Source organism: Barbatula barbatula (assembly GCF_947034865.1).
Source record: "Barbatula barbatula genome assembly, chromosome: 14".
Lineage (NCBI taxonomy): Eukaryota > Metazoa > Chordata > Actinopteri > Cypriniformes > Nemacheilidae > Barbatula > Barbatula barbatula.
Window position 1 is genome coordinate 16,638,584 of NC_136777.1, and position 72,089 is coordinate 16,710,672.

General features: G+C 39.3%; 1 protein-coding gene across 2 annotated transcripts; it reads right to left on the reverse strand.

Annotated features, from left to right (window-relative positions):
- Positions 1 to 2,312: 2,312 nt before the first annotated feature.
- pde10a (phosphodiesterase 10A) lies at positions 2,313 to 47,513 on the reverse strand. Of its 2 annotated transcripts, none has more exons than XM_079473593.1 (22): positions 47,133 to 47,513; positions 27,778 to 27,909; positions 19,330 to 19,358; positions 18,171 to 18,291; positions 16,888 to 16,937; positions 16,220 to 16,360; positions 15,748 to 15,903; positions 13,876 to 13,926; positions 13,212 to 13,270; positions 11,983 to 12,034; positions 10,955 to 11,097; positions 10,411 to 10,503; positions 9,612 to 9,798; positions 8,834 to 8,976; positions 8,514 to 8,597; positions 8,044 to 8,194; positions 7,810 to 7,965; positions 7,420 to 7,592; positions 7,223 to 7,334; positions 7,071 to 7,151; positions 6,636 to 6,724; positions 2,313 to 5,489 (listed from the first exon to the last, which is right to left on the reverse strand). In XM_079473593.1, the coding sequence occupies exons 1-22, from the start codon at positions 47,194 to 47,196 to the stop codon at positions 5,369 to 5,371; spliced, it is 2,388 nt and encodes a 795-aa protein (XP_079329719.1). In that variant the 5' UTR covers positions 47,197 to 47,513; the 3' UTR covers positions 2,313 to 5,368. The 2 variants fall into 2 exon arrangements, with proteins under 2 accessions (XP_079329719.1, XP_079329718.1); XM_079473592.1 differs by having other exon boundaries at positions 18,171 to 18,294; positions 47,133 to 47,313.
- Between the last annotated feature and the right edge of the window lie 24,576 nt (positions 47,514 to 72,089).

Sequence of the window (72,089 nt, forward strand, 5' to 3'; positions counted from 1 at the left end):
TGCATGCACATTAACTATGTAAAAAGCAGCCAATAAGAGTCCAGAATAAACACTCCTTCAAATACTACATTCTTAGGTAAGACCTCTCGGATTTGCAAATTTTTTTTGCAAATGTTAAGCAAAGGATGACTACATTTTTGCAAAGTGTAGGCAAACAGTGACCATGCTTGTGCAAATTCAAAGGGTGACTAAACATTTTTCAAATTCAAAGGGAGACCGCACTGAAAGTGGTGTAATACAAGTTGATTTACTTTGGATTTTCAGTACCAACAAAATGTACATTATACTGTAGACTAAACAGTAGATTATAAATTTGTTATAGTTTTGAGTTTACAGTTATTCTTTAATGTGGGAAAAAATTCTTAATAAAGAATAAGTGACCCAAAATAGTTTCTTCATTTCAAATCACTTTACAGAGATTTTCTCAGTTACAAATCTTTGTAGTGGTTTATAAAAATAAATTAGGCAAAAACGTCTACAGATGTGAATGTAAACCCACTAGTTTGTAAGGCGTTTCAAAGGGTCACTTTCCCTTATTTGATCAGTTTGTGGCCAAGGCCCATTTCATTTACAAAACTGTTGAAGGGGGACATGTGACTGAAGGGTCTTTGCCTCGGTAAGTTAGTCTTCAAAAAATCTGCTATGGGAATCATTTCTGTGGTTGACGTCTGATCAGTGAAAGATGGGTTAACACTTATTAAACTTACATCAAAGCATCACAGCAATTTTAGAAGAAGAGGATATTATCAAGTATTTTTCACTTCTTTACATGCTAACCAACTGGCCTACATTCTGCAGGAGGTGCTTGTCCGGGGCGGTTCTAAGGTGAGTGGATATCCGGGGTTTAGCCAAGAGACCTCCACATACGTGTTCGCCGTAGCAAACCAGGTCTCACAAATTTGTCTTCTGAATTAGAAGTTGCAGAAAAATAAACTGGCATTTGCTATATACATTGGCAAATATTTATGCATAGCACATATTTAGACGAATTGAGATTTGAATCGCAACCACAAATAGCCATCTACAACCTCTCAAATCTGTCACTGCATTTTCAAATCTTCCCGCCTTGACTTTTGATACTATTTCGCGAGAAACCCGTTGCAAGCGTAGCGTACTTGTGCACTTGAAAGGTCAGATGCGTGTTAACAACAGTGTTTGCCAAAACTCCTGTCTTACAGACAACACGTGCTGCAGAGATAAATCAGTGAGGAGCAGTTTCATGTGTGTCACTTTCATCCAAAACACCAATGGAAAATACAAATCTTGTAAATGTGGTTGTGTATGCAGAGCGGTTGTGGAGGGTCACTGGTCTCCGATGGATTCCGTCTGGAATTGTGAGTTCATACAATGCAGGTCAATGAGGTCCAATATTGTTAACGTACTAACCTTCTTCAAAATATCTTGTTTTGTAAAGAATGTACAGGTTTGGACTAACCTACGGGTTTTGAATGACACAACTAAACCTTTAAAAGTATTTTGCTCATGTACGTTTGAAATGATTTTGGCAAATTACAATATAAGGTCACACTTTAGAATATGGACCACTATCAACTTTGACTTTTGCCTCATTACTAAGATAGTTTTAGGTTTAGGTATTGGTAGGGTAACAGGTTGTAGAAGGTAATGCAAAATAAGGTGTAAATATGTGCTTTAAACATACTGATATGTGCTTTAAACAAACTAATATGCATTTTAAGAAGCAAGCAGTCAATAATTTGTGTTCCTTCATATAAAGTGTAACCACATAGAATTGTGCAAACATATTATTTTTCTAATAAGAAAAGAAAAATGAATGGACTTATATTTTCTTAAATATACGACTTGGTCTAATGCTTTAACATCCTTTAAAATAGGGTGATACCAGTAAAGTTAATAAACAAATACAATATTGTTTGTTAACGCTCTAATATAAAAAATAGACTTAATGAGTGAATCAAAAAGATGAGTTACTGACCAATAGAGGGCGACAGACAAACGGGATTTAACAGGAGTTTGCGTGCAGTGCTGTGCTGTGCATGGATCAGTAGTTCTACAGAAGTATATTATAATAATCTACAGAAACTACACACAAAACATATTTTGGCACACTCAGAATAATTAAAGTAAAATGAAAATAAACAAATAAAAGCTTGCAATTATGAGTTAAAGAGCAAGTACATAAACAAACAGTGTTAAAAATGTCTGCAACTTACCATGAGTAGGTAGAATAATGAGAAGTTGAGATGATTTCACTGTAGTCAAACCGTGAATCTTGTGTTTAACGTGTTTTAAGACTTTCCATCATGTAAAACATGCATAACATCACACATCTTAGATTTGTCAGAAATCTTTATTAAAGTAATTACTGCTCATACATTAAGAGTTGAGACATTTATCTCGGGCAACAGTATGCAGTGGCTCTAAATTACCATTCGCTTTATTCCACAATGTACAATTTGTTCTGTACAAAACCAAAATGCTAAACCTTTTGTATAAAAAATATAAGTTAATTAAAATCTAACTCTAATTAACAAAATAACAATGGAAATAATCAATAACTGTGGCAATAACAATATAACAGGAGCAATAATATTAATAATAATCTCTAAACATAGTGCATATGAGGGGAAAGACGACTGGTTGGATGATGCCGGACACCGACTCTGTGGGTGAAGTTGATAGTTTTAGTCCAGAGCGAACACACACACACACGCTCACACGCGCACACACACACACACAGTCAGAAAGTGCATGACTGCCTAAGATAGCACCATTAGAATGTAGCTTACATATATCTCCACATACACACAGCGCATGTGGCATGCTCACGCAACAATTGGAAGCCATTAATAAGACTCCCATATCTCACGGTGCACACCTTTGGTACACTTAAAAAACTAGCAGGCATCTCGAAGCAGTTTGTGACAGTATTGATTACATTCACTCATCAGTCCTGCAGTATATATACAGAAAGGCCATCATCAGTCAGAGCTCGGTCATTGTCCACAGGGACTGCGTGGAACTCCAACAGGTCCAAACAAAAATAGCAGGTTATTTAAAACAAAGGAATTATATATGAAACTGCAACTTGAAATTCATCCCTGATCTGAAGCCACACACATGGTATGATCTTGATGGAATACATCATACTGTCCAAAGTGTGCAGTTGTCAGCGTCAGATACGTTTTTCATTGACCCTTTGCTAAGCCCCGCCCACACTATACAGAACGTGCCGTAGGAATAAATTGGAGAATTTCTTGAAAAGCACAAGCAGCCGAGGACAGTCAATGTCATCTTATTCTTACCTGCTGTCTAAACGACCTTCATTCAGAAGCAAAGGTGGGGAAGATCATTCATTTAAAGCTTTGGAAGAGGCTCACAATAACTGCCCAACAGTCTTTTTCGATTTTGGATGCTTTCTTCAATTTGTTACAGTATATAAAACTACAAAGACACGCAGGATGTTCACAAACTTGCATTAAAAAAAATGCTCAATCTTGTACGACACAACAGGCGGGTGACAACAGTTGCTAAGGCTGCTTGGTTAGGAGTGTATTTTATATGCGGCTTAACAAAAGAGTCGATTATTTGCTACATAATTGAAGTCATTCAGACAGGCAGTGTATTTTGACCAATGTTTATACGCATCTCATGTGATAAACAAGTGTTATCATTATTAATGAATTTACAGTCGAGACAGCGAGGAGTTTGAAACCGTTTCAAGTTGATTTGTCGTACAAAATATAATAACCAATTGTTTCTTAATTTCCTTTTACGACGATATCACATTTGCGTCATCAAGTACTGATCTGTTTTGTGTGCAACTACTTTTATTACATGGTTAGTCGTTTAATTGTATTCGAAAAATGCATACATGCTAAAATAACGGCTGGTATTATCACTGGTGTGGTATTGTTTAAAATGTTTACTATGCATTTCATTGACAATCCTTTTAAGGGTCTTGTTAATCTTCCTCTAGGGTCCACTAATGATGTTATTTGTGTAAATTTACAGTTCTCGACCTTTCTCTGACATTGGGAATTAAACAGGCTGTTGTATTCTGATGATATCTACAGCCTCTTTTCAACTTTTCTAAACACTTAATGGATATCATCGACATGTAAATGTTTCGTCAGGCTTGCATGTATTCAAATCCGTTCATTTGACGTCAAAGCTGAGGATGTTGCTGTGTCGTATTTACATCTTAATTTCAATAAACGCTCTTTTTAGTAGGACGTTTGCAAAGTTACAACTATGTTTTTCGAGCTACATCAAATCTCGCAAGATGAAGGGACGTTTATTGCTCATGATATGAACCGTTTAAAGGGACAGTTCACCCCAAACATGAAAATTCTGTCGTAATTTATTCTCCTCGAGACATTTTAAACCTTAATGGCTTTCTTTCTTCTGCAGAACACGAAAGAGGATATTCTGAAGCATGTTGTTAACAGAAAACTATTGCATTGGTTTTGTGTCCACACATCAGAAGTGAATGGGGACCAACGTTTTTTCTTCAAAATATCTTCTTTTGTGTTCTGCAGAAGAAAGAAAGGCAGACTAATTAGAATTTTCAAGAGGGCGAGTAAATGATGACAGAATTGGGTTAACTATCCCTTTAAGGTCACATACGAGTAAAAAGAAAACAGGGTAAGCTGACTCTCATATCTGGTTGGAAGATGCTGCAGATGGGCCGTGAGTCGTGACTCGCGTGTGACTCCAGCGAGGTTCAGGATGACGTAATTCGTGCCATCACAAAAGCTCTTTGCTTTGGATGGATGTGCTGCAGGGGGTCTCTTGTTTTCAACTCCACACAGAATAGGCTGTATTTCTTCATTCAAGTACTGCAAAACATTTTCACTCAAAGTGTCATAGAAAACATCCATCCGTCAGACCACGAGAGCGACGGAGTTCCCGTGCCTCGTGCTCCTTACACTTGACTCCACGTTCCTTCTGTCTTTCGGCCAAAAATATCATGGCTCAGCGTACAACTTTTTCAGCACAGCAGGATCAAAGGTACTGTTTGAAACTAGAGTCGCCCGACTGGATCATGGTTCATATTTTAAGGCTTCTTCAAATGCAAGACCAAAGAAACTCATCAAAAAGAAAAAGAATCATCTAAATTGAAAGATGCAAAAGCGGCCTCCTACGCGAAAGCGTTCTGTTTTCCACGCAGGGTGGATTTGAGTCCCAGCCAGCCCTGATGTCTTCAGAGCGTTCACCTCCCTCACCCACTGAGGTAACATTATGTGTTTGTTAATCTTTCACAATATATCCGTCCTCGCCTGCCCCCTTCACTTCCTCGCGTCTCTACAGGAAGTGGGACTGTTCACAGGAAGTTCAATGTGTCTGGCAGGCTGTAGGTGCTGCTGTGGGGCACAAACACACACATTCAGTTGTCCACTTTGACCGGTCCACTGTCCGAGGTCTCGCTCAGTTCAGCTTCTTCGGCGGAAGCCCACGCAGAGGCGTCCTCTCCTCGCACAATTCGTTCCCACTGAGAAAGATTTTCCCTGCAGACATAATCACAACTCTGGTTTATATCAGGTGTACGCACTCACACACGCAGCTATAGACGTTTCCAGAAAACACAAAAATGTAGTTGATTGGTAACTTCAGCACTACAGAGACCACACTGTCAGGACGATCTGACTGCAGGGTCAGCCCTTTTTGTCCCGTTTATGTAACGCACAAGCTAATACGAGAGGGTGAAAATGACGGTCCCTTTCAATTAGAGGAGCTCATGTCATTTATGGGTCCCTCACTGATCTCACAATGACCAGGGCTCCTGTAGGTCTGGGCCCGCTGCCCACAGATTCCAGTGTGAAAACCTGGTGCTGACGCAGTGCTTTTCAAACAGTGCCATCATCTGTGTTTGCATTCCAAATAGTTCAAGGTCACAAAGGCCGGGGAGGTCTCCATCGGTTTAGGAGCATTGAGGGCGTTGTAACACATGGAACCCTCGCCATATCAGAATAGCCACAAAGGTTACATAATAAAAGCTTGCGATGTGGACAAATCAGTGCAATTTAGTCGTGTTCTGAATGTCTGGATGGGGAACAATAGCATTGCATGTCTAGACTTACAGTATTAAAGTTAAAATGATGCATAGATTCTGTTGCCGCAAACTAGACAATCGTTTTTTGGAACTTCTATTGAAACAGAAAATGAGGTCATCGTGGGAGAAAGACATGAAGCCTCGTGTGTTAATCGATGGTTAAATGGTTGTTTCAAGGTTTTATTTTAAATGTACTAACATTTGTATGAAAATTATATGAATAAACTGTGAGAGTTCATTTAATCTTTTTTAACACTGGTCATTTTGCTGTGCTGGATTCATGAAGTACTTATTGTTATTTGACATATGGGTCATTCTGTATCAAACTTCCCGAGCCAAAATGTTCCCAGGAAAGACACAAGAAAGGCAAAATATTAAACGGAATAGTTTTCCACCAATCTGCTGAGCGGGGGTCAACACTTTCACCTGAGATTTGGAGCTGAATTACAGGGGGCCTCTTATGGGCCAATCGGCCACAGTGCTTTCTTAATATAAACAACTCGTATTAGTCGATCACTAGAAATGACATGATATACTACGGAACAAAACACTGATGCAGTTAACCACTGCTTGTCTTGAGTATTGCGAGTATGGGACCGACCTGCAGGCTGTAAGCAGAGGATTGGAGGGAGGAAACAGCTCCGATAGGGTCGTATAACAGGGAATCGCTACAGCATTGTAAAACCCCACCTGAAAACATCAGCACAAACATAACTTGCTCTACCAAAACCTAGTGAGCATCCTACATAGGCAACATGTTTAGGTATGTTCTCAATGCAAAGCTTTTTGTCTATTCACATAGACAGCAAAATGATCCTACAAGATATGCCATTTATCAACTTTTGTGGATGAAGCAAAACTAAAAATGCACGGCAAGAAGAATATTGCACTCACATATGACACACTTCAACAAGATATTTAATAAAAGCAAACAAAAAGAATGCATAATAAACACATATAATTCTAGATACTGATAACTGTTGGGTTCAGATGTGTTGATGAAAGAGATCGGTCATGACAGAGAGTTCTCATTTACCTGTCCCTGGGGAACCTCATCTTTTTTGTCTCTGTCCATCATAGGGATGGGCTGTATTCCAATCTTCTTCATCTCATCCCCCTGCCACAAACAAACACTTTCACTGTCTCATCATTTCGTTTAAAAGGATCCAGGCTAATGTTTCCACTTACCTCGGTCCAAAACTCAGCATAGATGTCATTGGCTGTGAGTCGTGTGACGGGCCAAAGTTTGGTAACGGAGCAAAGGTCACACCCGGTCATCATCAGACCAATCACACGGTCCCTGTGAAGAAAAAAGATCTTAGGAAGTTCTGCGTGAGTCATGCGCTATCGGGAAAGTGAGAAGACGGAAGAGAAGGTCTTCGGACCTGTGGGCTCGGTTGTTCAGGTCCAGCGCCCCTGTGGCCAGCAGCTCGGCCAGTTGCTTGCGATTGCCGAAGTACAGAGCCAGGTCCGTAGCGATGATGGCCTTCCTGATGATCTCCAGAACCTGCTCATACTCACTGGAAGTCAGGTTGGAGAAAATATTGTGCCCTTCCAGCTATGGGAAAAAAGAGATCAATAAAAAAGCAAAAGCTCCACTTATGGGGCATAGGCTGTGCTGGACACCTGTAGCAAAGCTGAAGGCTCATCCAACCGATCACTGGAGCTCAACTCGCACTAAGAGACAATGTTAAGGTTTCTGCATGTTCCTAATAGATTCATAGTACAGAAGTTATTCAGACCTCTCAGCACTTGTACAGCTACGTGAGCTTTACCTGCAGGATGGACACAGTCTGGGAGAAATGATGCTGTTCCATAGTGGACGTGGAATACAGGGCAGCCAGCGGATGATCGAACTTCTGCAGATAACTGTTACTGTAGCCGCGGTGGTCCAGGTCGTGGCATAAGCAGGCGATCAGCAAACCTTTCCTCTGATAGACATAGACAAACAGAAGAATGTGGTAACGCGGCTGGCAAGGAACCCCAGATCTTCAGGAAGAGCCGCTGACCTCAAGTTCAGTGAAGATCCCCGAGGTCTTCTGAAGGATGGCATACATACAGTGTGCTACCGTCAAAGCGTGTTTCCAGTTGTGATATGGCACTCGTCTGTAATTCTTCCGCACTGACATAGTGAAGCGGCACAGTTTCTCCAGCTCAAAGCTTTGACACAGATAAGATTCAAGAGATAAATGAATCATTACTGAATGATTGCATTGCATAAACTCAAGTGACACCCATTATTATATTTATTTTGTAAAATTCTCAGTTGTTGTAAAATTCTCAGAACAAATTCTCCATCATGAGCAAGTTTTTTGATTTGATAACTATCAGTGAACCTGTATTTTTAAGATAAAGCGGCCGTGGAGGCGAACATGTTTGATATGAATTACTGAAAATGATGGCCAACACGGTCATTTTTAGTGTTAGTATTATTATTTTTCCTCATATCACACAATTTCTTGTTGTAACACACTTTTACCTGCTTTTCCCGCATGAATTGTGAACCATGTACACAAAGATCGCAGGCCAGAGCTCCTCAAAAGGTGCGATGTCGAAGTGAAACCTGAAAACAAAATATGACAACATTCGTTTGCAATTCAAATCTGCATTGCTTCGAAACTTTATTTAGAAGTGCTGAATACGTCCTGATCAGACCTGCGATAAGATAAAAAACATGCAATAGAAAACATTACATAATACGAATCCTTATGAAACAATACCACCATCAGTGGTTTTATTTTAGCTGCTACTGGTAAGTTTGATGAAGGTACGTGTCGATGTATAAGAGGATAAACTCACAGTTCAATCTCTTTGTATACAGGTGAAGGAAGAGAGAGCTGTGTGAGAGTCTTCCACTCCTCTGACGTGCAGATACTGTGGTAAGAAAGCTTTTCCATTGTCACCCGGTAAATACACTCCGAATGTCTTATCCGGTGATACATCTATAAACAAACACACACCGCAAATGCAAAATATTTATGCAAAATATCATGTCACCTTGGTAAATAATCCATGCAACATCCTTTTGGTAGTTGAAAGAAAAAATGAGAGAAATTAACATATGAATCAGCTATTTATAGGTCTGTGTTTTACAGAAAATGAAAACTGGAGAAACAGGTGAAAATAACAGTAAAGATGCTAATGGTTTTTTTTCCTCCTCCAATGGAGTTTTGGGTTCCTCGCCACCGTCTGCATACTGTTTTACACTGTTTGGCTGGCCGGGGGGGCTGCTTGAATTTAATAGTCTTATTTCATTAACACTGCATATAGGAATTTATAGTCTGTCTGATGTTTGACCTGTGTTTTGAATTGCATAACCTTATATGTTTCGCTTAAAGTCAATATGTTTTCTTGTACAGCTGCTTTGTAACAATGAAAATTGTAAAAAGCGCTATATAAATAAAGCTGACTGTGTGAAGTTTTGCTTACGGGTTGGCAGTCACAAACCATTTAATCATTCATATTCTCTCTAATTCAGGGGAATGAAGATGCACCGAAGTTTGAGAACTGTGTAATATTCATGAATAAATCTAAGCATCGACTGATCTGGTATTGTCTACAGTTTGAGCACACTTACATTTGCACAGTGTAAGGCCAAAGCACAAAAGACAGCAAACATCTTAAAGTTGTTCTCATCGGTTTTCGTGAAGGCACTTCCTCCCAGCTTATTCACCATCTGTACGACACCGATCACACTCCCGTGGCTCACTATGGGCATGCACAGGATGTTTCGTGTCGTGTAGCCAGTGTAGAGATCAACTTCTCTGTGGAAAAGCGGAACAGACAACAGACAAACACAGAAAACACACATAGTGCTTGTATATGATTGAGTTAAACACACCTATCACAAACCAAACACATCTGCCAGTGAGTCTCACAAGAACATAATTCACACCAAAACCAACGAAAGATCTTTGGACTGTTTCTTTCTTTTGTATTGTCCTGTACATCTTTTGATTTCAGGGTGAAAATATGGCTGTGAACGAGAGATAGTTTGTGTTGCATAGTGCAGAGCAAGTTGATCATGTGATGCAGTACAAAACTGTGTATACACTACTTCAATCAGTCATCGTGCTATTTATTATCAGTGCTAATAGGAACACCACACAACATGGCCATTTCTATCCATCAGCATTCATCTTATCCTCTGCAGTGTCGTGGGAGGGCTGGAGTCTATCCCAGAATCCCCGGCTGCAGGAAGGGTACAGATGGACTGTCCAGCACAAAATTGTACTGTCTGTTAGTCCAACCAATGCCAGTTTATAAATGATTTTAAAAACGCTAATTTATCAATGTGGTGGTGTTTTGTTGAGCCGAACACTTTACCTGTAAATAAATCTTGGGTGTTATAGATTGTATATGAAAATCTTTGATACCTGTTAAAACGAGGGTCTGCATAGGCATCTGGAATATTCAAAACTTCTCCCGTTCTTGCCACCTGACCTGCTATTCCTTTCTCTATGGAAAACCTGTGGACGGCGGTTAAAGGTTATTGAACTGTGCTCCGGGGGCGTCAAACATTTATTTTATTAACCCTCGATCAAGTTCAAGTTCGGTTTATTTATCAAGCACATTGAACCTCCTCAACACATGCTGTCAGACTGTCTAGATGGGGGCCTCCGGAATGTTCTAACAATTTTTGCGAAACAAAAGACAGCAAAGGTTGTAAAGTTCTAATGAAGATTATTGCAGTTTAATTTCTACAAACAATATGCTGTCTTTAGAAAATCACACGTACTATTTGTCTATCATTTTAAATGATTCTTTTCCAAAAAATGGATGGCATATTTGGGGATCCTTGGCATGGTTATAATATGAGTCGGATAAAAGCCAGTCGGTGTCCGGTCTGGCTTTTTATAAATGGTTGGAAGTGGTAAAGGGTGTCTGATCAAGCGATGTTCGATTCAACTGTATGCTGACCTAATTTCTTTGGTTTTCCTAAAGACAGGTTTCCCTTCGTTCTCCTCGCCGATATCAAACAGGTCAGAATACAGCTCTTTGTTATTATGATCCACCTGGAAGAGCGCACATCTGTCCGCATTAACCAGGTCTTTTGCATATATCTGAAACACAAGACAGCACTTTTTCACAACACGATACAACACTTTATTAGATGAACAACACTATACAAGTGGCACATTTATATACAGACGCACACAGATATCAAAGGTAATTGGTTGCACGTTGAATCGACGTTAAATTGGTTATTCTAAACGTTGACTCAACATTGCTATTTGAGTATCCACTGAGCCAATTATTTTGACCATATTTGGCCATTTCGAGGATTTGGACAATAGACAAACATTGTTCCACTTTGTGTAGTAAATGACAGCTTTCTCAAAAGGTCTTTCTTGTTTTGAAATCGTTTATTGTGCAAATAAGTGTAATAAAAAAAACTAGTGACATAACTAGTCACTTTGGATCTTTATTTTGAAATGCTTATTCAAGCACAATTACATGAATGTTCCCTATATTATTTGAAAATGAATGGGTTGCAGCATATACAGCTTTTTAATGCATCCAACATAGACGCCAGACTAGAAACTCTTCAGCTACGTGATTTGGAAGTTCTGCACTCATCACTCAAAATCAGACATTCAGTCTGTCCTCTTCCTGACCTGCTTACATCACTTCCTGTGCTGCTATGCTCAACAGGAAAGAGGTGACACTGATACACAGAGTGTGTGAATATTTGCGTTTGTGTGAGACCTCGAGAACCAAACATGTGCACAAGTGAGCGGGAGATCATTTAACAACAAGCCCAAGGCTGCGGGGTCGAGGAACGTCTAGCGGGGGTTATCACAGAACATGGCAAACAAATAAGAGAAGGCCTTTCATTGCTCAAATTTCCTCGGCGTTGATGGCGACACAGATGAGCGACAGAAGAACAGCATGTTTGTGCTCATGAGCGAGCATGTGACGTTGCTGAGAAATGGAAACATACTCACCATGATATGTTCAAGTAGAGAATCTATTGCCACTATGTTGTCAAAGTACGTTCTGTAAGAAATGAAAAACATCTGTCATACTAAACGTCTAGACAAATATGTTCTTAAAAATGTTTATCAAATATTTCATCCTAATAAATTTCACATTTTTGTTTTTTACCACCGTTGCCGAACAGCTTTTGCGATATGAATGGATGTCCTTTAAAGCACGACTTTATGCACGTATTCTGTATATCTGAGACCACATGTAAACATAACTCAGACATGCACAGTAATCGTCAATTAAAAAATAAATAATGGATTCATATTTCTATAAAAGAGTGATTCACTTTAGAGAGATATTTGTTCATTTTTTAGCTTCTATATTTGACCAAATTTCACAGAGTAATGCAAATCCAAATGTGTTACGGATGTTTTAAACAAGACACATCCACCTTAACAGTGTTTAATTTATTAAGGACAGTTTATTGCCATTGCACTAAATGTTATTAGCTTTTTATAAGAAAGATATTTCAAGAATATAAAGAAGACAATGGCCATATATACTGTACACTACCGTTCAAAGTCACTTACTCACTTAGAAAAAGAGTAAACTCATCAAACTACAAATGTAATATCTATAGGAATTATGTTGAGAGAAAAACCAAAAATGTAATATAGTTATAATTTTTTTTCTTGGAATTTTTTTTTTGGCAGAGTTATATTTTGTCTCTATCAAAATAATTATAAAAAATGCAGCATACTCTCAGACTGAAAATGTGTTAAGAAACATTTCAATCAAGTGCAGAGATTGTGACAATATTTCGCTCACCGATAAACCATTACGTTACTTTATTTCCAACATACAACATATAGCTGCCATTGTTGTGAAATAGAACATTTTTAAAAAACACACACAAAAGACAATGAACACCTTTATTATTACAGGCCATAATAAAAAAACGCTTTGTAAAGAACAACTAGACCAAAACACATGAAATTTCAATCTTTACATTTTATAAAATACAGTAAGAAACTTAAACTTGGACAAAGTAACTGCATCTCAATTCGCAGGCTTCAGGCCTTAGTGAGCGACGTTGAGCGTATTGGGCGAATTTTCAGAAAGGCGCTCTCTGCTCCCCAAGAAATATTAATGCACCGCTCCCCGCAACACTTTCGTTCACATGCTCTGATCAAGTGACCCTCAACATTATGTACTGTAAGGTAGTGTACATTAGACATAGACTCACTTTGACACATCTAGAAGAAAATCATTGAGTTCTGTCTGTTTGGCAAGACCTCTGCAGACCTGAGAAAAGGAACAGAAAGTTTGAGTAAGACCGTCCACTTTCACAATGCAGCTAAAAACAACAAATGATCGTCACTTCTGTTAATCCAATGTTGTACACAATGAGTTTGCTTATTCATGAGAAAGGCGATCACATTCTACAACCACACTTTACTTCTGTAAAGTTTTAGGTGATGTCAAACATTCACATTCCATTCACAAACACATTTACTGAACAATCCCTAGTTAACATCAAAAAATCATATATTCTGTGTCATCTATACTCTTTGACAATACGTTCTGATGGTCTGCAAACTCTGCTTTTGGTCCCGCCGAGGGAGTTTCTCCCAGAGAACCCTGTGACGCACAGGTACATCAACCCCAGTGTGTGTCACTCACAGCCGGCGACTGTTCACATGCAAACAAGCCTCCACTGTCATTAATTGCATCTCGTGAGACACAGGTGTGTTGAACGTGTGGTCTGGTTGCTTACACTGGGCCCACCGACAGCCCTGTGATCCATGTACACAGTGGATTACAGGAATCAAAACACAACCAAATCAAACAGCTTATGCAACGCCGACCCCGACCGGCAAGTTTTAACAGTTATTCTCAAATGTGCTCACCTGAACCTGATGTATGGCTACAGACGCCCAGGCCAAATTTGCCGTTGCAACCTGAAACACAGGGTACGGTTAGCCAAAGATGCCGCAAGTGTCCCTTGAGTATTATACCTATGAATGATTATACGAACAATATCATGTTATCTAAATAACCTTGCTTGCAAAGATAGGATTCTACGGAGCCCTTTTAGGGACATTGTAAGAGAAAGGTAAGACAAAAATAGTTTTTAAAGCTTTTGCGTTACCTTGGAAAACGTTTGCGTTCCCCTGAGAAACATTGCGCTCCCACGCAAAACCTGTGCATTCACTCACAAATTTTGTGTTGTCTCGCAAACATATTTGCGTTATCTCGCTAAACATTCTGTGCTTTCGACCAAACACGTCTTGTTGTTCTGCACCGTATATTAATACAATGGAGCGGTTCATAGTAGATTCCCGGACCAATAACTTTAATGTTACACACTGCAGTGTCACCAAATTCACTTAGACATGAATTCTCTCCTGCTGAATTTAAACTGGTTTTAGTTATATTACACTATGTAGCACTGAAGTTAATGACTATTTTTAGTAGCCTAATGATCTTCGGGTAGATGATGCAGATGATCCCTTTGGTCTCGTCTCAGCCGGCTGCTGCCTGAGATCAATAGGAAAATTAAGTTGAAGCTCATTTACGTGACATAGCTCACAAGTTATTGGTCTGGCAATCTGCGACTATAGACCAATGTTTATGTACGAAGCTAGTCTCAAACTCTGCCAGCGGGACCTTAAACATGACGTGTTTGTCCGAACTTGCAAAGTTTTGCAAGATAATGCAAATATCTTTTTAAAGCTCAATGTTTCTCGGGGAACGCAAACGTTTTGAGAAAAATAAAACGCAATTTTCCTCGGGGGGAAAGGAAAAGTTCTGCGAGATAAAATAATATTAGGGAGATTTTAAAAATATTTTTCTCTTCCTTCCCTAAAGGGGCTCCGTAGGTTTCTGTACTTTGGAACATAACGGAATATTCTGGGTTATTTTTTCATTTAAAGAAATGTAATTTAATTTTACTCCATCCTAAAAGTTTGCACACACAAATGAGAAATGTGCTACATTAAATTTCGTAAAAACAATACAAAAAGTGGAACCTGCCCATTATATGTAAAAAGCTTCGTTATAAAAGCTGTATTAGATTTAACCGAACCTAAAAAGTACTGCTTAAATTGTCGAGATCAGATTGAAATGACCACTCGTAAAAAATGTGATTCCATAAGACCCCTAATGCTGTGTTCACACCAGGCGCGAATTAAGCATTTTGCGCCAGTAAATAACATCCAAAGTCAAATGTTATTGCTGAAAATGCGCCTAAAAAATTCACGCGAAGAGCTGATTGACACCCACTGCTTGACTAGTGTGGATGCATGAAGACACCCCCGTCGCGTGATGTTTTTCGTGTCACTAGTTGCTCGCATTTGGTGTGAACACAGCATTACTTTTGCTGTGTATTTTAAATGTTATAAATAGTACTTATTTTATAAAAAGTACCTATTTAAAATTGATTATAAGTAATAATTATTAATACTAATGTTTAACTTAAAAATGATTCACATTTCCGTCTGACTGGCATTTGACTTATCGTCACAAGACTTTCTAAAAGTTTAGCAACATATAGACCAATGTGATTTATGTTGTGATTGCTGGACAGCCAAAGGCATCCGACAGCAAAACACATGCTTACACTGTATGTACATGTCTTCAGATACAACCTGTACAGAGGAAATGCTGATCATGGACTTTGCGTTGAAAATAACTGAAAACATTCCTTGAATAGTCTTGAGGATAAACTACAGCTGGACTAAAAGAACTAAGAGCAGAGGCGTATGGCCCTCCCCGAGTACCTCCTGGTGACTGAGGTTGAAGGGCTCTCTGCCCCGGTGGCGGTGCAGCTCCAGGATGGCGATGAGGTCTCCGATGGCCGTGAGGATGGGTAGACACAAAACAGAATGAACATGGATCCCTGAGTCCTGCCCTGTGCCGTGAGGAAACCTCTCATCCTGCAGGAACCGCATACAGTACACACACAAAACATTTCATGAACACATTAGGGGTCATAGATGGACTTTTAACAAAAATAGATATAGGTGTGACACAGTTGCCACATGGGAAAGTTGCCTCGAGGGGAATGACCCAATAACTATCGGTTTTCGAGTCAAAAGTAAAGAAAGAGATTTGCCTGTGTTTAACATCATTTTAAACCTGCCGCTTTTTATCTTGTGTATGCTTTAGAATACCTTCTAGTGAATGCAATTTTCATTGGAGATGAAATGTGAGGAGGATGTTGGACTGCAGTTAGCTCTGCATGTGGCTCACCCCCATAATGTCCTCTACAAGTAGTGTATTGCGTGTCTTTGCAACGTGAGCAGCGATGGTGGTCCCAAACGTGATGGGACCAGAGGGGATGAGCCCAGGAAACCCCTCTTTTGCCCCCGTCGGAGTGAACAAACACAAACTCTGCCAAAGATAGAAACAACAAAAACAGCATGAGATTTAAGAAAAATTGTCCTGATTGGTCACTTTATTAGTAACTTTAATACATTTCTTTGCACTGTACTTGTATGTGTGTAATGACAATAAATTGAATCAAATAAAATATATGATAGAATAAGGGTTTGCTATATATATATATATATATATATATATATATATATATATATATATATATGTATATGCAGTATATTTGGATTTTATTTGTTGTGTAGCTTTGCGGGTAGGTACATTAAAGAATCAAAAATATAACATTTGGGTCAAGAAGCTGGCTTGTAAAATGAACGATTTAGCACATTCTAGTCAAAGGGTGACAAAATTGATTTATCTTGAATGATTTTTTTAGTCCCAACATAGTCCCGCACAGTTACAGATGTATTATTCCATGGTTTTGATGAGTTTACTATTATTCTAAAATGTGAAAAAAATATAAATAAAGAATGAGTGAGTGATCCAAAACTTTTGACCGGTAGTGTATTTATATAAATACTTACATTGTTGCATTCTCCTAGGAAATAAAGTGCAAATCCATCACCTTTAGTGGCTGTGAAGACAAAAAGATAAATAATATTTCAAAACTTTAGATCAACATGAACAGTCCCATAGCATCCATTGAACTGGACAAAACTGGACCCAGTGTCCACATCTGTTAATGACATCTAAAACATGCCGAACTAATTGATAATACACATGTCTAATGGTTTTAGCAGATATAACACTTTCCTTTGAAGACAATATCAAGCATCCCAAAGGATTAAACGTGAACGCATTAATGCAACAATTTACATCAGTTTTAGTTTAGAGAATACTACATGCACCAGACAACACTACAAAAACAATGGTTACCCTTTATCTTACAGTATTTACCCAACAACATACTGGCAATGGGTTTATGTTAAGATTCAGATTTGGCACAAAGTGATCATAAACTATGTTATGTATTTAATAGTATTAATGTAGTTTAAAGCCGCTTCTGTAAAACATTAAGGACTCCTTCAGCCCATGTCTTTTCTCACAATCCTACAAAAGTCCACCGGGGTATTTGTATGACAGTGTGCAGTGTTTATTGTTAATGTGTGAGGTTCAGAGGACAGGACTGAATGGCCGGGCTTGCCAGAGTCCTGCAGAATGTACAGATGGAGCGTGGGTGGGTGGAAGTGACAGGCTGTCCGCCGCTCGGCCGGCTCGTGCGCGTATACAGGAGTGATGGGGAACACGTTTGGACCTTTTAACCTGGATTACCTACTTACGACTTGACCTAAGCAAACTGTACTAACATCAGAGAGATTGACGGAGGGCTTCATGGAGACAACCTGCAGATGCGATTTAGCTTTTAGCTGCGTGAGCAGACTAACAAACTTAGAACTTGGTTCACCTTCAAAAGCATCAGTTACTACTTAAGACTAAAATCATCATTTAACAAAAAAAGTAGATATTTTTATGAATGTTGTTAACAGCCCCCCATTCACTTGCGTTGGTTACAATAGAACTGGATGGGGGGCTGTGCTGTTCTGTTACCAAACTTTTTTCGAAATGTCTCTTTTGTGTTCTGCAAATAAAGGGTTTGAAATGACAAGAGGGCGTGTAAATGATGACAACATTTTCAATTTAAAGGGGAACTGCTCCTTTAAAAACGCTGAAACAACCAAATGATTAAAAAAGAACTTAGACTACCGCTCATCTGTCGAGTTCTACACGCACATATCTCATGTTCTGTTCACTGATGTGCATTGCATGCTGGGTAATTCGGGCTCTGTGGGTGTGTGTGATGTCTGACCTGTTTTGATGATGTTGCACAACTCATAGAGCAGTAGTTTGTTGTCTCCTCCAGTGTCCAGTCGCTGCTCCATGTAGCTTTTCAGCTCATATACGACGCTCTGCATATTCGTGTCCTGATACTGCTGGACACAAGAGAAACGCACACACACCGTATACTATATCATCTATATTATACAGTCACATGTGCTTTCTCAAGCTGGATATACACACCTGTGACTGCGCATCAGTTTAATATCACATCACAATATAAAATAATACAGCAAGACACCAGACACAAACTCTTCTTTACTTTCTTAGTATCTTCATCTATGTAAATGTATAATATCCACACAATGAAAATTAATCTTGAGACATTTCGTGAATGTTTTATCTGGCGATGGACACTAAATTAGGCAAGCTGAACTGCTGGCCCAAGCATGGATGTCTATTTCTGTCCCCGTGTGAAAGGTCGTAGTGGGCTGGTGGATGAGGGGTGTGTGAGGTGCTCCCCCACGGGAACAGCTCCCTACGCATCCTGTTTATGTAGACGAACTGTGACGTACTAAAGGCGGGTGACGTTCTCAAACCATGTCTCTTTCCAACTTCTTCATCTCGGTCCCAAAAATCGACAGGCCCAAGAGCTTCTGTGATATTAGGCCGTTAAAGCATCTCATGAACAGGTCGTTGCTCTTCTCATATACGGGCTCTCTGTCTTGTAAGTCACGCGTCATAAGGAAGGCGTTCTCATATTTACAGACCGTGTGTGTTGTTGAGAGATTATTAGCAGAAATGTGTTAATGAAGCGTTCTATGAGCACTCGTCCCCTGACAACTGTCCTCACTTTGGGACGCTATGTCTGTTGGCAAGCCCGTTCACAAGTTTGCTAAGCGCTTTTATTAAACAGGTCATTTCAGGCATTTTTAGCATTCATTTTTTCGTTAAAAAAAACATCTTCTTTAGCTGAAGACAAAACTTTAGCTGATGATTTTAATGAAGGGATTCTTTGGAAGGATATACTCAGTACCAGGTGCTACACAAAGCCGAGAATGGCACAAGGTTTGGCAGCTTTTCTATTTCTTATTTCTGCTGGTGTTTAGCAGTAACAATATAAATACGACTTTCTCTAGATTTTCTCACTGTGCCTGGAAGGGTGAACACACAAGTGATGCTTCACTTACCCTGCTGACTTCTTTAGCCGGGGAATCATCTGTCGAAACACAAACGAAAAACACATTCAACTGAATGAAATAACATGCACTATATACAAACTTCAATCTTAAAAATGATCATTTTTTATTCAAAATATCATCTTTGTGTTCAACAAAAAAAATTGAAATTGAAAACTATGGGAATCAATGGGGTCCAAGATCTGTTGGGATATGAGTGTTCTTCCAAATATCTTTCTCTGTGTTCATCAGAACAAAGACATTTATATACATTTGAACTCGAAGGAGAGTAAATGATGACAGAATTTTCATTTTGGGTGATGAATCCCTTTAAACTTGCTTCCGATATATACAGCTATAATTATATGATTTGTATTACTTTTTTAGTATTTACTAAAATTACAAATGTATAATTAGCTTTTTTTGTAAATGTTGGTTAACGCTGTATTTATAATTTAACATTTATCTATATCTTACGATTTCTCTTGATTTAATTTTGATCTACATACGACAAATTGTTTCGCCGCAGGAAACCAAACAGAACTCTCCGGGAATGTCTCTCAATGTTTTCAAGCTTTGTTTTACCCCAAAACGCACAACGAAAGCGCAATTCGCGTGGACTATGCCGAGCTCTTAACATTAGGGATGCACCGATACCGATACCAGTATTGGTATCGGGCCCGATACCAAGCTCATGTACTCGTACTCGTAAAAATTCCCCGATACCAAAGACCGATACCTCACGTGACGTAATTGACAGAACGAGAGAAGTGCACACAGAGACACCTGCCGTAGCAGACACAATGTCATAGAGTGTTCACACCTAAATCGCCCTATTCGTGTGTAGTTGGACTCATTTTGAGTTTACTCGCTTCATTCGCGAGTGAAATTCGTGTCATGGGAGGGCCTTCTGGCAGGCGGCTCCAGTCTTGTTAAGAAATGGCGGACATGGATTTTGTTGAGAGGGTAGCTGCGCATTATGTGCTATGGAAGGCTGAAGATAGACGTAGACTTGTTCGGTGCCGTGTCTGGCTCCATCAGATCCTTCAGAGGCGCAGTCCTTCATTGTTGTTTCAGATTTCTGCCTCCGCTCGCTATGTCATAATCACATCACTACTAGAGCAGACTCCTGATTGGAATTTTCGACAAAATTCAGATTTTTCAACTCAACGCTCAATTCGCGCCACCTCATTCGCGTGAATCGCACCGCAAGTAGGTCTATCGTGTCTTTGCATTGACTTAACATGTAAATCACTCTCTCTTAATGCTTCATTCGAGCTTAGCAGTGTTAAAATATTTTAAAATCAATGATGACGACCCACGCATGGCAATCTGCATGCTTATGTCCTTGGTTTTGCCCTTTGGAGGTTATTGGACACTGTGAATTTTGGGCGTTGAAAATTTTTGATAAGCACATAAGATTGATTTATTTTTTCATAATATGAGTTGAAGTTGTTAAAAATAAAGATGCTGATATGTTCATTAGTCTCATTGTGTTGTTCTTAGAAAATTGCCACAAACAAAAAAAAACTGTACAACAGGCGTCGGTATCGGTGAGTACCAGGGAAAAAGTATCGGTGCTCGTACTCGATCCTTTAAAAAGTGGTATCGGTGCACGTTTTTGTTCACTCAACAAAATTAACATTGAATATTAAACAAGAATTGAAAACTTTAGCTTGCATTTTCCCATAATGTCCTTTCTACTTCCCATTAATTTCGAAAGCTTAAAACTTGCAAAAGCTTAAAACCACAACCGGAGTCCTTAGAATAAAACAGAAGAACAAAATGGCTTGCAAAGGCTCTGTCCATCTACAAACACATGCCGTGCGTGGCCTTAATTTACCTAATAAACCCCAGTCCTTCACGACACATATATACACAGCTGTGGTCACATTCAAACTCTAGAGTATGTAAATAGGCAAGATATGGGAGAACATGTGAGAAATCCACATGCTCTACTGAGAGAGCACCTGAGGTCAAAAACCTGGAGATGGTTTACCAACTCCTCCTACTGGAAAGCTCCATTTAGAAAGCCGCTGAGTCAGAAACACAGAGATAGATACACATGATGTCCAGGTGAATGAACCTCTCGGGGGTAAGCATGACTCACGACGGACAATGATCAGTGACCCGATTGCCCACCAAGTGAGGAGTCAGTAAAGTGGATTACACTCAAGGGCGATTCTCAAGAGCTAATGTTTGGAGACTTCAAACCTCTTAGGGATCTCCAAGTATGTGCAATATACTTCTTATACAGCTCATAAAGTGACTACAATGAACAGTAACTGTAATTGGTTATGTGACACGAGTAGTTGACAAATGTGACCCTGGATCACAGGATTAAGTAGCACAGGAAAAAAAATTGTGAAAGCCAAAAATACATTGTATGGGTCAAAATTTTTCTTTTATGCCAAAAAGCATTAGGATATAAAGAAAAGATCATGTTCCATTAAGATATTTTGTAAATGTCATAGTTTTTTTCCTTCCCTTTCTTTTATTTAATCTGTTTTATATTACTATGTAACGTGGAAGGTGGGACGAGAGCCATGAGGGAACGGCCGAGTCCGGTGACGCAAGTGATAATGAGTGTCAGCTGCGCATTGCACCGCTCTCGCATCTCACATGGAGGAGCTCAGGGAGCATTAAAGGATGAGTGACAGGAGGGTACAACGAGAGAGGACCAGGCCTGGATTATATGTGATGTTTTAATATGTTTGTGTGGCCAGCAGTCGACTGTGAGGGACTCAACTTATTTGGGATATTTGTGTTGTTGGACAAATGCTACGAAGAGACGCAGAATAAATAATTAAATATGGTTAACGGATGATTATATGCTATATTATTCTAGGCAGCCTCCATCTGCAGCCGCAGGTGTAATTTAAATTGAACGTTAAACTTCTGAATTCTACACAAATTTTTGATTTTTGTAATTAAAGTTTTATTTGTTTACATGCACAAATATTCACAACATCATCATTATGACCATAAACTGTTTACATCACCTAAACGCTCATTTGAACTAAGGCAAGCTCAAGATAAAATCTGCGTCTAGCACGTTCAATTTCTTTGATAATTCTGAGATGATCCCCATCACAGATGGCAAATTCTGTTACTTTTTCCCACAGCACTAACTTGCCGGATCTGCCATGCCCCCTTGTTCCGGTACCTCGGAATTTACAAATTAAGCACTGGCATTCAAATCTAAATGAAACGTCACCTCATAAGTAACTGGAATTCTGTACAAAAGCAGCCAATCAATGTAACAGAATAGATTTCTGCTTTTGTTTAAACACAATTGTGTAAAGCATGCTTTAAAATGAACCAAGGGAAGGGATTTATGCCTCAATCCTCATGTACCTATGATCTTTTGAAATGCTGCCTATGTAGACAGCTCATAAAGGTTGAAACAGAGAGTAAAACTGTCTGCTGGGCAGTTAAGGGAGGGCCATGTTCCACTTCGACCCACATGCCACCTATGCTCACGTCACACTTGTTCCATTTCTGGTATTCCCAGATGGAAATGTTTGGTAATCAATGCAGATGAATTTCTGTCAGGCTCTCTGTAGAGTCAATGTCATGTTCCTGGTTTTACTGCCCACAATTCCTCTGGGCACATTATTTCAAGAATATTTCTAGAACATTGTTTTATGCCAACTTTAAGCAACAGTTAATAAGTGTTGTGGCAAGAACCAAGAATGACAACAAATGCCAAAAACAATCAAAGTAAATTACATGCGGCAAAGAAATGTCTGTAACAGTAGGATAAAAGAAACCAGACACTTTGTCTAGAATCCCCTCTAGATGCCCCCAGTCTGGGACGCAAGCAGCACGGCCGGACACAAACGGCACATTCAGGCACTCTTATTGAATTATGGCACATTTCGGAAATATTTATCCGCACATCATCTACGGCTCTCCAGTATGAGCCGGGTCACCAAGGCCAGTCGTCTAAAGTCAGACTGAATGAGTAGTTCATGAATCACTCATCTACACATATGCAACATCACGGCACCAAACTGATCCATATGTACCGTTTCTCTAGAGGCAGAGCGGTGAAAGGTTTGGGATTTATCAATTACTCGAAGACTGTGTTCCTCTGAGAAGAAAACAGGCCCGGGGGACGCTAGGTGGGAATGAGGTGGAGGTTTCTGACGTCACTGGGACCTTGGGGGTCCTTGTTAGTCACAGAGACGAAACTACATATGCGTACACACTTCTTAGACACAAGATATGAACCATTATTACTTTTCCTCAAGTTTGCGCAAACATCAAGCATATCTTCCGTTTCCCCTCGGTAGCTCATCTGCTGGGCTGTTACGTGCATACGCCGAAAGCTTATCTTCTTAAAGAAACGATTGAGAAACAGCTCAGAAAAACAGTTGAAAGTCCACAAGAAGATAAAAGACTAAAGCAATGAGGAATGTGTGCTTTTAGGGTAAAAATGGTCACAAGACATAAAACATGACTGTTGGCATTCACAGGCATGCTACATCTACAACAATCTTCTAGAAAAACGATTTCTAGATTATCTTTCAAATCAAAGAGCAAACGTGTCTGGTCAGCAGTGTCATACTGACCAGATGTTGACCTGCGAAGTACAGAGATACCAGCAGTGAGTGCAGCCATTCTCAAAGAATCCTTCAATATCCTTGAAGCAGACAGAATTATAAAGAGCTCAGTTAGATGTCACCAGCAGGTCTTGTGATTTAACAGTGTTAAACAACGTCAGAGCCTGGAAGACCTCAGATGTTAGGACATCTCCTGTGATCGCTACTCAAGCCCAGAAGTCAGCCACACCACATTCATACTGTAACAGATGCAAAGGGTCAAGAATATACTCATTCGTTTTCTGAATATCAGCACAGATTTCATGAACTTCTAGAAAGCCAGAAATGAAATAAACCTATTATTTCCTATTAAACCTATGAAATAAAGCTATTATATAGTATCCTGTAATCTTTGGTGGTACCAAACAGAAATGCTAAAGTAATGGCTATTTTTAGATAAGGAACTTCCAATATGTGAACACTCAAAGCCAATCCAGAACCCTTGAGCGCATCACAGACCCTGTTTATTCCTGATATTAAGATGTCAATCGATTCAACCCGTTTACACCTGGTATTTTAATGCTTCTCTTTTGTTCACTTTCGACCACTTTTTATTTTTAAAACAAACTTTTTCATATGCAAAGTTTAAATCCTGTCTAGCTAACACATTTCACAATGTGCATCTTGTCGGTCCTGTTTTCTGAAAAGTGTAACAGATTTTTCTCTATTTCTACATTTATATAGATATCTCAGCCTTTGTCTCAATTCAAAGGCTGCGTCCTTCAGAGGTCGCATTTGTCGACCGCATACCTCATCGAGTGCGTCTCATTTCAGTTAAAAAAACATCAAATTAACATTTATTTCTTAAGACGTAATCGTTGTTGTATTCTTACCTTGAAATGTAACGGTTTCCAGGTTTCTGTATTTTTTACTTGCCCTAGTGTATAGCACAACTTAACACATTTTGGTTTATATTTATTCATTTAGCAGGTGCTTCTATTTAAAGAGACCCAGGAAAGCAAAAGAGGAAGCATTTAAGTTTGCCCTAAGAGCCAAGAATAAGCATAGAACACAAAGTTGAACATTTTGTCACAAAAATAAGATACAAACCACACAAAGATATATTCTTTTTCAAAGACAGCTAATATCCTCTGAACAGTTTAGTGTGGAAAAGAGTACTAACAGGTCTAAACGAAATCACACAGGAAAACTGTTCAGAAGATGTACGATGTCTTTGAAACACGGAAAACTTGTACAGTTTACAAATCTTGTGCCAAAAACATAAATTTTGTGAATAGCTATTTAGGCTTTCGATTACAGCGTCTTGAATGTCTACATAAATTAGCTTGTTTCACCAATTTCCATGAGTCAAAACATGTGTTTTCTCATTAATCCTGGCCAATACACCTGGCCTGTCCCCTACACCTGCAAGTAAAAACTGCATCTTGATCAGAACCTTTACAACGACACAACATCCAAAAGCAAAATAAATCTGAGTCTACTAACCCTGGTGTGATCATTCATTACATATCCTGGACATTTTGAATAGTACTCTCAGCACACATTTAACTATCGCTCTGTTATCGGTCGAACAAACAGATGCTCTGCACCATGTCGCTGTGTGAGCTCAATGGGTATTAATGGCAAAATGAATGTACAGCGTATTTTGAAACAAATCAGAAAAACAAGCCCCTTTAAGAGGAGTACATGTATGAAATCTAGAATATGTCCCAATTGAACTCCTGTTGCAATCCATATGCTTCAATTGGTTATGGTCACGGATAAAAAAGGAATTGACGTACACAAAGAATTTGAAGGTTGACATGCATACTAATTCGAAGCACTGCTTGACATGCATCACAGGCCAAGACAGGATCTGGCACGCATGCTTGTAGAGAGATTGATGTTGAAACACTGCATGAGAAAACCCCCGGCACCCGGGCCTGCAGAGCAGAGGCGAGGTTAACCATAAGCCGCCAGCCTGAGAGAGAGAGAAAGAGAGAGAGCTGCGCTCTGCCGCACTCATGCAGAAAACATTCCCAAAATGCGACACATTCACCCTCCTCCATCCCCCCTCCCGGCCGGCTGCATGCCCCTGGAGGTTGGCTCTGACGTCAGTATCCGAGCTGGGCCAGCCGCCAACCCTGTGGGCCCCTGATGGATGCGATGGGTCGAGTGGACCGGGCTGTGGCTTGAAGCATGCTGTGCATGGAGAAGTCGGTCCTGCTTAAACAGTCCTAATGACCTATAAGGACCCAGCAGGCTTTCTCTCCCATACTTTCACCCAGGCTATAACCCTGCAGCCTTCGGCCCATATTGGCTGCTAAGGTTACATACACAAAAAACACGTACAGAAGTGGTGTGCAACTGTGATTCTGTATCTACGAAATTAACATAGTTTAGTTGAAGCAGTGGCGCATTAGGGTGTGTTTACATAACTTTATGATCCACCAATGGTGGAAATCTATAAAACCAACTTAGAGAGATAATTGTATTTAATTTAGGGAACTGATGAATATGCTGTATTGTATACAATCCCATACAGAATCTACCCATATTAAAAGCATGCTTATAGAACAAGAAATGAATGTAGGATAGGTTTTATGCATTATTTTGGCCAATCAGTATATACATATTATGTTTAAAACAAACCTGTCATGATCCTGCCTTCCTAGCAGCTGTATCTCTTGTTCTGGCCGACAGGATCATGACAGCCCCATTTCTTGTGTTTTGGTTGGAAGCACATGGCCATTGATCACGTCTTAGCCCCACCTTCTTGTTTCCTTATTCATTATGCCACTATCAGTTCACGCCCTTTAACTGTTGCCCTTGTTATGCCTCTTTTGTTCCTCTCCTATTTACTGCCCTTGCGTTTGCTGTCCTGTGCCGGATCGTTTGTCTTTGTTCCTGTCTTGTCCTGTTGCCCCTGGTCTATTTAAGTCAAGTCTTAGGTTTTGTTATGTTAAAGTATTTTGTTCTTGTTTTACCCCTCTGGGATTTTGAGTTTTGTTCTGTCTATGTAAATAAATTATTTTATTTGAGAGCTATCTGTACTTGGGTTCTGCTTCCTCTCAGTTTCATGACAGAACCAGTTGAGGAATAATATGTTCAGTGCATTTAAGGAAATAAAATTAATTTAGGTAAAAATTTGTTTTTGCAGATTATTTCACATTGACACAAATAAAATTGTTGCTTGAAAGTGTACATTTTCTATATCCGTCCTTTCTTTCTAAAATCTTCATCAAGTTTGAGATGTACAAGTCTATATGGCAGAGCATACATTTACTATAAATATACGAAATAAGACAATATCAACAATATTTAAATAATTACCAATAAGTAATTATAAATAATATGAACTATATTATAATATTCATGCATACATAACTAAATGCATGTTTGAACAAAATATAAACCTACAAAAAGGGTCAAAAGAGGTTCTAAACCCAGAGGAGGTGCAACCACAAACCAATTAAGAAGAAGGTGCAACACTCACTCTAAAAAAAAGAAAATAATTAAACTATTACAGTCACAATTCTGTCTATGACATTGGATTTTTTTTTACAAAGTTTCTTTTACACAGATGCAACACATATCTTCAGAAGATAAATTAACCTAATTTGACCTTATGTACCAGCTCCGATCACAATGATCTTCTTTGCATGAATATGAGCGGTGTAAAAATTCTGCTTTTGTGTTCCATATTCATGTGTTTGAAATGACATGAGCAAGTTAGAATATGTACATACTATTTTAAGTAAACTACTCCTTTAATACCATTTAAAAAATATGCACCAATCGGAATAATTTAAAATAATTAACCGTATTCCATAAAGAGAATTCTAGACAGCAGAATTCTTGAAAACACAAAGCTCTTAGTCCAATACATTCTAACACAATCTTGAGTCTGTACCTGCAGGCTGGCTGCTGCTCTTCCGTTTCAACCATCTGTCTACTGTCTCTGCGCTCACGCTCTCCAGAACAAACTCATCCAGCATCTGCGGGTGGAGGGAGAGATAAGCCTTCACTTTCTCATCCGTCAAACCTGCAACACAGTGATCAAGATTAGTTTCCTTCCCTCACATTCATTCACAACAGCCCTGTTTAGAAAAAATTATTAAGCCATTACATTTAGCCACGGGTCAGTCTCTCAAGTTTCAGACAGTTGTGGTGACTATGGTGTATTTACGTGTGACGTTTGCGGTTCTGACGCCTCTCCTCATCATTAGCTGTGTATGTTTCATCGCTGCAGCAGTCACTGATTATTTGGATGCTTTTTTTTCCACTCGTACTGTTTAGAACGGTGAATTACAAACATGCTGGGTCAGATCAAAGACTCTGTGCCCCTGCTGTCCCCATCACAGCTTTCAATAAACCAATGGGGTGTCGCAAGGCTCTGTGCTGGGACCACTCCCATTGGGAGGTACCAGAGAGGCGCTTGTGGAACCACAGGAAAAGATGGAGAAGTTGATTTTGTTTAATATGTAGTGTTTGAGAGCTTGCTAAGTGCTGCTATTTATTGTCTTTGTTGTCAGGGTAAACATGCATTTACTGGGCAACTGCTGAAACAAGGGACATTTGCTGTATTATGTATGCCAGGCCAGTGGATAGCACTGTTGAGCTATAAATAAACAATACGTGTCTGCGCATGTACAAATACACCTAATACACTTTGTCGACATGTATGTGCGTCTATATCTTGTGTATAAATACTGTGTCTCCGCTGTAGTGGTGCAGTAAATATACTTTATGCTGGATACGTCACGCAGCACAACCAAGCAGCATGGAGGCTGCCATTATTGTTTGGGGAATACTCAGGCATGCCTACAGACTGAACGTTTAAAACACATGCATCATTTGGAAAATGCCACCTTCGGAGTTTACATTTTTTATGCTAGTTTTGCTTATCAAACATTAAACATACAATTTATTTCCTGTTCTTTGAGATCCGACTCTACTACTGTGCACTGTAATTAAAAGCAAAAATATAATAAGAATAAATTACAAATAATAATCTGTTATATTATATATTTAACATTCATATAATAGCCATGCAAATATTCCTTATTAACAATTTTTTGAAGTTATAGGCCAATGAAATACATACAAGTGTTATAACATAAAATATACTAATCACTACAACGACAGTTTTGCAGACTTGCTAGCTCTCTTTAGCTGGCATATCTAGACAAACACATTTCATACCAAGGCTTTTCTTTCCAATTCTACTGTCTACACCAAATTTCACCAAAATAGCAGGACTTGATCCAGATCCGGACCCTAAATTGCTTCCGCTTGGACCACTCATTTCTCATTCATACAAATAAATACAGTGTCTTATTCTCCAAACAAAACAGTTGAGCTGTATTTACAGTGCACAGACAGCACATTATGCATCTATAAATTACAAACACATTTCACATGCTGGAAATATGCATTTCATTTACACAGAACCAAATAAAACATCTGAAAAATCTGCTGCTGCATCTGTTTAACAAGCCCAGTTATTAGTACATTTTATTATTTATTCAAAGTTGAGATACAGCAAAACATTTTGGCCCCTAAAATATTGCACATACTTTTGACTGCTTGGCAAGAAAATTCTGACACAGGTCCTCCAGGAACTCTACTAAGAAAACTCATCTAGTCAACACATTAACATTGTTTTTTTTTATTTAAATGCCAATATGGTCTCAACTCAGGCCACGCTTAGACTTTTTGGAGAATATGTGCGGTCTGACCTAATGCGCAAACCTGAAGGGAGCCACAGCTGGGAGGCATGTGTTTCACACTACACACACACATGTTTGAAGGACGATATTGAGACCCAAGCAAGCACACGGAGCTCTCGCAAGCAGACAAAAGCGTAGTGAGAGGTTACAGACTGTTTTGGTGCACAACAACAAAAGAGCAAACACGAGAATGGCACAGCCTACGCTCTTTGAACGCTAAAACCAAACCAGATGTGAGAGAGACATCCACACATAAACACTCATACAGCTGGGTTTACCCCAGGGGAAACAAGAATACAATAGTTTAATGCTTGGAGGTATAGGTCTCTGTACGCAAAGAGAGAGAGAGCGAGAGAGACAGACAGACAGGAGGGGTGCCGCAGACTGACGCTGTCCAGACACGAGACACAGCTCTTCAGGAGCGCCTCACGAGACTCGCTGAGCCAGTGCTGACGCACATGGCCAGAGAACGCTGCTTAATAAATCAGACGGTGGAGGGGACGCAGACACGCAAAAGCTGAGAGCGGAGAGACGAGAGAAATGGGACTCGGCAAGCTGCTGTGAGGTTTTCTGCAGCGTACATGCAATGATATAGACATGATCGCAATTTCATGCAGAAGATGACTGCAATTTGTTTGGGTCTTTGTCCTAAACTGCTTTTTTATTGTTCGTATCATAAATATTAATGCTACAACTAGTGATGTAATGATGTATTTGCAAGGCTGATAAACTAAAGAAGGAAATGCAAACATTCCTCGGTCAAGTATTTTAAGTAAATATATTTAATTGTGGAACTGCTAAAAGATAAGAAAGATAACACAATAAATAAAATTGAAAGTAGCTAAATTAAACTGTTTATTGTAACAGAAAATCCTTATAATAAAAGGAATGATCATGTTAAACAGAATGTCAACCAGAACAATCCTATAATGCTATTGAATAAAATAGAATTTTGAAGACCTACATTTTATTCATTGATTTGTGTAGTAAGTTGACTGTGATCTGAATTGACTGTATAAATAGTGTTTTGTTTACCTCACACACCGAAGAAGGCCTGAGAGCCATGAATTTGTGTTTTCTCTCCATATGTTAAATGAAAGACTCACCTATATTCTTCATGTAACCTTAGAAGTTTGCACCAATACAGAAATATATACAAATAAAAAAGAGAGTGTTTTCTAAATGACCATATTGAATGATTTTTCAGTTTTCAGTAATAGTTAAAACAATACCAGGCTGAGGAAACGAAACGATCACAAAATGATCATTTTTATAAACTTTCCTTAATGTTAAAGTTTGTCATTTCCAACAAAATATCGCACCAAAAACGTAACTATTTTACGAGGTTGCTAATTTTAATTTGTGTGAATTTGTACGACATTTTAGTACAACTTTCTTTCTCACCAGCCACGTTAGGTTTAGGGGCGTTGCTTTTTTCCTGTATTCGAACGTTTTTGCGTGATTCACAACGTACAAATTCATACGAAGATGCCGCCCTTTAAAATAGCTACAAATTCCCATGAAATCAAGTTGTAATTTCTACAGCACTAGCATCACCAAACGAAACAGCAAAAATGATCAAAGTATCAGTACTTCTAACACTTCCTCTTCTTCTTTGTTTTAATTCTGCACAATAGAAAAAGTAGGGCACATATCCGCAGCCCTTTGGCACCATATAAAGAAGTCCACCTTGTGGAATTCTGCACCTTGTTATTCATTATTCGTTGTCTTGGAGGAAAACGAGCTGTACAAATATTAGCAGCCTGATCACATGCCACATCATCAAAGCTTCAGCATGCATCACATGATGACAGAGATCACGACAGCACACCAAAGCAACAGCCCAAAACCACAAAGCACACAAGACTCACCACCAGCCCTTTCTTTCCCTGCATAACAGCCAGTAGCTTTCAGTGGACCCCTGTGCCCCCACAAAGATACAAACAACTTCCAAAATCAACACGTGTTTATTAAATGTTATGTTAGCAAACTGGAGTATAAAAAAGCTTCTGTGGGATTATGTCAAATGTGTTCTCATTTGTATGCAACTGCGCTAACAATTTTCATTTGGTGGTTGAGAAGACAGGCACATTTTTTATATTACAATAAAGGTTGAGCGAGTCATATCCACCAACCACGTTGTTCATGCAGAAGAAAGCAGGACAGTAATATAAAGGCAGACATGTATACGTGCTGAAGAAAGAGCACTTAGCCTTTAAGAAATATTCTCATTATTTATTGATTTACTTGATGTAAAATGACCTCATGCGGGACAGCTGGGACTTTTCACACATTCTCCTGTGTGACATCTTCCTGACAGGTGAAGTGGTCATGGCTTGGCCCAAGGAAAGGTTCAAACAAAGCAGGGCTTTCCGTTGAGTCTCCTTGTTCTTAGAAAGTTCGGGCTTCACGTCACTGCAAAAACATTACGTTCGGGTTGAAGAATCAGTGGCCTATAATAAGGTCTGGGTTCTGTTCTTTCACGGTGGGCAAAAACAAACACACACGCACACAAAAACAACTATGATCAAATGAGGAGCGTGCTGATGGAGACACTGATTCCATACTGTTCCTCAATTCAAAGACTGTTTGTTCGTAATGAGCGTTCGGAACTCCAGGCTGCTATAAATTATAGATAAGTGACATGGTGAAGTTATGAGACTGGAGTTAAGACCTCATACATCACAGGGTTGTCAGCGATGTGACCTTGAGGACGCACCCTCTTCGCTTTGCTTTCTAACACAATCACAGAGGTGATATGCAACACTGACTGAGTGTTTGACGTTACGTGGAATATCTCGAAAGGATTTATTTCAAATAAAACAGGCCAGATTCTGATCTAATTTGTGCACTGTGAAACTAGATTCGCCATTTTTTTCATAATGGCATGTGCACAGTGTAAATGATGTACACTTTGGTTCAGTGGCGTTTTTTAATTCTGTCTTCTGCATTTGGTTAGGCAAATAGACATTTCTTCTTACAATCTTACACGCCTTGTGTCGGATTGGGCGGGTTGCTTAAACAAGCAAATTGAAAGCGGCACCAGGTTTATACGTTTTGGAAAAACCAACCTATAAATGGCTTTGTTACACTTTTCTTGAAGCTGTAATCTGTAACGTTTTGTTACTAACCATGAGCACACCTTTCCACGATTCACAACAGCAAGCTTCTAAAAATGATTGTGATCTGAACTGTCGAGTACGATTTCACTGGAAAAGTCAAGTTTGACATCAGTTGACATTTTGAACCCAAAATCTTAATATAATATAATACTTATTAAGCAGCTTTAAAGTTGATTTAACTTCAGAACTCAACACTCAATACACAATAAACCCTAACCATGATGTTTGCGTGTACAGGCCCTTACCACTCAAAAGCTAACCACTTATTTTTATTAAGAACTTTAGATCTGGCTTGTGGGAAATCGCTCTAAAGGGATCTAGTTTCAATAGCGGCATTTGATGTTTATTTGCATCGACCGAAGATTCCTCAGAGCGATTCCTCAATGAGAATGCATGTGGCTCAACAGAACATCAGACCTCTGGGAACGTTAGGTTCTCATGGGCTCAGAACAGATGCCTCTCGGCTCCCAGCTGGTGTGGCCCCTGTCTTTCGAATCACTAAGATGGCCCCAATGAAGGGAAACCAGCTTACGTCAATGGTCGACCTTTGGATTTCAAACGACAGATATAGATAAATTGACATCATATGGTGTAATGCTAGTGAATCGAGCAAGCATCGACACAAAGTCATCTCGTATGAGTCTGCGGTTGTGGATCTTGTTGCCATGTTTGGAGTGTAGGTGGATGCGAGTTTACACACTGGATATTCTCACGATGACTGTTTCACCCTCTCAAATATAAACATTATGTGTTTCTTTAGTGCAAATGACCTCACAATGACTGATTGCTCCCATAAGCGGAAATATAAATATTTAGTGTCATATTACAAATAGTAATACAGTAAGAATGTGACATATATCGAAAATCTATAGTCTCAGTGACAGATGGTGCTCTTTATATGGGTTTATACAACAGTTAGTTCCATTAGAAAGGACCAGAACAGCATTGGGCCGCTTTACTGTTTTGTATTACAACCATTAAAACAAAACTCTGACAATGTTAGCCAGTGGCGGACTGGGGGTAAAAAAGTGGCACTGGACTTCTTCAGCAGGAGCGGCCCACAAAACCCAGCTCGCAACATAACATAACACAACAACGCACTGATGCACAAAACATACCACTATAATTCATAAATGTAAATGTTAGCGCTGCTGCATTAAACCACAGGGACTCACAAATCACACAGGAGGCTAGTACATTTGCAAGCACAAACACGCTCATCGGTCGGCAGCGTCCGCGCGTTCGACGCACTTATACATCTGCATAGAAACGAGATGTAATATTATGGCCTCTGACTATGGAGTGGGCCAGCCCACATTTGCCAGCGGCCCACCGGGAAAACTCCCGGTGCTCCAGATGGCCAGCCGCCGCTGATGTTAGCCAAGATACGGATAGTCAAGTCAAGTCACGTCAGCTTTATTTATATAGCACTTTTTACAATTTTCATTGTTACAAAGCAGCTGTACAAGAAAACATTGACTATAAGTAAAACATTAAAGGTTATGGAAGTCAAAACACAGGTCAAATATCAGACACACAATAAATTCCTGTATGCAGTGTTAATTAAATAAGACTATCAAATTGACTATCGGCCAGGGGGGGCTGCTAGAACAGTGCAAAACAGTATGCAAATGGTGGCGAGGAATCCAATACTCCATTAGAGGAAAAAAAAACCTCAGAGGGAAACCAGGCCTAACCAGGGGATTCCAGTTCCCCTCTGGCAAAAACTGCTGCCTCTGCACAAGCTCGACAGTGCGCGCACAACAAGGCAAAATAAAAAAAGTTAGATTTAAAATGATCATTAATAATCTAATAGCGACTGAAGTTTTGTAGAGTCGCCGCGTCCTTCGTCCAGCATTTGTCAGGTCTGGGAATGGATTGCGCCCTGCCCGCTCCGGTAACCTTGGACTGCATCCTGCCCGCTCTGGTAACCTTGGAACAATGAGACAAGACTGGCTGAGAGTAGAGTACTGTTCTGCACTCTTTGATGCAACAAATGCAGGGAACAGCAGGGAAGACTGTTCCAAAGTTTAGGCGCTAGATAGGAAATAGCTAAAGGTCCGAGTAATGGCCGTGCTGAAAAGTGAAAGGGCGTGCCAAAAGCTCTTTACGATTGGTCGCGAAGTCTGTCTGTTTCACATAAGCTCAAACGCTATTGGCCTACATACTAAGCCACTTCTAAGACTATAAAAATATTTTAAATATGAAACCAAGAGTGAGATTCATCTTCGTAAAATGTATTCAGTTTCCACAAGTTTGTATTGCATCGCATCTTAATGGACCTTCTTCCAGTTTAAACAAAAAATTCTGGAATTCTGATTAGTCAGTTGCCAGTAAAAACACTTTTGGTCAATGAGAAACCTTTTCGGAATGCCGTTACTCTGACCTGCAGCTACTTGGCCTCGCCAAACATGTTACGGCAGACACATGTACCGCCACATGCGTGCATGTCTTTCACTTCAGAAGTAAAAAAAAGGCACAGAAAGTATTAGTCCCCTTGACCAGCTTAAAACGCCTGTGGATTTACACTATATTCTATCTTGAGCAGGCCTCATTTCCTCTCTGCGTTTGTCCTTATTCTATAACGTTGCTCCTTTTTCTTTTTTAGATTAGTTCTGTACAGTCTCAGATCCCCCCAGACATTTTCATTGCGTCATTCAAGTTTCTTTCCTCTTTCTTAAGTTCTGCTTTGAGTAAAAGGGGAGGGGTGGGGAGTACAGATGTCATTTATTCATTGCGACATCCCTTCTTCCTTTAATGTATCATCATTGAAGTTTGAAATGATGGATTGGGTAAAGAGACTACTTACTCAACAATCCCTACCATTATTTCTCGAGATTGAATCTGTGACAATGTAAAACAAGTATTGTGTGTCATGTTTTCATCTGTGAATGAAATTTTCCTGTTATAAATTAAATTAGATTCTTCATTGCATGCAAAGGCAGCAGCAAAAGGCAGGATAACGGTTTCAAGGTATACCGAGTTATGAAAGAGTCAAGGTTTGAAATCACAAACATTTCCATAAAATATTTAATTTTTTTACGCAGGCATTTGAAAATAACACATTTTAGTGTTGTAATTGCAACACCGTGAAACCATGGCATGTTTGTTTAAGGTTATCATAACGTCAAAATCTCATACCGGCCCATGCCTAACTGGGACCAGTAATAATTTTTACGCATGCTTTACGTTCGCTTGTATTTCATGCAGAATGCGGTTAGCAGAAAATGTCATGTTCTACTTGCATTAAACATATAAAACATTTAAAAAAGAAGAAATTCTGAAAACATAAACTAAAACATATCAGATTGCTGGAGACTGAAGGCTAGAGACTGACTGAAAGATTATGTTCTTAATAAATTAATTCACTTAAATGTAATAAGGGGTTGAGTCAATATATCAGTATGTGTATATTGCATATAACAATAACTCATACTATTACAGAATGTACAGAAACAAAGTGAAACATGTATGTTGGTTATATAATTTTCAGATTTGTATGGTTTAAATTGATCTACAAACTTACAAACATGTCATCGCATTTTTCTTTACTATCATACAGCTCTTATCAAAACCTGTTAGGATCACGTTTCTTAAAATAGAAATTCCACATTTATTCAAATACTTTCACATTCTGTCAGTTGTTAAATATAGTGACAACACTGAAAATACAAATTGAAAATCTATAGACTTTTGCAGAATATTTGGGATTTCTGTAGACTTTGCATGTGTATCTTTATACTTCTACACATATTTGGTGACGTGTTCTGACATGTGCTGCGGGACATTTAAGGAAAGGAACTGAATATGTGCTTGGTATTTTTCCTGAATTAAGGCAGTGGCTCAAGGTTAATGTTTACCTAAAGAACACGACTCAGTGAAACCATGCTGGAAGGCGTTCAGAAAAAGCACATGACTTCATACACACGCCATAAGGAAACACTCTTATCGTAGAAGAATCCAGATGTTTATTTATAGCACGATAACACGTGCGGCAATCAACAAATAAATGCGTCAAACCATTAAAGATTACGCTTAAAATGACAAGCAGGCTATTCCTATAGTGCCGTGTGACGTCAGGCCGTCTGAAGATATCAAATTAAAACTCTTGGTGCGTAAATCTTGTCAGAAAAGGCATCTTTCTCCAACTGTTCCCCAACACAATTCTTAGTAAGATGACAGACCTGTTCACAAAGTTTGTCGTTGTTGTTTTTGAGATAAAAAAAGTTCTTCTCATTACCGCAACACGTCCCAATTTGTCTGAGTGCAATATTTTGTCATTTAAGATGTAGACAAATAAAAAGGATTCTGATAAAAACCATTGGATGTTTATTCGATGTTCTCGCATGACAAAAAATATTTCATAGAATATTCACCTATAACGAAGAAATAGTGGAAAAAAATACCATGACTGATATTTTCATCCTCCGTTACATTTTAAGGAACTCCATAAGCACTGTACACACATACAGAAAGATACTGTAAAGTTTGATTTCAGGTGATGAAACACATCTTCCAGTACCTTTCTGATGGCTGACAGGTTGCCAGATTACTTTCTGTAGTTATATTTCTAGTTAAAGTTTAATATTCTCCTGTCGCGCTGTTTACACGACTTTTTAAATTCTCATTACCGATACTGGTATTTTTCCGCATTTAAAAAAATGTTACATGTTTAGTTTTCGATAAAAAATATTTATTATTATTAATGTATGATTAATAAAACCTTTGCTTTTTGGGGATTTGTAGTTTTAAATGGTTATGGCAAATTACACGTTTTTCAAGGCCTTTTTGGTAAAAAAATAATAAAGAAAATTGTGTTGTAAAAGTTTTAAAATTAATGTTTTTAAGAAAAGTATGTTTTTGAAACCAAGATTTTGAAAGAATCGCCCTTTATTTTAAAATACAAGCTGTACAACTTTCATTGCCAGTCATGAATATAGTGTAAAGACAGATCATATAGAATGTGTGAATAGCGTTTCATTTATCTTCAACACACACTTGTTTTTTAAAACAAAAACATTAAGATCATAACAACAGACTGGATTTCAACTCGGACCGTCACATAAAAAAGACCCTCTTAAATGATGACAGTCTACAACCTGTCTTGACTTGACGGTCACCCAAGGTTACAGCAGTAAAATGAGAGGCCCATAAACGTGTGAGGACGGTCTCATGCTGCCGGTGACCGGAGAGTCAGATAGCTCGAAAATCCCTCCTGTGATAAAAAACCCACCAGAGCGCAGGACCGAGAGAGAAGTCGAGAGAGAGTGAGATGGTTTATTGTGAACTGTTCTCTTCCTGGCACGGTGTCAAGGGCAGACTGCCAAGGTACCACTTTTCACTTGCCTGACGTGAGTGATGTGGGTGTGGGTGTGGTGAGGGGGGGGGGCACCTGCGTCAGCGGTCCACCAGGGACTCCCCTGCCTGAGGAGGGAAGAGCATATGTTTTTTATCTAAGGAAAGGGCTGCAGTTGGGCTAGGACGGTGATATACAATGGTACGGAAGGTCAGACAGACAGGAAGATATACAGACAGACTGATTTGACTTAATCTCTATATCAACACAGAGTCGCGACTTTGTTTGGCAATTGTAAACAACTTAACTCAAAACTGACTTGTGGAGGACCCGTCCGACTTTGCATTTACGCATTCTTGCATAATGTCCACCTGTTGACACATTTGTGTGTCGCAAGGAAAATACTGTCCCGTCACACAACCCTAACAACAGGGAAATTTACTCTGTTTACTATAAGAAAGTAAATTATACTGAATAAGACCAACGTGAACGGGCATACTCTAGCATATTAAAACATATACATACAGTAGATTTACAGTAACACTCGACAAACACGCGGCGACTTCCATGGAAAGGTAATTTACATTATTTCCACTCTCATGGCTGCGGTCATTAGGAGGAAAGGATACGGGCTATAAATGACTTGCTGAGATAGAGATAAGAGAACGCTATAACTTCATCCTCCCCTATCCAGAGAACCTGCCACCAGGTACAAGCACAAAGATCACGGCGGTACGTCCAAGACCATCACAAAATCACAGCCAAATCATTCCCGAGTGACTACAGTCAGGAAACTCTAAAAGATAGTGTGAAGCAAGTTTTCATCATCAGAGAACATGACAGAGAAAACAAGACTCCATCTGAACATCTGGCACCGCACAGTCAAATGGTCAATATGTTTAGCTTTACTGTAACTGATGTGTACAAGACATACAGTAACACATTCTGTTTCTGAAAATGTACCTTACCTCATGTACGGCTCATGTAGTTACAATAAAACCACAGCATTGAGAACTAGATTTGAACATTTTCGTGGGGGGAAGCAAGTGGTGCTCTCGCAGGTCCTTAACACCACACCATCATATGTATGTCTATGCAGTTACTCAAGTTTGAGACAACATTTTGATAATTAGCACTTATGCTAAAGAAGAAGAACTGCGTTGGAAAATGTATTAGCATTTATTCGGTTAATTTACATTGATCTGACAAACTGCTATTTTAAGTTGACAGCAGGATTAAGAATTGATCAGATCATATACAGTGTATGTCATGTTCACATTGCACCCATATACCTACAGTATACGTGTCATCCACACAAACAGCTCATTTAAACGCAAATATTAATTTCATTCTTTAGCCTATATGCAGTGCTTTTAGTAACTACACAATTTTATTTTTTTTATATTTTAATAAAATAAAAAACAGCGTTGAAATTGTTACTGAAATGTTTTATTTGGGATTCTCAGTTCATAGAGTCAACTAAAACTTAGCCTTTAAGGACACAGAAGCAGAATTGTACACCCACAAACACAAAAGCTCATTAAAAGACATACATTTCTAGCTCTAGATATAATATCTATATAAGCAACTTGTTAGCAACAGCCGTTTTTAAGACACAATAAGGATTAAAAAAAACAAGCGGGTTAAAATTGTTGTGAATTATGTCTAAGAAAACATTTTGGGGTTTTGTTTACCACAGACCTTTTTTCGGGCGAACCATTCAAAAAAACGGAAGTAAAATGCTAACTCGCTTCAGGGTTTTGCATACAAAAATAAGAAATTTGTCATAACTGACTGCAACCTTTGGTACATTTTGTTGTGGTGCGACCTGTTTTCATGCACTATAAAAACTGCACAAAGTATGTGCATGCTGTGAGCTACAGTGACCGGCCCGGCCATTCATATAGACAACGTCATTTCCATCCCGCTGCGCTACTTTCCTACTGTTCTCTATGTAAACACACGCTAGGCAGATGGGTTTCAACATTCATACGCGTCTCATGTCTGCAGCGCAGACGCACTAGTGTTTACGGGAGATTCACGCTGCCAGAAGCGCCTTGCATTACGTTATTTTAAATACATTCATGGGCAAACCTCTTCAAAAATCTGTCTCTTACATATATGCAATGTTGGCATAAAACATTTATCAAACGTTTATGTAGTTTTAACTGTTTCTCTTAAGGCTATGAGGGTTCAGTCAGTGGAGGAAGGAGGATTGACAGTGTGATATAATGGTACTATGCAAACACATAGTTTGCGCATTTACTGCCAGTCAGTTTGTGACAAAACATTTTGTAGTGTTGACATATTATTTATTACTGCATAATATAATGAATTAAAATAGAAGTTTAATTTGTTTCATTAAGTACAAGATGATTTTATAAAGCCTACATTTTAAGGTGGATAAAATACTTTTCCCCCTATATATTTCATCATTGAGGATTTATTTTAAAAAGTCTCAAAATCTCGTGTCTCGTCTCTACTCGTGGGATAAGTGTCTCGTCACACCCCTAAAAAGTTCATACTTTATTTCAAGATATTCTTTTACAGACTGTTAAGTGTTTGAGAACTTAATTTCTGTATATTTACTACCTGTAAGACAATGTTGAACGGCTATAATTAATGTTAAAATAATGAAAAAATCAGCTGCAGTACTATCATCCGAATGTTGTCTTTCAATCATAAAATTAATGTTTCTACATTCATTTGAAGTTTAAATGTAAAATTATTAGAATGTTAAAGTATATTTAAAACCATGTATCAGTGAAAAATGTGTGATTAATCAGACAAATTTTTAATCGATTGACAGCATTAATATATATATATATATATATATATACTGTATGTGAGGGGGAGGAGTCTTTGACCTGGCAGCAGCAGAGGCCAAAGATACAGATTTTCACCCAGCCACATCTGGAGGATTCCAGCAGAGCACTGGGACCTGAGAATGATTTAATGAGAATAGCAGAATCACTATCTTCTTTTGGACATTCCTCACAAAAGGTCATAATGGTGCTCTGTAGACTTCAATGTAGCGAGACTCATCACGGGAAACGGATGCTGAGTAACAGGTCAATTATGTGCTCATCCCTTTGAAATCAAATAAGAATCCTTCTTATGCTGATGGTGCGAGGCGCTGTACATGGTAGGCAATAAAAAAGTGAAAGTTAAAAGCAGCAAGAATTTGAACGCTCCTGAACACACCTAATGTACATACTTGTGCAGTAACAAACCTTATTCTAAGTTTCTTGCAAATGAATGAGCCATTAAACCAGATGTGTTGTTATCCAGGTAACTGGCTACGAATATTGTCATTTTATGTATTTACTCAAATACTTACAAACTATTGCTCAGTCACGATGACAAGAGTAGCTGACCTGAAGGCAACAACTGACCACAGTTCCACTTGTGTTGTCTCATAAGGTTTGGTCTGATTGATGTCTCAATGTTTGATATCAATTTTGCTAAAAGTTCATATTGTTGGAGAAGCCCAGTTGAGAAAGTGAACAGCGATAACTCCACAGGAACCTACCGGTTTTTGTTATCTGGGATTGGAAGTATTGCAAACACCGATAATATATCAAAATATAATATTTGAATACTTCGTTCTCATCCAGTGATACAGTTTCTATCGGCCGATGCTGTGAGACTTCTTAAAGTCTCCATGAAACGGATGTTGCGATTGACTTCTTTTCCATATCGCCACGTATATACAAGTGAAACGGCTTCTAAGATTAGAAAAAGAAATTGGGCGGGGCTTTATTTTGCACTGTCCTTTTTCTTTGGTTTGTTGTAAGTTGGGCCTGTAGGGAAGGGCTAAAATGCCTTGGCATTGGACTGTTAGTATAGTCCTACATATTTTTTTTGCCGACGTCATGTTGTGAAGAGTTGTTGTTGAGAGGGGAAGAGGAGCTTAACGTTTTTGATTAAGGATTACAAGTGCAAATTGTACGGATACAATTTTTTATAATAATCACTGCAACACTGTGTGAAACACTTCGAATATTCCTGTTTGATTGCATGGTGACTTTTGGCCACGTGGTTGTAGGACGCACTGTGTTTCCGTGCTTGAGTCAGTGCTGAATGTATGTCACATGAGCAGTTTTGTTGACTGGTGTTTAGTGAAAGGCTGTTTGAGTGGGGAATTCACTGAGATGATTAAATGACATCCAGCTGAGGGAGGAAGTGTCTTGGATGAGCGTTTCCTGCATGACAATGCAGCGTTCTTCATTGAGTTAAGCACTCTGTAGATAGACTGTCAGATCACATTAGTGTTGACCTGGAATAGCCTAAAAGACGGACACTGTAAAGGAGCACATCACCCACACACACAAACACGCTAGGGCAGCCCTCATATTAAACAACACCATCCGCTGAGAGCATGACTTACAACAGTGTCTGCTTGTCACACACAAAGCCTTCATAAAATAAATTATTGTTTTACTTCAGATGGGGGCGAGTAAGGGTTTGTGTGTAAAACCCTATCTTCAGGACCATTATGAGATTTTGCATTTATCTATTTAATATTTAAATATTTTAAAAATATAAAATACAAATATTTGTAAAAGCAATAAAAGCATAAAAAAGCATAAAAAAAGCAAAAAATGTGTGTGTCCTGAAGTGATATAAGCATCTGGAATACAGAGGCAGTTCTGTACAAGCTGAGCTTGACAGCCTCAGACGTTTGGACAATACCCTTAAATACATTACAAAAAACGCAAAACTTCAAATCTTCTACAGAATTTAGAGAATAATTCATTCTGATTGTTTAAAAATAATGTTACATCATGCAAGCAATGTTTTTTACATTAAAAAAAAATCACAAACCGCAACACACTGCACAACAACAAGGTCGAACTGACCTATTAAAGTATTTTAATCCATTTAAGCAACATCCATTTAAGCAACATCCACTCAATTCACAACCAGGGCTGCACAGTGCGACATATATGTCACACATGCTACGAATAAATCTGTCTGTATAGATGAATACATTTACCAGTTTTGCACCTGATTCAGACAGATTTCGCTTGTTTGAGTGAGGTGTGTTTGTGGCGATGCTTCTTTGTGTGTGATGTAAATCAATGGTGCGCGGCTATTTTTTTTTTGCGTTTACAACTTGTTTTCCTGCTGCACTTAGTCCACATTGAGAGCCCAGACTGCTGTCTGAATGCTTTCTATCTTGAGACCTTTTGGACATGTGGCTATCAAAGTATGAAAAACAACATTTTTCTGTGCTTAAGTGCTATATTGGGTCCCCGGTGCATCTAGCAACCCAGAAAACGTGAAAAACAAGCACCCAGTAAGTCTGTTTTGGTGTGCCTTTCCATGCAAGCATGTGAGAAATGGAGCCGTTCAGATTTCGCTCCTGTTGTGAAGTAAAAAGAGGATCTTATTATATTGTTACCGCCCCTTATTCTACACAATTCCATCCCCAAAATCATAGTAAAAACATAACACGAGACCTTTCATTTTGCTTTAATGTGTCTCACTGTAAACAATTAAATATACTTATTTACAAGCACAATTTCTGTTGGTTCAAATTAATTCAGATAAGTTATCAGTAATACAGTTATATTGAGGGGGAAATGTGAATAATTGCATTGCAGGCCGATTTAAGGTGTGCCCCAAAATGTTTTGCGTGCGCTAGTAAAATTTTATCAACTACTTGTTTCCTGTTACTTGTTTTAAAACGAAACTAACCGCAGAGTTATCATTTAGCTAAACCATTGCAAATGCAGTACTGTTGTATTGACAATCCGGACGGAAAGGGGGTGGGGTGCGCTATAACTCATTATCATTTAAAGAGAAATGCAGCAAAACGGGTAACGGGTTGCTGCGAGCACAACTGTTTTTGACGAGGCAAAAAGTGTTTTGTTTCACACCGCCCTTGAGTGTTTTTAAGCAAAAACTGTTCCAGACATTTCATGAAGACCCAAATAAATCATACCAACTTGTTGATGTTGTGCTTGTCCAATGAGTCCTTTAAGAAAATGTTTCTGGGTTGCTCTGGAGGAACATCTATAATTTGTTTATTAAATAAAAATATACCAGAAGGTTAAAGATTCTTCAACTAGTATAAAGTAGGCTTGGTACATGATTTTCAGGGCAAAAAAAGAGAACGAATGGTTACCTTGTTTTCTGCGGTCAACGTCACTTTTTGTCTTTTGTTTCAGTCTTAGAGAATTTTATTTTAATACCTAGATACCGTATACCGGTCAATTCATCGGTTATCGGCTTCCAATGTTAAAGAATTATAGGTTATCGTTATTGGCCAAAAATGTACATATCGGTGCATCCCTAGTTTAACGTGTTACTACACATGTGTGACGCTTGTGCATTTGTCCCAGTGTATGAGGACACGAACACATGACCTCCATCTCCAGAACTGCTCCAGAACACTTTATTTCATAAGCATTTCACTGTTTGAAAAAAGCTATCGTCAAGCCCACATTCTTTGCGACGACCCATCAAAATAAAAGTCTGGTTAATATGAACATCCAGATTAAAAATACTGTATTTTTTTAACGTTAACCATTTTAAATTGTAGTAGTCTCGTAGTAAAGTGATAAGACTCACAAACACTATAGTACTTACTTTTATTTACTAAATTAATATTTATTATAGTAAGATTCCAAAACACTATTGTATCTGCAAAACGAGGAATTTTACTGCAATTTATATAATATAATAGTATACTACAGCATGTGACAAATGTATAGTATTGTATAGTAAAAGAATGGAAAACATAATTTTTTTACAGAAAAATTTAAACTTTGGGAAAAACTAATGACCCAAAGTTGCCCAACTGTAACATAAAGTTACCTACACATAAATGTTTGTATGGGTATATATACTTTTTATATATAACAGACTGTTTGGCCTGTGCTACAAAACTTTAAACCTCTGTAGCACTAATGCCATATGCAAAAAAATGTACAGCCCTGCACAACCCATCTCTCCCGCCAGAGTAATACCACTATGAAAATATTACAACAACACTAAATAAGGGATAATGGAGAAGTAGCCGGTTGTTATTGCGAGAATAAGCAAAAATAAACCTGTCAAAATTATTTGCTGCATCCGGGTTACCGTGTGTTATTAGTTTTGAGAGGTTGTTATCTGGGAATAACACACCTGAAAATGTCTGGCAAATCAGAATCAAGCATTCTAATGAGCCGTGTTAAATTTTCGAAAATATCAATTCCCCCAGAATGCTTCTTACTCCACAACACTTCATTGATATTAATGTGAAAGTTGTATTATGCTGAGTTAACTCATTAATAGATGATCAACTCAATCATGTGGTAAAGTGCTCATAGAGTCTCATGTGGAGCTCACACTCCCTTTTGTTACTATTCTGTAAAATAAAAATAAAATAGCCATAAAACGAATAAAGTCCAGTGGTCCAGTGGTTGAGAATGTTGTGGCTGCGATATGGGTTTTAGGTCTTTTCTGTTTTTTTAAGGTTTGTGGATATAAAGCAAGGAAAATAATAATACCAAATGCAAAGAATAATATGAATAATGTTTAATCACGGACGTTCATAGTTATGAGAGCAACCATCTTTTATATGATATTATATATTACATGATTTCCCTTGCAGTTGTTGAAATAAATAAATAAGTATGTTTCCAACAACAGTTTAAGACAATATAATTTAATATTAGGTTAAACATCTTGAAGTTCAACTATTCGGTTTTGCATGTTGTATGCCACACAATTAATTTATCAAAAAGTGTGTAGCTCATTTTTCAGACAGAGAAGTAATCACACATTACACAGAAACACACACATAATGCTGGAAGTTAGTCTGTTCCCTCCGAAGAAGTCCCTTAATATGACCAACTCATAAAGACAATTCTAGCATTATGTATGTTTTATGTGTGTAGCTTTCAAAATGACAAATTTCATTTTTTATTTGCTTCTTATCTTTGAGGAACATGAGGTAAGACTCGAAACCATACAACAATATCCATCACGACATTTGAACTGTCAACATGCACACTTTGACCTATTGGATTGCATTGTGGGAAACGGTATTTGAGGTGAAACACAAATATTCCTTTGCAATATAAACAACGTTTCTCCCATATAAACTATTTCATCCTGATACTGTAGCTTATTGCAGCATCAGATCAATGTGAGCATGAAACAGTATGAAAACAATGTGTTGACTCTTTATTCTTACATTATTACACAAACATGAATCTCTTTTTTCACATACAACATGCATTCCTCCTTGAGGCTCGTCTTAGTAGAAGTTACATTTTGTGAATTAGTTGATGTAGTGCATTCTGAACATCCTAGCAAAAACACTTTCCACTGAGAGTATTGTGTCTATGAAGAGAAACAAGTGAGCTTCTCAGACGTATTTAACAATTGCATATGACAAAACAGCTTGTGTGTCCACTTATTAGCACACAATTACATCTTTGCAGCAAAAATTTGTGCTTTATGTTTCACACGCAAATAAATGTAATTGTCTAAGGTTAATGGGATTCTTTTAAAACAACGTGTCAAATAAGACAATCATTAAGAAAACATTTACATGTAGTTAATATGGCTTTTAGTAAACGCACAACAACAGCGTTTACCCAAAGGACAAATATTGCTACACCACAGCGTCAGGCTGTTACAGGTAACGAAGAACTCAATTCATTATAATGTCAGTTTTACAAACAGCTCCTTTGTTTAGTCTCAGCATTAATAAAACCATTTGACAATCCTACGCTTAGTCTTTAAGCTTTTTAAGGGGAAATCACGAAATGCATTAATAAAGTTTAGTGTCACACACACTTTATTAAAAGTATAAGTATTACCCTCTCCCACATGTATGTCCAAACCCAGCACTCGCAAACTGAGCAGAAACACAAAGCAGGTGATGGGAGACAATTATCCAAACAACCACAACCTGAAAACGGACCGAAATGTTCATAAGACTCAATACTGCAGTCCCATATCATATAGTCACATTTTGCTCCCCAAGTTGGATAAAAGCAAAGCAAAAGTTTACCAAGTATAAAACTCATTCCGAGTTGTATGAAGCACAAAACATGATGAACTTAAACACTAGTGTTGGTTAGCAGTACGCAAATGAAATAAGAAGTGCACCTACTTGAGCCAAGGAAACAGTCCGTAAACCTTCGGAAACAGCTTGTTGAAGGCGGACCATCTTCCATGTCTGACCGCAGGCGAGTAATGATAACTCTTGATGTGATACAAATGAAACGATTCGGATGACATCAAAGCGCGTCAAGTCGCCAGATAACGCAGTGTAGTTTACGCGTCCCGTCCTCTCTCTCTCTCTCTCTCTCTCTCTCTCTCTCGCGGTATAATGTTAAAAAGAAAGCAGAGAAACGCAAAGATCTCGACTCGGGTCGAGCGGCACTGATAGCGGCGGCGATCGCGCGTCTCCTCCCGGCCGCGCGCACTCTGGCGCAGTTGCTCGTCTCCGGATTGCTGGAGCGTGTTTGTCTCACATCAGTGTTTTCCAACTGCTCTGGGGGGGCTTGAGGGCGTCATTTCTCAGGGTTGTACGTCCTCTTTTTTATAGCGTCGAGGCAGGACGTGTGGGAACGAATATGAAAGCGGTGCGTAAAGACAGATGGGTATTCTATGCCATTAGAGGCCATTCATTCTCCGCTACTGAAACATGCTGCTCCTGATCTTTGTGACAACACCACAACCTGGATTCCTCTCTCTTATTCGCTCACCATTAGCGAGACACATATTCTGACGTATACAACACCGACAAGTGCATACTATTTAATAGGGTGCATAAAGTCATACTTTTCAGTGGCCGCAAACGCCCAAACTCTGATAGGGAGCAGCAGAACTAAAGAAATCAACCGTGCGCTGCTGTGCGCTGACGCGCTCTGACGTCAACGCACGTCAGTAACTGTGTGTGTGCGCGCTCAGTTTTTCATGTTGGCACAGCTTACTAATGAAAAACTAGCCTACTGCTGCAGAAGACACGACGAAATCATAATCTACATTCAAATAAAATACACGTATAATATTATTTTGGTAAGGTTCATCGAAAAATGAAAATTCTTTGAAAATAAATTCATATTAATATACATCCATATTACTTATTATTCTACAATATTATAAAGAAAGCATACCATTCTATTTAAATTCAGATCTTTGTGATATTCATAATTTAATTTGATATCATTTAGGAAATGAACACAAGCGAAACGGTGTTTAACTCCATCACGAGTTATGCTTATGAATATACAGCATTATCATATGGAAGCATTTCAACGCCGCAGCTATTCTCAGCTAAAAGCATTGCTACAGTGCCTACAGAAATAATATAAAGGTCTACACTAATGCTTAATTATAATTACAGCTTCGTGGGCATTTCGTGAAAAAAAGAAGAAATTTTGTTTTCACAAGCATTGTTCATATAGATCATTTTTTAAGACGTTTCAGTTTGTTGTTGCAGAATGGCATGCAGACATTTGTATCTTCAGTTCTGTGTAATTATTACAGGAGTTGGGTTTCTTTTCCACAGTTCTTTTTTTACCCTGAGGTTTATTCAAAGGATTTCCTGTATCATTTTGACGTCCCATTGACGTCTGTTGGGCTCCGCACTTTCCAAAACTTAGAAATATTTCTTCATCCGATGACTGAGCATTCAGACCTGAGTTGGTTCATAAAATAATGGCTTGAAAAATGTTTCTTTCGTTTGGTAAGGACTGTGCATATAATGCTTTATGGTTTATGTATGCAAGGTCAACGTTTTTTAGAAAATTACAGTATTAATTACAAATGTTCACAAAATCAGTATAGTATTGAATGTGAATATTACTAAATTATTTTCTTATGAAGCTCATACTGTGTCTGCTTATTGAACGGGCAATGACTCTGCTGATTTTTCCCTTTTTCTGTAGGGTGAAATACTCTAATATACTCGCATGCTACTTGCAATGTCGGATTATACACTTGTATAGGCTATAATACATACGCTCTTAAGTTGCATTGTTTTTAACAATTGTTAAATGCAATCAGTAAAGTGCTTTCTGTGTCACAGTATATACTGTACAGTAAAATAGTATGTTAACATAAAATGTCAAATTAAATCGTATGTAAACACAAAGGTTTGAACAACATGGTTGTCTGTTGACCTGAATATGTTGCATACTTAAATCTGTAGTCGTTGTTCAATTGTCATTTGGACACAAATATGGTTAGTAAAACCCTTTTGCAGAGATCTGGTATGATCAAATTATTTACTAAATTAAAAAGTGTTGTCCAATTATTCACTACTCAATATGGTTTATTCAATACATGAAAATATGAAGGCCAATTCAAGAGCATTGCATCGTGGGATATGGCATTTTGTGCAATGTGCCCTGTGGTATACCGCACAATGTGGCAAATGTATCAAGCCAAAAAATGCATTCTGTGCACATTAAGTACTACAGTCTACAGAAATGCATGCATGCCTCAGACATCATAATAATGTTTTTCAATGTATGTGGAATAAGTCTAAATCAAACCAGATCTTTCTATCCCATCCAGACAGGTGTCCAAATCAATTTCCTGAAATACGTTACGAAAGGACAGTTGATTTAACCCTGACTTAACAGAAAGTAAGTCTTCCAAACAGAGCTCGTGTGCAGAATCACAACTTTGTCTCTTTCACCGCACAGTCGCACTGTAAATAGCCGTGTATATCCTGGCAGAGCGAATTAAAGGGTAATAACAGTATGAAGGAACCTGCAACACACTAAGATGCCACATCAGAGGAGAGGAGCAGTGATGTGGGTGGGGAGCTCAGCGCTGATGAATGCTGATCCATTTAGAAAATGTAAATGTCAGTCAGGACTTTGTGGATAAGACATAAAAGAGTCATTTTACTGTTACCTCTTTTTCCCATTTCTAACCATCCAGTGTTTAGAGCCTGGAGGCTGAGGGAATATTCACAGACCAGACTGCGGTTCTTATGTCATGCAGGTTTTAGGGTTTTCCTAAGCTCTGTGTGTTCAAGTGGTATTATTCTTAACATCTGCAAGCTTAGAGCTTCTGGAAATACAGATTTGTGTATGACAAGATTTTTTTTATCAAATTTGGAAAAATAAAGGAAATGGGCGATTTCTGAAGACTTTTCTGTGGAAGTTGACAGAGTGTTTATAACCAAGACACTTTAGAATTTTCTGTCACACTATAACTCTGGTAACTGGCCCACAAACATGGACATTGTTTTTTTTTTGTACAAAGTCGGTTGTGATAAACAGCATAGTACAAGGTTAGCACAGGAATATCAATCGAGTTTCACTCAAATATTTCACTTTATTGGTTAATATACTACTTGCACAACTTTACTCAATGTGGCTCAGTCATTTCCATTAACACCGTTCAGAGATCACTTATTTTAAAACAAGCTTTATCATGCTTTAATGTGGATTTTAGTGACAGATCTTAAATTAACTAATATGTCCTCTTATAGGGATAGTTCACCAAAAATGAAAATTCTGTCATTATTTACTCACCCTCAGATTGTTCCAAACCTGTATCAATTTATTTGTTCTGCTTAACACAAGGAAGATAATTGGAAGAATGTCAGTAACCGAGCAGATCAAGACCCCCATTTAAATACTATGGGATTCAATGAGGAACGAGATCTGCTCGGTTAAATTTTTGGGTGAACTATCACTTTAATATACTGTATTTTACAAATGTATACAGTTCTCTTAAATAATAAAGCTGATGTATGCACCCTACATTTGTTCATCACTGAGGAGTTCATCACTGTTCTTCCTAATAACATTTGTTTCATTCATTGACGATATTTCATACCTGCTCGAGAACAAACAATTACACCATATGATTGCAAAATCAAGTCAAGTCAACTTTATTTATATAGCGCTTTTAAAAATCTTCCTTGTTACAAAGCAGCTGTAAGAAAACATCTTGGTTACGGATGTAACCTCAATTCCCTGATGAAAGGAATGAGACATTGTGCCGAACCGACAGATGGGGTTTGAAAACCTATCAACTCTGATGACTTTTAAAAAGGCCAATGAAATTGGCGAATGCCCATTCATTCATATTTTGGGCTGAAGAAGATGGGAAGGATACCCGGGTCGCTGCAGTGGGCAAAGCGTTGTGGCATAACGTCTTGTTGTCTCCATCAGGGAACAGAGGTTAAATCCGTAGCCAAGACGTTCCCTTTCTGTCGGTCTCTCGATGTTACGTCAAACTGACAGATGGGGTTCCTATACGAAAAGCCACTGAGCTTCACCGTATCACAACCTCATATGGCGCAACCCTGACCGGTCTAGGCAAGTCACGGGTGAGCACTGCCTTGAATCATGATCTCCCAGTGAAAAAAGTAAGGCAGCACTTGAATAAGGGTCAGGGCTCTTACCAACGGCTGTCACAGGCAGGGGCCTTCCTACTCTAGATATGAGATGGCCGCCTGACACCGTGAGGGACACTGGGGAGCGCAGGAACCTCGAGAGAGGAGCCTGTGCTACGGAGGCCACACGCTACCAACAGGGAGGTGATATGTGGAAATTACACACGCGGTCTCACCAAATAGGGAGAACTCATGGGAGAATGGTGCACGACCCCAATAGGGGTGCACGGAATGGTGGAGTCCACCGTGGGGAGTGAGGAATACGTCAGACGGGACAACCCAATGGGGGAGTCAGTATGTGTGGAGCATCAGCTCAAGTAACAGGGGTTCACCTCGAGGGGAAACTAGCCTCCATGGAGCTTTGGTATATGAGCTGCTCCGGCTGGCTAGTAACCAGAAGGGATGCTTGGTGATGGATGGAATGCCTGTACTTCACCCAGTGGGGAAAGTAGGAAGGCAAAAGAGCGCACTGACTCGACTGGAGAAGGTACTTCGCAGGCGTATGCCCAGCGGGCCGAAGCAAAAGTGTTGGGTGCAGTGAGCTCTCACTGCCAATGGGCACAGGAGAAAAGTGATGGACCACATAAGGATTGCCCCTTTCTTGGAGACGATGAAGTCTCTGCCCCTATCGCCAGAGGGTTGACCCGAAGCACGGGATCATTCTTGCCTCGCACTGAGGTAATGGAATGCAGCAAAACCTGGGCGGGCGTCTGGTGAACTGGATCACATAGCCGAGACGGATCCTCCTCCCTAGCCATCTGGACAGTCTGGGAAGCTGAAACCGTGCCCTAGGAACTGCAAAAGAGGAGCCAGGGGAGTGATCTATAACATTGTCCCTCTGGGAGAGTTGTGTGACTTCATCTGCCTGAAGTCTTCGCTGCACGATGCACAGTCAAGTGTAGAGAGCAAAAGGCAGCAGGAACAGCATAACGCAACATCGAGTGGAGGCAGCGCTGTTGAAAAATACACCCAGGGAGAAGGGCACTCTTTTTAGAGAAAAAGTGGGTGCCAGGCCCTGAAAACGGGGGGGCTGTTCTTCACTGTTCTTAGGAGGTGGCCTCAATACTCCTACCACGGGTGGCCACCTATAGAGAGGCACCGGGACCGCAGTGGGAACAGAGAGGCGGAGCTGCTGAGAAGATTGGGCTCTGGTGACCGTGTCTATGCGGAAGGAATGGCTGGAGAAGTGGTCTGCCCGGATGCCAGATTGGAGCAAAATGGATTTGAGGTGTTTTTGAAAACAGAAGCATGATGTGGGGCGGTTCGAGTCCTCTACGAAAAGAGGGTCAGATGAAGATTAAGCCTGCAGTCTTCTGAACTGGAGATAGGCAAAGAGGGTATAGTAAGGTTGAATTGGAGACTGAAAATGTAGATGATGTGACCTCTCCTGGTCTGATCCGTCTTGCTTTGCTCTATGAAATATGAGATTGTCAAAAAATGTGTTTACATCTACATTTAGTCATTTAGCAGACGCTTTTATCCAAAGCGACTTACAGATGAGGAAAGATTGGTAGCAATTATAACAACATAGGCAACAAAATACATAAGTGCATCAAAACTAGTCCATTAAAGCCTAGCACAGTATAAAAAGCTAAGAATAGTGAGGTTAGTAATTTTTTTTAGAAGGAGAGGGAAAAGAATTAGGATAAATCAATCAGAGACGTGTTGACGGAAGAGATGCGTTTTTTAAAGATGGCAACAGAGTCTGCTGATCTTGTAGCAGCAGGTAGATCATTCCACCAATGTGGAACAGATCCAGAGAAGGTTCGGGAGAGTGACTTTTTTCCTTTTTGGGATGGTACCACTAGTCGTTTTTCCTTTGAAGACCGCAGTGATCTGGCAGGAACATAGATCTGCATTAGTGAGTGTAGATACGATGGTGCGGACCCGGTGGTGGTCTTGTAGGCGAGGAGCATAGCTTTGAACTTTATGCGGGCGGCAACATGGAGCCAGTGTAACCTGATGAAGAGCCGAGTTACATGCGCTCTCTTTGGTTCATTGAAGACCACTCTTGCCGCCGCATTCTGGATCATCTGGAGAGGTTACCACCCCCAGGTTTCTGGCTGTGCTGGACGGTGTGATAGTTGATGAGCCTAGTTGAATGGCAAGGTTGTGATGAATGTTTGGATTGGCTGGTATCACAAGCAGTTCCGTTTTTGCAAGGTTTAGCTGCAGGTGATGACCCTTCATCCAAAGCAAGATGTCACTAAGGCATGCCGCGATGCGATCAGAGACCGTCGGATCGTCCGGTTGAAATGACAAGTAGAGTTGTGTGTCGTCGGCGTAGCAGTGATAAGAGAAGCCATGCTTCTGAATGACCGAGCCGAGGGATGTCATTTAAAGCGAGAAGAGTAGTGGTCCAAGCACTGAGCCCTGTGGCACCCCCATGTTGAGCTGTTGGGATGCGGAGACCTCATCTCTCCAGGATACTCTGAATGACCTACCCGAGAGGTAGGACTCAAACCATTGCAAAGCCATTCCAGAGACACCCATAGCACTGAGAGAAGCCAGGAGGATGTGATGATTCACAGTGTCAAAAGCAGCAGACAGATTCAGTAGGATGAGCACAGATGACATGGATGATGCTTTTGCCAGTCTTAGGGCTTCGATGACTGAGAGCAGTGCAGTCTCTGTGGAATGGCCGGTCTTGAAACCAGACTGATTGCTTTCCAGGAGGTTGTTTAGCATGAGAAAGGAGGAGAGCTGGTTGAACACAACTCGCTCCAGGGCTTTGGCAATGAAGGGAAGAAGAAAAAAAAAACCTGTAGTTTTCTAGCAGTGTAGGGTCGAGGGTGGGTTTCTTCAGAAGCGGTGTGATGCGGTCCTCTTTGAACGCTGTGGGAAATGTCCCAGTGGTGAGCGAAGAGTTGATGATGTGGGTCAGAGCAGGCACAACCGTTGGAGAGATGGCCCGAAGGAGATGGGTGGGGATGGGTTCCAGTGGGCAGGTGGTAGGGTGGTTGGAACCTATGACCTTGGAAACATCAGCTTCAGACAGAGGAGAAAAGGCGGGGAGCACAGTCGTGTCAGGGATGTGGGCGAGTTCGACATGTGGTGGCGTAGAAAACTGGCTGCTGATGGCAGTAGTTTTCTTTACAAAGAACGATGCAAAATCAGCAGCTGTTAACTCCGATGAAGGTGCGGGAGCAGGGGGACAGAGGAGAGCAGAGAAGGTTTTGAAGAGCGTTCGAGAGTCCGGAGAGTTGCAGATCCTCGAGTGGTAGTAATCTGTTTTTGCAGAGGTGACGTCTACAGAGAAAGTGGAGAGAAGAAATTGGTAGAGAAAGAGGTCAACAGGGTCTTTTGACTTGCGCCATTTTCTCTCAGCTGACCGGAGGCTGGCGCGATGCTCACGCAGTACATCCGATAACCAGGGAGCCGACGGGGATGCACGGGCTGGTCCAGATGCAAGAGGGCATAGGTTATCCAAGCAGGATGAAAGCGTGGAACACAGAGTGTCTGTGGCACTGTCTGTATTCAAAAGAGAGAGCTTATTAGAGGGGGGGAGTGCAGAGAAGACAGCAGAGGAAAAACAGGAGGAAGGGAGAGACAGCAGGTTGCGCCGGAAGGTGACCATCGGTAAGACATCTGCAATGTCCAGAGCAGTGAGGTCGAGGGTGACGAAGAAGTGATCAGACGTGTGCAGCGGGGTGACCTGAGAGTGATGAGTGGAGCAGTACCTTGTGAAGATCAGATCTAGATGGTTGCCAGACTTGTGGGTTGCTGATGTGGAAACCTGCTCGAGGAGAAATGATGCGGTCAGGTTGAGGAAGTCAGCAGCCTGTGGCGGAGAGGCTGATGGCCTCCGTCTGCTATTTCGTCGAAAGTCTTTGACGATGCCCAAGGAGCCCACACTGTGCGATGGGTGCATCAGGAAAGCGGACTCTCTCGATGCTTCTTATCTGCACAGAATTGAGCCAGAGGTATCTATCTTGGACCACAAGAGTGGACATCGTCAGACCCAGTGTGAGCGCCGTCACTTCGGTCGCCCGGAGAGCGAGGTCTGTGGAGGTGCGCAGGCCCTGAATAACCACTGGGTCCAACACCTTAGCCTGGTGGATCTGCAGGATGGCCATGGTGTGAAGGGCGGAGGCAGCTGACCCGCCACAGTGAAAGCCCTCGACATTAGTGATGGCGAGGGCGAACAAGTTTTGGAAGGGAGCCTTGGTTGGTGCCTCCAGGTAGCACGTCTGTGGACACAAGTGCACTTGTGCCACGAGAGCATGCTCTTCCTGGGCCGTGTTCTCTTTTAGAAATATGCTCTTTTAGACACCTCCGACCAGCTACTGAAACGCCAGGACGAGTTCCGCTGCTCTGCGTCGTAGATCCAGTAGGAAGAATCGAAGATCGCTCAGCATAAGCCTTGAGGGTTCCGAAGAACAAAAAGGCGAATGAATGGGCACCCCATTCGCCAAGTTCATTGGCCTTTTCAAAGAGTCAGAGATGATTGTTTCTCAAGTCAAACCCCATTCTATCAGTCTCAACACAACATTGAGAGACCGACAGAAAGGGAACCAAAGCTAATGCACTTCTGATTTTAATCATGAAGAAAACCATCCAAATGATTGCATTGTTTCAGTGACTGCATACACATGCAAACAAATGAGAAAAATCAGACATTATTTTTGGTGTAACATGTTCATATTTTATGACATTTACTTGAAAAGTAAAATGGAGAAAAACAAATGAGAGACAGAGGCATTTGTGAATTTACTCCAGTGACACTCTGAATGTAATGTATACTGTTGTGGTGAGATCATTGACCTTTGCTACATGATAACACAAAACTAGCCATAATGAAACCCCAAACAAACATTTAATTGGAATAAAAATGTGTTATATTTTACCACTTATATTTAATACTTATATTTCACACACAGAATTATATTGTTTACACTTGCCTACATATAGTACATTCACTTAGGGCTTTGCAATTAATGGAATGAATCGTAATCGTCAATTTTGGCCTTCATCAATTATAAAAATTGAAAAGAAATATAGGTAAACGATTATTGTGCCGCATTTCATGTAGCAAGGATCCTCTCTTTTCTTGTAGTATAAATCCACAGCGCACACCTTTCCTTTACAGCGGTTCAGCAGTGCTATTTCTTTACATTTATTTTGTTAAATTCAGAGTTTAAAAGCAAAGTTTTTTTATTTTCAATGTTGTTTTAAAGGTTAATGAGTAATAGTATTAAATAATTTCGATCTCAATATTGGCCAAAATAATCGCAATTATGATTTTTGTCATAATCGAGCAGCCCAAACATACACTTGAATACAGGATATGTCTGTGTTTTGACTCAAAGATTTGCTTCAGTTCCTACTTTATAAATGTGGAGCAGGTGCAATATGCACTGTATACTACTTCCTTTTATTTTTATTATTAACTATACTTACTTGCTTTAGCATATTTAAACCAGACGCATTCAGACTTTTAGACCACACGATCTTGACTTTCCTTTATTTGCTTTCCCCTGTTTTTTGAAAATTCTCAAATTTTGGCTCTGGGACCAAATGCAGAGTCAAGTCAAGTTAGCTTTATTCATATACCGCTTTTTACAATTTTCATTGTAACAAAGCAGCTGTACATGAAACATATTAACTATAAGCTTATAAGTTATACAAGTTAAGTTTTGTACAAGTTATAGAAAAAAAGTGAACTCACGCGCACAGGTTCATACACTCCCACATGCATAAAACACAACTCCACACGCACAGAGCACAATATATTACAATATATACACTATATAAGACTTTTTTTGCACATTATGGGGGGTACATTTAAATTTGATAAAATGTGTTAAACGAATAAAGGGACATCATTCTTTCGGTAGCTAAAAGCATTATGAATTGATTTAATACATGAGCACACAAGGGATTCTCATTATGTAGAGCTTTGTGCATGACGGCTGTTGCTCCAGTATTCTGCAGAAGTGTGCTTTTGTTAGGTTCTGCAGGCCCAGACTGCACAAGGACTTGTGATATGTATTATGCTTTGTAACATAAAGCTTCTCTAGTCGCTCGACGTGATCAATTTCAGTTGCCATGCATAATGTTGTTTTAGCTAAAGCTATCTTTATGAAAAGAAATCTGGCGTTTTGCATTTGAATTGAATTGAAAATTTAACAATTGTCTTCTTCAAACCCATTATACACAAACATAAGTAATGGAAACACAAAGCCATTAAAAGGCATAACTAAACAGTACTCATGCGTCACACACCAAATAAAACTGGGTGCGCCTCTATCTTTGATGCTCTGGATCTTACAAATACGTCACACACTTGTCCTTGTCCTCTTACTTGGTGAAAAACAACGTGCCAGCCACGACAGTCAGTACATGCTTTTGAAAAAGTGTGTTAAAGCTTTGGAATCACACAGTTGTTCTGATGTTTACAATAGTGTCCTAATGTACTTGTCGTAGTCTTCATACAGTGCACATTTTCTTATATATGACAATTGCCAAAACAGAAAACAGAATGCAATTTTCTCCTTTTTACCTTTGACTTCCAGTGTGACAAACCAAAAATGAATTGCATTTATTAATAATATATTATTTTAAAAGATGCCTCTATTCATTTCAAAGCTAAAAACTGGATGCTATTCACATATAATATAAACAGGGTTTTTTCTACTGCATAGAAAAATTGGAGGCAGTCAAATTTCATGCCACCTCAGTCTCTGGACAAAATTATGTAGAGTTTTTTACAACTACTAACAAGCATTGTTCAATAGTGAATCCACATTTCCAAAACTCTTCACACAGTTTGCATTACCAACATGACTGTTCATCTCACCTCCAAAACTCATTCAGACCAACAAAACACTTCATATACGTCTCAAAATAAGATCACTGCAACATTACACTCGCAACAATTCTCAAACAGATAACATACATTTCATCCATAACACGCTGACCAAAAAAATACTAATAACGGGGAGCATTACATAAACTATGGGCTTTTATTTTTTATGTTTGAATGAATCAGTATTTTATATAGAATAACCACATTTCACTTTATTGAATGTACTATTTAAAAAATCTGGAAAATATGAATCTGAAATGCTGCAATTTGAATATAGTACCAACAATTACAGTCAACTGTGAAAATATATGAGATTTCTAATCCAACGCTTGTCTTCAGGAGTCTCCAGGAGAAATGTCTTCACAATCACATTTGTGTACAGTAAAGTCATCTAGTCATGTCAATGAAGGTCATAAAACTTTCAGGAAAAAAACTGTTTTAATATCTAAAATAAAATATACAATATATACGTAATATATACAAAATTTGTTTTAAAATAATTACTGCCTGAAATGCATGAAATGTCGTCATTCTGTTTGAATGTGTTAGCATTTGAAAGACGTGTCGAAAATATATAGTGTTTTGCAGGTTGTAGAGTATGAATGACAAAAGTATTTGTGAATTTTGAAAATGTGGTCACTAAATGCATGACGAAAAATGATTCACAGTTTGGACTGCACAGACTTCTATTTTGCTGAATGTGTGAAGAGTTTTGAAAATGTGGCTTCAGTATTGAACAATGCCTGTTAGCAGGTAAAAAAACTGTAAATAAAAAATGCGTGCATTAAAAGACTGTGATTTTGACTGCAGTTGCGGCATTACGCCCCAATCCAGTCACTAGTGAATATAGATGGTATGCATTGATGTCACTTTCCCACGAGAACCTGCCGGGACACGCCCTGGGACTCACTCCCCTGGGTGGCAAAACCCCCAGCAACATGGCTGAGAATAGGTAAAACAAAAGAGACGGGACTAAGACATTAAATTATTTGCTGAAACAATAAGCAGCTGGACTCGACAGTGATCCTTACGACTACCCTATGACTTACATAGGATTCAGGTGTTTCTGGACACTGAAATGCTGCACAGAATTGCGTTTCCTGATTGTAAGCGGTGTTGTGCCACCCACAGGGGCGTGCTCACGTGTAAAAAGCAATATTTGAACTTTTCTGTTGATTGGATACATTTTGATATAAGAACTTAATTGTCATTTTCATCTAATTTTCTGTACTTTTATATGTTGTTTGTAAAGTGTTTGGTCAATCCACATGGGCATATGTATAAGATCAGGATGGCACCACATCCGCTTCATTTTGAGCCAGGAAAAACCCTGTAGCCTATAAAGAAAACATACGATTTAACGCAATAATCCATACGCTTTCATGCTTACTCTTTTTAAAACAGTATGCAGCATACACGGTATAATAAATTGGTATTTTACGTCACAACAATCCAACATGATCTTGCGTGTATTTTATATAAAGATCATTGCAGTGGAACATCTGTGAGACCGACACTATTGAGACTGTGTGACAACAATTCTGTCAGAAAGCGCCATTTTTATGGTGTTGTCTGATTGTAGCTTTGTCAGGATTTTCTCCTTCCCACCCTGCCAAAGCTTTTAAACACACACACATGCACATGTGCTTAAAACCCACAAATGATTCTGAACCCTTCTATGAACCGCTGTGGAAGGTTACAGGCTTCCACTCGAATCTTTAAACACACACACACACACATTCTCTCTTCTCTAAACGTCTGCTGTGACAATCCACAGGACAGCCGGGCCATTGACGTCAGAGACAGGGCTATGAAAAAAATGGGTCCCTGGAGGCTCGGGGGAACTTATGTTCATCTTCACATCTAGTAACTATTTCAACAACGGTGATAAGATGCAAGTGTTTAGCTTCTATTTACACAGCATCTGAACCCCCTCAAATGCATCCAGATTTGTAATGCCACATGCAGACGCTTCTGTCGAGCCATCGCTGTTTGGGGTTTTTATATTATAAATATTTTTTAGTTTCTAAACTGATGTTATTGTTGCTGCAATCTCCAAATTGTGTCTTTTTTAACATTTATTTTGCACAGATTATGACTCGAAACAAACCAAAACAGGTTTTTTGAAAGGCGTATAGCAGGTATGTAAATCTGAAGCTATTTAATCTCAGCTGATCTTTGGTTACGCGAGAGGCACTGACGTACAGCTGATGCATATTGAGATTAGAGTGACGTCAGGCCAGCATTACAGTGATGCGCGAGCGCTGCCATAAAGAGAACACGAGCGGGAGATGCCATTGCAGGAGATCCAGGGGGAGACTACAAATCTATCTGTGTCGGCCCAGTGTCACGATGCGGGACAAGACGAAATAAAGCAGTTTTGAAGATGAAAGGTTTTATTCCTAAAACAATTAAACATGTTTGTGGTGCTTCCTAAAACAAATGATTTTCATTGGGTAGGTTCCTTGACCTGGACCAGTAAGATGCCATACAGCAACCATCTAAAACACCCTGGCAACTGCGCAGCAACATGCTTGAAAACTATTCAGAAAACCCTGGATCCACTTAGCAACGTAAAAATAAAACAGCTGGTTACTGCTTATCACACCTTACTTACAACATAGCAATAGATATAAAGTTAGATCACCCAAAAAATATATCTTTCATTCCCCCTCACGTCATTCCAAACTTGTATTACTTAAATTTTCCTCTAGAACACAAAAGATGTTTATAGGACAACATAGGTGCCCATTGACTTTTGAAAGAAATATACAAATCATTTTCCTAAGAATTTATTAATAAAAAATGTCAAGGTTTAAATAAAACAAAAAAGAGAGAAAAGCACATGAATCAAAAGCCTGTCTAAGCAAGTTAAAAAGATGCAGAGGAGGGCGTCTATCTGGATCAGAGCTCTAACCAATACAGTGAGAGATGCTGGGGCGAGCATCAGACACTGTTACTGCCTGTCACAGAAGAGACAGAAACTATAGATACCATACGTTTTTTAACCTTTCTGTAGTAAATATTAATGTATACTACAGTGTTTACTATCAATTTACTACAAGAATGTGTTCAAGTTAACGGGACTCTTATTTTGGCGAGTCGTCGCACAGACAATTGAGTGTCCGTGTGCGTTTATCGACAACTTTTCTCAAACAGTGAAATACTCATGTTGCTCAAAGCAACACTTTGTAGTTTTACGTATAGTGCATATATCTGAGTGAAACTCGAATAAAATTTATTTTTTTGCCCTTTCCTTTTTGATTGATTTGTTGTAAGGAGGGCCTGAAGGGGAGGGCTAAAATGCCTGGCCATTGGACTGTCAGTATATTCAAACCTCTTTTTTGTTGCTGACGTCATGTTGTGAAGAGTTTTTGTTGAGAGGGGAAGAGGAGCTTAATGTTCTTGATTAAAGATTATAAGTGCAAATTAATTTTAAAATGGTGTGCACGGATAAATCATTTATAATAATCACTGCAACACTGTGTAAAACACACTTCCTGTTTGATTTCATGGTGACTTTAAGCCAAAATAATGGCACTGATATATTTGTAATTTTAAGTTAGGGCAAGTCATTTTCAGTTAGGACGGCTCAAACATTCAAGTCTGGAACTAGTCTTAAGCCTTGCCTGGGAAACCGGGCCTAAGAGTATTGTAAGGAGATGAAAATGAATAAAACTTGAAAATACTTGAAATAAGCTGGATTTGGGTAAACATTATGTGACATTTTTGGGAATGTTTAAGATTTTAACTATTCTTACCGATGCCCCTTATAGAATTGGTATTTAAATTTTATTCTTATTTGTTCATTTTTATATTTTTTTACAAGAATAAAGAAACAGAAATAATGATTTATTTTCTGGAATGTAAAATAACTTGGCTTTGGCTTGGACCAGCAGTATTTTGAAGCTTTCACATTAGACACAAAGGAAAGAAAGCAAATTTGAGACACTATGATGCACCGGAATGAAACTATGGATCCCTATGAAAGCTTTTACACCACAAACAAGCATTCACACAGCGAAAAAGCAAATGGTTTGTTCGACCAGTGTATTCAATTGTTTCATATTTGTATATTTAACCATTCTCATTTAATGAATAAAAATTTATATTTTTTAAGTTGATTTATTCATTTAAACATTACATATATGGAATGAATTAAAGTATTTAGGATTTAAGAAGAAAATGTGTTATATTACATTTCATCAAAATAAGCAGGTCAGAACAAATTTGTCACTGTTTAAAGGGGAGGGTTGATGAAATTTCACTTCTTTATATTTTGTTTGTGAGAAGTATAGTTGTTTGGGCATTAAGAACATTTGCCAAGTCCCAGTGCTCAAAGTTCACAGAAAAGGAAGATATTTTCTTTAACAGAAATAACTTTATAAAGACTAAAATGACTGGCTTTGTTGGGACTACAAAAACCTTTTTCCTGGTTTAGTGACATCATGAATCCCAAAACTGACATTGACCCTGCCCCCTGGAACATTGAAAGGGTAATGAGCGGGACATCTCAACACACACTCCAAGCGTAAACCATTCATAAAAGACCGGCTTAGCCTGACCAATCAGAGCATTTCATAGCTTCATAGAACCAGAAATTAAACAGCCAGTTTTATGAGAATCGAGATGACGGTGTAAAACAAAGGTGAAATACTGTATATAAAGCTTTTTTTATTGAAACATGAGCACCTATTGTTTAGCACAAACCCCAAGCTTTGTAACTCTACTGCTTTTCACACATAAAAAATGACATATTTTTAATTTACATTGTAAATAAGCTTACAAATACTTTATTTACCGGCTCTGATCCGACACCTGAATAATCATATTCTCTCTAAGCTCTCTGTCCTTCTGTGTTCTCCTCCTGTGGTGTTGGAAAGCACTGGGCCAAAGTGATCTTTGCTCACTAACTTAGCTGAAGCCAATGAAAATAAGGAAGGGCTTTGTGGCACATTGGCTTCATTAGGAGCGCCCAGTCTGAGCGTCACAGACAAAGGGGGGAGGTTCTTGCCTCTCCCATTTTAAAGAGCTTCTGTGCTTTTCCGCTCAGACTCTGGGAATATCGCATCAGCGGTCTGGAGGGCAAAATCTAGACGCTGATTTCTTGGAGACACTAACGTGAATTCAGTCACACCAATAAAGCCACTCGAGTAGAGGCCCAGACGCGTCTGCATTTGTGAACGTCAGAAAATTTTCTCCTTAATCAATCAGCCCAGAGCACCTGACACAGTTTTCCCTAAACATTCCCTTCCCACGTCACCGTGGCACACTCTGAGGACAATATGGAGGTTAGCACACACACTTACACCCTCGCATGTGACATCCACTGAGACCAATGACCTGGAATTTCACAGAGGCCGTTGTGAACCTGAATCACTGCCCTCATTAACTTCAAGAGCTGATTACAATTATGAATGTGACACGCGTCACCATCTCATGGGCTCGTGTGAAGAGAGAAAAAACACGAATGAAAAAAAAAAGCACCGGATTAAGGCTCCGTATATTCCACACTGTGGTCCGTGCTTACGTCAGTAAGGGACGTCTAAAATGACAGACTGTGTGGTAACATCAAAGCTTGCACAATTACGGCTTCACACAATTCCCTCTCTTTACACGTTCTCCTAAGCGTGACAATAAAACTTTAGTTGTACACATACTGTACATTACAATTAAACATGAAGTCATGCCAAAATAAATTGTTATGTTATCTATTCATTTCTTTACATGTCTTTTAGATTTTCATTTTAAATAATTGTGACTTATTTGAGCTGTAAATATCTGCCTGCATCATTCTTTCTGAGGTGGAATACAATTTCTACCAGAAAGACTCAGAAAACATAGAACGATATATTTGAATTGTATTATGGAGTTTGGGGGTAGGCTCCGTCCGATGAAGGAATCATGGCAAAATGATTCTGGAAGTCCTGCCTGAATATAAGGCAGGAGCGGAGCCTACCCCCGGACTGAGGACGGGCCAGACCTGGTGGTGGTGGTGGAGGGGAGGATGGGGGTTTTCACTCGTGCGTTAGTTTCTGTGAACGAAAGAGAATTTAAGTAAGATCCTTTTATTCTACTTACTGAGGGATGATAGGCTAACCGGTAATTGTTTGTGACGTGAGGAGTCTTCCTGATAGAACTTGCATATGTAATTAATGGGCAATACGTTTAAAATAACAGCATGCTTTTGAAAATGCTGTAACTGTAATTGTGGCGAAATTCTTTTATTATTAGCTGTGTTCCAGTAAAAACAAAGGCTCCATATATGATGATGAAGACTGCGTTAATCATATAAAATATAAAACCACATACTTAAATGCTTTGTGTTATTAGACAGTGTCCTTCATACATGATGTAGATATTACAGCCATTTATTACACAATACAGCGGAGGCTTTATAGAAATAGACCAACAACTAATGTCATACTGTCACAGTTTTAGGCCCTGTCCAAACAAACACGTTTATTCTCAAAACCACAGGTTTTTCTATGCGGTTTGACCATTCGTCCACACACAAACGCTGTTCTCGTCATTGAAACCGTACTTTTGTGAAAATTCCAGCCAAGGTGAAGATTTTTTGAAACTCTGGTTTCGCCGTTGTCGTGTAGAGGGTAAAAGCGGCGATTTGGCGTATGACCTTGGAATGCATGCCACTATCTCCATTGTGTAACGTCAGATTCCAGGCTTCTGATTGGCCAACACAGCTTTATGGTTATAACGGCATGCTTTTGACAGCGCTCTATAGCATGTTTTTTCCGTTTCGTGTGGATGTGGATTTTTGGATGTTAAGTTAGAAAAACTCAGTTTATAAAAATACCCGGTTACATATAGTTTGTTTGGTTCTGTCTTCTGTGTTCCTTGCCTGTGTTGATCATTAGTTAATTAGTCCCTCACCTGATTCTACTTAAACCTGATTATGTTCCCCTGTGTATTTAAGCCTCTCTGTTCCTTTAGTTGATTGTCGGTTATAGTTTTATGTCAACGTGTGGTCTTTTCCTGATAACATGACAGAATAACCGACCTTTAAAAGTGAGTTTTTTCCCTTTTTTCTTCTCTCTGGCTGTTTCCCCCAGCTGTCCAGCTGATCTGCCGATCTGCCCTGGAGCAGATTTTCACCACGGCCCGAGCGAGCGTTGTAAGGCAAGCTGCCCAGTCAATGGTCACTGGGAAGTTTTCTTCCTCTTGTGTGGAGTGTGTGTTGTAGAATAATGGACTCTTTTTTTTTCTTTTCCCCTTATCTCCAGCTCCACTCCCAACTCAGAGACCAGCCAGCTACCATCACCCCAATACAAGCAGCGTCTGCCAGAGCCCCCCGCAGATGGAGAGCCTGAGTTCACTGTGACGCAAGAGCCAGCACTCGCGCAAGCCTGTCATCGCCCAGGAGCCTGTGCCTCGTGCTATGTCTGACCAGGTGCTAGAGCTGCACGATTAATCGTTAAAAGAACGCGATCTCGATTCAAACACCCACATGATCTCATTAAAGAAAACCAACGATTCTCCTGCTTCTAATACACCTCAGACTAAAGTCATAATGCTCCAATCTGTGTTGGTGCTGCCGCCGATAATTAAGTATGAAACAGCGTTCCTAAAGTCTTTTCAACAACACACTATCGTTATTTCTGTGTCAAATGATCACGGAAGTACTGGGAAAACACATCGTGAGAGTGTATAGCGCTTATTTGTGCAAATAGAGAAGCTGTATTTTGTTTTTCATCATACTTCCCTGTATTCCATGATTTCAGGTTATTTTAAACTGTTTATAGGTACATACTGTGTTGTTGCTAATCAATTGTATCATTCTTTAAAGCCTCTTCAAGCAATCTGTTGATGTCAGGTACATGTATTAATCTTTCTAAAGACCTGTAATTGCAGGTATCACCTTATGAATTTGTTTAACTATTTACACAAGTCACTTCCATACATAAACACTTTTCATAAAGTTTAACTTTTACATTTGAAGTAAAACAAAACAAAACAAAAAGTAACCACTATAATTTACCTATGGTAATTGTTGTAAAACTAACTTTTTATTTGTCATTCAGAATCGTAAGAGAAATGTGATCTCTATTTCAAACAAAAGAATCGTGATTCTCAATTTAACCAGAATCGTGCAGCTCTACCAGGTGCGTGAGCCGGCTATACTGTGTATCACCGTGGGAGTCTTGGAGGAGTTCGAGTTTTTTTTTAAGGGGAAGCCCTGCCCCCCACCTGCCGCAGAGGGTGAGCTGCTACTGGACTCTGACTGAGTGAACGGAGAGGAATATTGGCGGCTGCCTTCCAGCTTTTTGTCAGCCAACACCACCTCTTCCACCTCCAGAGACCCAGATTCTGCCGGCTACACCTTGGCTACTGCCTCCCTCATCTCCACCCTGGCCGTCATCCCACCAGCTCCACCAGGCTCCCTCGTCCCTCCGGCTCTGCCTTGGTCAGTCGTAGACCATACGCCGCCTCAGGACTCCAATCCTCTGGCTACGCCTCGTCACTCTGACTAGACCTCCATTCTCGGTCACTCTTGCTCCGCCGTGGGAACTTAGAGGTCGCGGAGAACTTGGAAGATGCGGAGAACTTGGAAGACGCGGAGAACTTGGAAGACGCCGAGAACTTGGAAGACGCGGAGAACTTGGAAGACGCAGAGAACTTGGAAGACGCGGAGAACTTTGAGGTAGGTAATTCCGAATTAAATTTTTCGATAGTAGTCTCATCCTGATGTCCCTCGTGGAGAGCCACACCTTCTGGCCCGGCTGGTGGGACCAGGGACAGTTGGACACACAGAGTGGCAGGAGTTTAAATGAGGAAGATGATTAGTGCCTTCTAGCCAGTGTCTCCAATCCTCCAGGGCGAGTTTGACTGCCAACAACTCACCAATGTTATAGTTTCGTTCCACCAGGGTGAGTTTGTGAGCGAAGAAGGTGCATGGAAGGAGCACAGGAGGCATTCCCTGACACTGGGATAGCACAGCCCCTACCCCGGTGGAGGAAGCATCCACCTCTACGATGAACAGTTGAGACGGGTCGAGAAGACGTAAGAGCGGTGCTGAAGAGAACTTCTTTAGCAGTTGGACTGCATCGTTGGCCAAGGAGGACCAGGATGGGGATTTCGGCTTGCCCTTCAGTAGATGCGTAAGTGGAGTAACAGTGGCACTGAAGTCTTTGATGGACCTTCGGTAGAAGTTGGTAAATCCAAGAAAGGTTTGGAGGTCCAAGAAAGCTTTGGTGAACATGTACGATCAGCCACGGGCTACACAGGATGATTTCGGTTGTTGACTGCTCCAGAACCTGCACCCACTGCATAGGCCCAACTTGAAATTTCAGTCCTGTGGGTTAATAGTCTCCCTAGAATTGAGCTTGGTAGTGAGTGGGGATGTCTGTCCGGGGGAGGTTGAGTTGACGGCAGAGGGTGCCAGAGATGAAGTTCCCGGCTGACCCAGAGTCCATGAGGGCTGTTAGAGAAAAAATTGAATCAGAAATGGACAGATAAACTTCAACATGAAGAGGTGTTTGAGAGACCAGGTGCTAATACCAAGTTACTAGTTTCAACAAAAGCCAGACCAATACCTGTTGAGAGAAAGAGAGAGGGTTGTTTTTTTTCCCTTCTCATTTGTCTGTTATGTTCTCACAGAAGATGTTTTAAGTAGTTTTTGAATGTTGTGAGAGACGCGTTTGACCGGACTTGACCAGTGGACAGCGATGAAAAGGGGTGTCACATGAGCCCTTTTGGGCTGTTGGAAGACGAGGTGTGCTGTGGGATTCTGAATGGTGATACAATGTATCGTCAGGATATTATGATTTATCTGGACTCGCAAAACTAATCTAGGGTCCTGGAATAAAATTAGCATCTAATCCAATGTACTGTATAAATTGACTGTGATAAATTGACTGATTTATGTTTAAATGTTTAAATTTTGTTGTTGTGTATCCATGATTTCAAATAAGAATCCTCTAATGGCTATTTAGTGCAAAACATTAGCCCAAATCACGCAAAGTAACTACTTGAGCACTAGTTAAAGCCTAAATTACGCAAAATAACTAACTGTTTGTCTGGCTGGGGGGTTGCTTTAGAATTAGAATAAGTTTTACTTAACTTATTTATTATTACATATAGGAATGTATAGCCTGTTTAATATTTAACCTGTGTTTCTCTCTCCTTTATCTTTAATGGGTGCGTCTCTTAAATTAACCAATGTGCCTGTGTGAATGTGTGTGTGCCTGTGTGAATGTGAGTCCGTGTCTCTGTGTGTGTTAGTACGTGTGAATTTTGTGTGTGTAGTTGTGAGTCCTTGTTTTGTATGTGGGTCTGTGTGTGCGTGTCTGTCTTCTGTGTTTTCACCTGTTTTGTTTTTACTTTTATCATTTTAAATGTTTTGCAAAATGTTAAATGTACAGCTGCTTTGTAACAATGGGAATTGTCAAAAGCACTATAAAAATAAAGTTGAGTTGAGGATACATTACATGGATTAGACTTAATTCAGGCTTTTGTATTACTTTGGTTTAATTTTCGGTATAGTTTGTAACTTCTGTGTTATTGTACTCTGCGTATTGTTGTAAAGGAGAAATTGCCCAGGCCTTTTCTTACATAGAGGCTTTAAAATACATTTGCAAAATGTAAATGCGAAATCTGCATTGGTGTACTCTATAAAATGAATCATTACAACATAATTAGAATAATTAGGAACATAGAAAATAAAATGTAAAAATAAAACACCATTCATACTATCAGATAAAAAGAAAATACTTTTTTTAAACATTTGATGCTATCAGTCAAAAAATATAGCGGATCACATTGTTCCAATATGGACATAATGCTTTGTTTCTACATTCTTTTTTTGATAAAATATAACTTTATTTTCTCTTTTACCTTACATAAGGCCAGCTATTGCTCTAATAACTGCTCTTTTCCTTTCATTGCTTGTTCTTTCATCATTTGTTTCACTTCTTCATTTTTGCACTTTTTACTACATTTGTGTTGTATGACTAAGTCTTTTCTAGGCATGAAAACACAACATCAAGCATTACAGGCATAACATTACAACACGCTGTGGACTGCAGCCATGACAGATCTTAATCGCCATCTAGTGGTGTAAATGCGTAACCGCGTCTTATCTGACACTACAATACCCATAATGGCGTGACAGAGTTGCTACTCCCGCGATGATTCATTATTTTTCAAGCAGATATGGTTTATATTACACCAATAATTTTTTTTTATTATTCAATTGAAAGAAAATATTTGTGTTTTTCTTTATAATAAATGAGTATATAATGATTACAGCTTTCAGTGACCTCATTGCAACACTGAAACACATTTTCTATACTCATCTCACAGGAGGTACCAGCAGCCATATTGGTATTGTTACCATCACAGAATGTCAATAACTGACAGCCAATACTGTGAACATAGCACATCAATAACCAAATACTTGTTTGCATTTTAAGACTGAACCGGTAGACATACATATAGAAATGGTGAATAGATGGTGATACATATACAATAATGATATCCTTGTCACAGTCCCTATCTGTTTGGTACTAAATGTCTCCATTTCCCATGATTCTCCATGCTCCCTCACCTGCATTCACCCACACCTGTCAGCCATCTGGTGATCTACCCCAGCAGATACCAGCTCTCCCAGTTTTCTTCTTTCTGGTGTCATCTACGTAGTTACAGCTATATAGTTTGGTGCAATACTCAAGTCAAATCTCGACAGATTTTCTTAAGGGGCAGAGCTAAGGCGCAAGGAAAGGCAACGAGGATGCACAAATAAGAATTGAGAAGCACCCCATGACTTCAGATCCAGTGCACTACAAATGAATATTGTGCCAACATGGTTACGTCATTTGACGCTTGCGGCGTGAAAACTACAATCTGCAGTCTGTCCTTGCTCTCCGTCTCATGGACTTCAGGGATATGCACAAACGAAGGTCAACAAGACCACAAGTCTACATTAAGTGTGTCATTTAGGACAGGGCCACACACATTTCACATTGTATTCACACCTCAAAATCCAAAACTACACCGCAAAGTAAAACACTACCGATAATAACTAATGGTTATTTCACAGTATTTAAGTAATAGTAAAAAATCTGTCATTAGTTACTCGCCCTCATGCTGGGATTTTTTCCATGGAATAAGTGAAAAGTTTGTACACAGCTTTTCAATATAGGCTACTGTAGGCTATTTACATAACATACATACAAATCTAGACACACTGTGGATATGCCACCTGCTGTTTTGAAAAATACAAAACATACAGAAAAATAGTGACCATTGTATTGATCCATTATATTCCAAAAGATAAAATAAATTGTAAGTTAAAGTATTCTCCAAGGAGGCAACAAAATTTTAAGTTTTGAACAAAATAGTCAGAAAGATGAAATGACGCAGCTTGAATCATATTTACAGTCATTCCTGTTCTATGTTGAGATGTGTGATGGGACAATCTCTGCACGTTGTAATAGTCTGTCAATGAAGTGAAATCTTTGTTTGAAATCTAGTTTAAAGTCAATATTACAATGATCAGCAATGACAAGCATGACTTAACTCTATTCCCCTTTTCTAAAGTAAATAGCCATACTCATATGTCTCTCTTTCTTTATTAAGTTGAAGATTATGGTAAATTATTTGTAATTATCATAAAGTGAAGGATGTATACATTAAGATAACATTCATGTTATTTATAGTGACTCAAAATAAAGCGTCTTTTAAAATTCTATCAGGTTTAAACCAAGTGTAGACATTTTTGGTAATGTTTTTCTCATATTATCATCAGCGTTTGAAAAAACCCTTGAAGGAAAAAACCCTAAAAGTTCACATTAGACACACACAAGAAACCTATGACATTTTATAACTACTGTTTAACATGGTGAAATGTGTGAAGCCGCATGAGGATTCTTAAAAATATCTTCTTTTGTGTTCAATACAAAAAACAGCATACACGCAGATATGAGCATGTTTAAACAGAATTAATGTAAATTTTGACTGTGAGTTATGTATTCTGTTCAATAAGTTCATCCCTCACATCAGCTGCACCCAGTAAATTCAAAAAGTAGAAATGAGAACAACGTACAAATGAGATCATATACAGTAAAATCACTAGTGTTAAAATGGCCAAATGAACACTGTGAGAGTTAATTTGACCTTTCTTAACACTGAAAATTTTGCTGTGTACGAATATATACGAATTATCCACCTTGTGAAACTGTCACGACTCGTTGTGAGATTGTGTTGAATCTGCTGATCATAAAAGTAGCACATCAGTGGGCAAGATTAATTGTGTTCATTTTTGAAAATACATTATCAAAATGTGTAAAATCAACAGCACCAGTCATAACAAAAATATCAGATAGGTTTTCAGAATCAAAACTGTATTGTAAAAACAGCTGAATGCATGTCATGTTCCAGCAGAGGCTGAGCGCTGACCGGCCAAGCTTTCATGGGTTTTTCGTCTCTAATTCTCTAATCCTTGGATGAGAGAGAGCAATTTAGGAAGATAAATGTTAACACATTTGGCTTATATTCTGAGAGAGACAGCACAGGCATAAATATCCCTCTGATTATTTGGTAGTGGATAATGAAAAGGTTGTGTTGAAGGGATGCTGTGGTAATAAGAGTGCTGGGACAGCTAAATTCAGCTTCTTTATACTGCGGGGCTGTTGAATGCTTCATTCTGATTGGCTGACGAACGTTCCAAGGATGTGCATTATTATTCAGTAAACGCACGCCCATAAAGTAGTTCAAGATCCTACAACGGCAGTTCATTTCACTGCGCTACAAATTTAACAATAACAAAATTTCGGTTAGACAAAAATAACGATAAATAATTATGGTAAGCATGAGCATTTCAACAACAATGTGACGACAGCCATACTGGACTATCCAGATGAAAAACGCATACATCA

Excerpts from the sequence above, each read along its gene's own strand:
- pde10a (XM_079473592.1), bottom strand. The coding sequence starts at position 47,196 with ATGGAAGATGGTCCGCCTTCAACAAGCTGTTTCCGAAGGTTTACGGAC. Across the intron at positions 16,361-16,887 it reads TCCTAGGAGAATGCAACAAT|AGTTTGTGTTTGTTCACTCC; the intron begins GTAAGTATTTAT and ends TATCTTTGGCAG. Across the intron at positions 13,271-13,875 it reads TAGCCATACATCAGGTTCAG|GTCTGCAGAGGTCTTGCCAA; the intron begins GTGAGCACATTT and ends TCCTTTTCTCAG.